Here is a 72089-nt window from a genome sequence, read left to right as displayed (position 1 = left end):
CTGCAACATTGGATGACAGCAGTGGGCATTACTGCTTACTGCAATTGTAAATCCCTTAGGATTTGCTATTGGACTTAATAAACTCTTCCTGGACAGATAGCAGAGAAACTGCAGGAGGTGAGACTAATGCCTTCCTGTTCTCTAGTTATTATTAAGGTATTGGGGCATTGAGCTTCCTGTGGGAAGCTATTTAATCCTCCGCCCAGAAAAATGGGTCAAAACAGCTAAGCAGCAAGGAAATCAATTTGAACACCAGAGGTGGACTGAATTGCATTTGTACCATATTCAGTGCCATATTTTGAAATCTGGCTGCCTCAAACACCTCCCCTTTGTCTGCAGTCAAAGAAATAAGCAGTCATATTGATCAAAGTTGGACAAAGGCATTTCTTTACCTGCAGCACTCTGTGATCTCAAAGTGATTGATAGTTCCAATTGGAATGGACACATAGTTAAATAAATCCATTAATTCACTGGGTCTACTCTAGGTGAAACTACCAGGAGACTGTGACAGCTAAAAGTATACCCTGCCTCTAAATTAGCTAGCATTTCTCAATATTCAATACTTCCAGTTTCACCATTCATATTCTGAAAGTAACATTTCCAATTTGGAATGCAGGGAAACTTGAATATTCAGCATGACTCTTCAAAAATATGTCAGTTCAGAATAGTCTGCTAATAGTTTTAGGCATCTTGAGTTTGGCAAGCCATGTGTTCTGTTATTTTATGAATTTTATCTATATATGCTTTATTTATCTAAAATATTTCTATAATGCTTGTCAAATGCAACATAGGTAGTGGCACTAAAGTATAATGATAAATCATACCCACAGCTTTTACATATACACACACACACACACACACACACATATACACACACACACATACATACACATACACATCTTAATTTTAAAAAAGGAACAGACATTGTGAGTTATGTAATATCAAGATTATATATATATATATATATTCCACAAGCCTAAAAGCTATTTTGACAAGGGAATTATATATTCCCTGCAACTGGCCCCAACCAACACTCACACTGCAACATTTAGACGTGGAGAAATTTCTAGTCTCCATAATCAGTCTTTTGTAAAGTATGACATAATAGTCCAAATAGGATGTAATCAAGGCACATGTTGCCATTGCCAGATCTGACGTCTTAAGGAATGAAAGCAACTGTTACACTAGATATAGCTGTGTAAAAGAAGTTCTGTCTGCCGCTGAATTTTGCATATCAAGACTCAGGATTGAGTCCAGGAGAACACATAAACTGCGAACCTGAGATTTCATGGGACGTATAAACCCATCCTAGTATCTTTTGTAATCAATACACCGAAATAGAATACATAATCATCAGATTAAGTTTCCTGAAACTAGTTTATTCAACTAGAGGATATCAAATTACGAAGATAAAGTTGGCATCTCTGAGGCCTCCTCAAAATTTTCAACATTTTGGATATTCCCTTTAAAGTTTGTGCTAAATCCTGAAGTGAATTATTCACCACACTAATACAGGTGTGCAAAGTAATAATAATATAATAATATCTTTATTCTTATATTCCACCCCATCTCCCCAAAGGGACTCGGGGTGGCTTACATGGGGACCAAGCCCAGTAATGCAACAATAAAATACAAGAACATAAGATACATTCAATTATAATGAATTAATACATAAAAACATATAAAATAATAAAAGCATAAACTCAACAACAACCGATAGCTAATAACCAATAGCCGGGTGCAACTGGTGTGTTCAAAAACTGGAGGCAAGGCAATAAATTATACATGAGCAATATATTGCAAGGTCACTAATAAGATGGGCCAGTAATAAAGTGGTGGCTGGGTATAGGTGGAGGTAAAAGGACTCTGTCAAATTGTGCTGAATTAGTCAAAAGCACCTTGAAATAATTAGGTTTTTAGATCTTGCCAAAAATGCCAAAAATCTGTTTTGTTTCAAAATACGGAATTTGTATGCCCCCATTTTGTAAGTGTTTCTGAACAATGATAAGGGATCCATTTTATTTCAAATTCAAAATTCAAAAAAAAATGTTATTATTTTGTTTTGTTATTCCGCACATTTGTGCCGATGGGAACACTTCCAGGGTTTGTTCCGCCATCATTTATTTGGAGATCAGGATGAAATTGCTACATTTGCAAAAAACATTGACAACTGTAAGTTCCTTATGTTTCAGATTGTTTTGCTTACCCATTAACTTTTGGAAATTTTAAAAAGATTTTACCAAGAACATTTTTTAAAAAACTATAAGAACTATCCCCTTGAATTTTTCTACAATAACACAACATAACCAGTGCATCATTCCTTCAAAGTTTCAGAAAGATTTGTGCATCCACTGATTTTAGGGGATTTTTTTTTCAATTTCAGCACCTTGGCTGAGTCTCTCTTTCTCAGCCTCAGAGGACTAAGTTAACACACTCCAAAACCTATGCTTTAGACCAAGCCACCAAAACCAGAAGGAAAAAACAACCTAAGCCTTGCTTTTTATAATTTCTCTAAAGGGGACTAACACATTTTCCTCTTAAAAAAAGAGGGAATAAAGAACTTTGTAAAATTATTAATTGAACCAAATATACTTTAATATGGCAAAGGAAAGGAACAGGTTGGTAGAATTATCAATGGACCCAAAAGTATTTTAATATGGCACTATGATTGCAAGTCTGGCAAGTGATGATTTTCCTTCCAGAAAAATAAAATAAATAAAGAACTTTGTAGAATTATTAATTACATTTTTAATTAAAGAAATCCAAAGGGAAAAATATCTAATCTGTTTCCAAATCAAAAATGAATCCTTAGCAACAAAAAACTCACACATGCAAAGAAAATGGCTGCTGGCTGCTGGCTGTCCGCTAGGCTAAAAGAAAATGATCCTAAAGGGATCCTAAGCTGTGACTGGCAGTGGCTGGCTCCTGGCTGGCTGCTAGGTTCAAAGCTGGCTGCAAAACCATTGGAGAATGGATGAAAGGAGCTCCTGATGGCTCGATTTCCCTCTCAGAATGGCAAGAGGTAGTATGGCTGCTGGCGATTTCAAGACAAAAGCTAGCATCTGGGGCTCTGCCTCCTCTCTTTCCCTCGCCCTTCTTCTGAAACTTTTGGAAATTGGTGTTTTGTTTCGTCCATATTTGGCAGGGGGTGGCTTCAGGCCCATAAGTAGTGTCTTCTGTACAAAATTCTGCTGAAATACTTACGACTTATGAATGTGCCTGAAATTTTGCACAGCTGTACTCACTAAACCTGAACCCAGAATACAATTTCAGTGTGTGGTCTAAAACTGTAAAGGTTTCCTAGTGCTATTAAGAGAACAGTCACATTTTTCCCTGTACAAAATTGTAAAGGTACCTAGTTCTTAAATAATTCTACACACAAGGTCCTCATACTGTATGCTGGAGGCCTATGTTTTAGCATGCCTAAGCATGGTGTTTATTTATTTATTATTTATTTATTTACAGTATTTATATTCCGCCCTTCTCACCCCGAAGGGGACTCAGGGCGGATCACATTATGCACATATAGGGCAAACATTCAATGCCCATAAACACATCGAACTGAGACAGAGACAGACAGACAGACAGACAGACACAGAGGCAATTTAACCTTCTCCTGAGGGGATGTTCGATTCTGGCCACAGGGGGGAGCAGTTACTTCATCATCCACTCTGACAGCACTTCCTCACTTCCTCATTCCAACGTTGTAAATTAGTTAAACTTGCCTCCCCACTTTTTTTATAAGTGGTACCTTATTTCCTACTTGATAGATGCAACTATCTTTCGGGTTGCTAGGTCAGCAACGAGCAGGGGCTATATTTTATTTTTAATTGACGGGTGCTCACCCCGCCACGGGTTGGCCTCAAACTCATGACCTCATGGTCAGAGTGATTTATTGCAGCAGCTGTTTACCAGCCTGCGCCACAGCCCGGCCCCAGTGACTCTGACTCTGAGCCAGTGACTCTGAGAGTTCTCAGTGCAATGCATGGTTATGGATTCTGTTTATACTTAATAATGGATTTCAGTGCTTGAAGAATGGGTTGAGGACAAGGAAGAAATATTATTTTATGTCCAGTTGAGGACACCATCTAGCAGCACTTCCAGTCACTTTTCCAAAAGATTTATTCAAGCTATCTCTGACAGTGCAGCGTTATTACCTAGAGATTCACAAAGTACAAAAACTGACAATGGTACCGTATATACCTGGGTATAAGCCGACCCAAATATAAGCCGAGGCACCTAATTTTACCACAAAAAACCTGGGAAAACCTGTTGACTCGAGTAAAAGCCGAGGGTGGGAAATGCAGTCACTACTGGTAAATTTCAAAAATAAGAATAGATAACAATAAAATGACATTATTATTTATTTTATTATTTATTTACAGCATTTATATTCCGCCCTTCTCACCTTGAAGGGGACTCAGGGCGGATTACATTGCACACATAAAGGCAAACATTCAATGCCATGACATAGAACAGAGACAGAGACAAGACGCAGGCACCGGGCTGGCCTTGAACTCATGACCTCTTGGTCAGAGTGATTTGTTGATTTGTTGCAGCTGGCTTGCTTTCCAGCCTGTGCCACAGCCCGGTCCTGAGGTATCAGTAGGTTAAATGTTTTTGAACATTTACATAAAACTGTAATTGAAGATGAGACTGTCCAACTCTGATTAAATCGTTATTTTAACCTTCAATGTAAATGTGATTATATATCCATCCAAAAGTAATAAATACACTAAAATAATAAATGTAATAATAATGAAAATAATAGAGAAAAATAATAAATGTAATAGTAACAATAATAGAGTAAAATAATAAATGTAATAATAATAATAATAATACATAAAGTCAAATAATAAATGTAATAACAACAATAGTAATAATAGAGGAAAAAATAATAAATTTCGTACATACTCGAGTATAAGCTGACCTGAATATAAGCCAACCAGGACCCTCACTCGAGTATAGCCCTCCTGGCTTCCGGTTGGCGTGAGCTGAGGCAGGCTGCATCGGCAGAGCGCTCCTGCTTTTAACTTTATTTACTTGTTTTCATTAGCCAAGTAGTTTATTGTCCCAGTCTTTTATCAGTCAGGGAATGTGTTTACGTTCCCCTCTGCTCACTTCTCACTGCCAGGAACTTGCAACTTTACAGCAAAAACAAGGCAAAGGACAACTGAAAACAAACTGAAGATCTTCCACTACAATGAACAACACCAGAGATTCCGTAGGGGAACAGTGACTGCCTTAGGAGGAACGAGGAAAGAACATGCTGTGGAGGAGTGTCAGGATTGTCTGATAAGTTGAACTTTTTTTTTCTTTTTTAGTATGGTTTACACAAGAAAGAATTATAAGGAGAAAGCCTTGCCTTTACACTCCCTTATAGTGGGAAAGAAACATAGACAATCTAAGATGACTCAATTCTTTCCCCTGGAAAAGACTCACCAGGGGCAGCTGGTAGATGATGAGGACGAGAATCCAGGGATCACGAGGGTGAGCAATGCTAGTATGCCTGCTGATGAACGGAAGGACTGGCCGATTAACACCAAAAGGCTATTACTGAATGAGAGTCATATAGTGGATTCTGGAAGCAGGAGAAGCCTGGCAGAGGAGTTGGCGCAAGCCGAGTGTGAATGTCCTGATGTAATGGTAAAACAACACTGGGGCTGGAACTCAACGCCAGAAAAGCCCCCAACCTCATTTTCAGAGAAGGGACTCTTTAATCCCTTCACACCCAAGAATTTCTTACAGCAATATCCCCATCTTGATTTACAACAAGGAGAAGAATTGAATGAGGGCTACTCACACCTGGAAGCCAAGCTTAATGCCTTTTCTAATGATTTGCTGGTAATTAAGAAGTATCTACAAGAAAGCACGGGGCTCCTGAGCACACTTGCAAAAATACTTAAAGCTGAGGTTTTGGAAAGCCGGTGCAACTGTGACTCTACTAAGGCAATGCTGGCTGTTACAACCAGGCAAGACACAGCTTCTCCCTGCCCTAAAGATAAAAGAACTAAACAGACAAAAGCAGATAAATCCAAACACCTCCAAGTCAACTGTAAGAGCCAGAAAAAAACCAAGAACATTAAAGGGAAGTGGAAACAAAAAACTATCTGCAAACAAACAGGACGTGCCAGGAATTGTAAACGTGGATTAAAGAAACTTTTTACATTAATCCCACCCTCAAGAACTTTGGTATCAAAAAAGAGGGGAAACAAAAACAAAGGTCTTTCAAAGCGGAGCCACGATACTACCAATGATGGCAAAGTGGTTAGAACCACAGTAGCCAATCAAGGCCCCCAAAATATTAATGTGGCAACACAAACCTTTTGGGAAACTCAGGTCACCAATATGACAAGAGAAAAGGATGATAGGAACTCAAAAAAAATAGAGCAAGCAGATGGATCTAAATCACCAATGGCAAACCACCAAGACCGTAGACAAAAGATTAATGACAGAGAACATTATAAAGATAATTGGAACCTGGTCCTCATCCCAAACAAGGTGGTGTTTATTAAAGTTCCTAATCCAGGAAAGCTCTCAAGTCTGGATGATCGTAAATCCCATGTGATAAGTCTCATGAATAAGGTTTTACCAGGAGGGTTGTATACCACTGATATTGACCAGATTGATTATTTGTATAATGATGCACTGTATGTTGATGCCATAGTCTCCTTTATTGACCTAAGTATAGCTAAGTTCATTATAAGAGCTAGAGACTTATTCGCAAAAAAAAGGCATCACGATAACAAGATTTTTCCAGAAGGTCCTCACTCAAGGAGCCCCAGATGGCACAAGAAAATTGGAGGAACAGCAACCAGTGGTCAAGGGGAGAAGTGGACAATTGATGAGCCCCCTTGAGGTCCAAGCTGCCGGGTCCACAATTGAGGGAAAATGTGCCCCCAGCCAGGGAAACCAGTTTTGCTTGGAGGAACAGTCACTGGTAGAGGCATATGCGAATTTGCCAAGAAAGGAGCAATGGGCTATCCTAGATAGATTACATGTGCTAGGTGATCACCTAGGGGAAATATACTCCGAAAGGTTATATTTAAACAAAGAAGGACATACTAGCCCAAGGGAATGGCAAAGAACAGTGCAGGATAGGACAGACTGGCGGGAGATGAGATTTTTGGACCCTGAGGAAAGAGCAGATACACCCATTAATCACTTCCCACTGACCCCAGAAGTGAAAGTTGTGAAACCCCAAATTATTAATCCATGTGTGGTTTATGACAATGACCTTACTATATGCCCTTGGGACGCTCCTATGGGTACTGAAATAGAGGATAAGGGGTCAATTGCCAAAAAAGCATGAAGGCCATATAGGAGGGCTGAAAAGGTAGGGCCGCACATGAGAATTTCACCAGTAAATAGAAATTGTGGTTTGAAACAGACCTCAATCACTCAATTCTTTCCACTTGCAGTGCCTGAAAATAAGGAGGATAAGGCAAAGGCTCCTGCAGAGGAAAACTATATTCATCCACTCAAAAATAGGGTTATCCAGATAGTTAGTTATCAGAGGACAGGAGAGTTATCAAATCTGACTAAGAGACAGCACAATAAACCAGTAGAACTTAGGCATGCTGAATCACACCCAATTGATTCTGGCCTGAACAACCATATAAAAACAAAAACAGCAAAGGAGCTAAAGATTCTGTCCTGGAATATATCTGGATGGGCCGGAAAACTAGTGGATAAAGAGTTTGTAGAGTATTTACAGGAGTTCTCTATTATAATGTTACAGGAAACTTGGGTACAAGAAACCTCAAATCTTAATTTTCAGGGTTTTAGAAGTTTTGCAGTGCCGGCTGCAAGGCGACATAAGTGGGGGCGCTGCTGTGGGGGCTTAGCAGTTTTTGTTTCAGTTGAGCTAGACGCTGAGTGTCAAATTGTGACTAATCAGTCTAACAACAATATTTTAGCTGTAGAGATAAACCTCAAGGATAACCAGGTTTTATTTTGTATTAATGTCTATGTGCCTCCAGTAAATTCAGCGTATTCTGCCAAAGAGGTGTGGCAGTTTTTAGATACAGCCTTGGGAGATAGGACCACTGGCTTGGAAAATACGAACATTGTTTTAGGAGGTGATTTTAATGCAAGGATGGGTAAATCCAACGAGGAACTAGCTCAGCATTTTGGGTTATATTTAGAGAACCAATTCTCACTTAATAGAAACTCAAGAGACGTGAAATTTAATAAGAATGGGCTGGAACTTTTCTTACTAGCCTATAAACATTTTTTATTAATCATGAATGGCAGCCATCTAGAGGAGTCATCCGGACTATACACTTATCACTCAGTAAGGGGGGGAAGTGTTCTAGATTATTTTATAATCTCACCAGGGTTGTTGCCAGCAGTCAAAACTTTTATAGTGGACATACGTCCAGAAAGTGACCATCACCCCATTAAACTAGTCATAAAAACAGACGTAGATCAGTACAGAGTGTCAAATAATTATCCGCTGGACCTGGTTTCCATGGGACCCAGACGACTCAAGTGGTCAGAGCCCTTGAGCAATAAGGTTATAGACCTACTTAATGGACCTGTTCTGGAAACTTGCAGAGATAAGATAGTCAAGTGTACGATTGACCCAATAGAGGGTTATCAGCAAATTATTACCACCCTTAAACCGTACCTGATTCACACAGAACCAACTAAAGTCAACAAGTCCAGTAAGGGAAGCTGGTTCGATGCAGAATGCAGGGGCCAAAAAAAGATCCTATCCCTGGCCATCAGAGCAGCCAACAAAAATGGGACTGATCAATTCTACAAAAGCCTGAGTGAAATCCGTTCACAATATAAAACCTTACTAAAAAGGAAGAAATTTGAATTCAACAGACAAAATTGGATAATGCTGGATCTGGCAGTTAGGCAAAAGGATGAGGTCAAATTCTGGAATATGGTGCATTCAGGGTTAAGACCCTTGCAACCTCATTTAGACTCTCAAATTGCAGCACCTACATGGGAAACATATTTTGGAGAAATATTCAGTGACCCAGAGACTGCCAAGGATGTGTCTAAACCTATTGACCCCCCTGATTGGCCACCAGTTTCTCCAGAGGAAATTGAAGGCCTACTACAAAAATTAAAAACAGGAAAAGCCCCAGGAGAGGACATGCTACCGCCCGAATTGTTTAGATGTAACATCACCTGGTGGGCTCCCATCCTGGCCAGACTGTTTACATATATCAACCAGACAGGAATCATCCCAAATGGGTGGAAAACTAGTATAATTGTCCCTCTATATAAAAAAGGCAATAAGACGGACCCACGCAATTATAGACCTATTAGCCTGCTGGATGTAGTGTCAAAAATCTATGGTAGGTTTCTGTTAAATAAATTACATAGCTGGGCAGAGGAGAATAATATTATTGCAGAAGAACAGGCCGGATTTCGGCAAGGCAGAAGCACAATAGACCAATGTTTTGTGCTTTCGCACCTAATCCAAAATAGTCTGAAGAAACCAAAAGGATGCCTATACACGGCATTTGTGGATTTTACCTCAGCTTTTGACTTAATTGACAGACAGCGTTTATGGGCAAAGTTGGCAAAGACTAATGTGGATAGACGACTGTTGTTATTATTGCATCAGCTATATTCGGGAACAGACCTAAGAGTGAGGTTAGGTCTGTCAGGCAAGCTATCGAGCAACATTGAAACAAAAAGAGGAGTTAGGCAAGGCTGTTTGCTAGCACCTTTTCTGTTTAATTTCTACATAAACAATCTAGTTGCCGAGTTGAGCTCCCCTGACCACTTCCCTCCATTAGGAGGTAGTAGGAAAATCCAAGTCTTGTTGTATGCGGATGACATGGTCCTCCTGTCAACTACGCAAATAGGTCTCAGGAGACTTTTGAGGTCACTAAGTAGAATCTGTGAACAAGAGAAGCTGATAATCAATCACTCTAAAACCAAAGTGATGGTATTTTCCAAAAGGAAGCAAATACATAAATGGAAATTGGATGGCCACTCAATAGAGCAGTGTTATAGCTTTAAATACCTGGGCATACACTTCTCATATAATGGGAACTGGAAGAGCCATATAGAGGCAGCCAAATTATCTGCCTGGAGGTCAGTGAAATCAATCCTAGCCTTTGGGAAAACAAAGGGAGGCTCCTTGGTATGTCCCACAGTAAAGATTTTTGCTGCTAAGGTTTTACCTCAACTGTTATACGGAGCAGAAATTTGGGGACAGGGTAATACAAAACAGGTTGAATGTATTCAGAATAAGTTTGCAAGAGCTCTTTTAGCCCTTCCCCCTGGGACTCCAGCCGCCTTGTTAAGGCTTGAATTGGATCTTCCCTCACTTAAGGCCAGAATGCATAAGCTTAACATCTCATACGGGAAGAGACTTCTGGGAATGGAGGACAAGAGTATAACAAAGCAATGCATGATGGAGCAGTATAAGCGAGGAGGGTGGGTTCAATACTGGCAAGCCTTGCTCCATCAGTATTTCGATGGGTCAACAACAACTCTAATGCATCTGGACAAGAAGGCGATCAGAGACAAAATCTTTGAGATGGATGCAGCTGACAATCTGCAGATTAGCAAACAGCAAGGCTTCTCTACCTGGTATCCCCAACTAAAGAGTGACCAATATTGTCAGCAATATCTTCAAGACCTAACGTCTGCAGTCCTGAGGAAAGCATTCACAGCTCTGCGCTTCCAAACAATGCCATCAAACTGGCTAGAGGGAAGATACAGAGGAATCCCCCATGTCCAACGACTTTGCATTTGTGGCACGGGGGAAAAAGAAGATCTAACACACTATCTGCTACATTGCCCCTTGTATAATGATCCTAGGAAAAATCTCCTGGGAACACTCTTGGAAGAAAGGGCAGCATGGCAACAATCTGCTGTGATCTGTGACTTGCTAGCAGATTATTCCAAAAATATAACACTAAAGATTGCCACATTTGCAATTGCAGCCCAAAAGATCAGAGCTAAAGTAGCAAAAGGACAGAAATGGAAATGGTGATGGTTTGGGATGATACAAATCAGACACTGTCATTGTTATGTTGCTGCTATCATAATTTTAAAGAGCTAGTTCTAAATTTTTCTAACAAGTTTTAATGTTTATATTGGAAAGTGCTTATAAAGGTTGTACATTACTGATGTCATGGCCTATGGCTAGTACAATAAACCATTCATTCATTCACTCGAGTATAAGCTGAGGGGGGCTTTTTTAGCACAAAAATGATTGAAAAACTCGGCTTATACTTGAGTATATATGGTACTTTACTTTTGGTGTCCCATAGCTGGTAGCTTCCTTCTCTCCTAGTTTGGCCAAAAAAGATGCAAGTACCAAGTCACCGCGTGAAAATGTACCAGCATACTTTCACAGAGAAATACATGACATTTTATACATTTTGAAAACTCTTTAGACTTCCCTCCCGTCTCCTTGGATGACTGAGAAACAAACTGGTGAGGATCCACACTGTGATTGACTAGGGGTTCTCTCTGTGTCACAGGTGAAAGGAGTGATTTCCTACAGCAGGAAGAAGTACAGCTGATCATTGGATGGTTTAAAGGTCTAGTCCATTGTAGAGACTGAAGAGAACAATGACATGGGTATGGAGATGATCCTTTGATTGACTTAAATGTCCAGTCCCAAAAAAGACAAAGGTGCAAGGCATGGAAGACAAAAGGTAATAATGCCAGATAGCCAGATGCTTGGTTGTCCTTTCAAAAGGCTAATTTATTCATCTTTGTTTAGCCTTGTCATCTGTGGGAGCCAAAAGCCTCTGGACATATCTGGTCAGTTAAACAGTGCAAAGCACAGCCCTACTGATAAAGGGATTCACTGTTTTTCACTCATACACAAAAAAGATTACATTCCAGATTGGGAGATCGCTGGAGGGATATTTCCTGATGGCTCAGCGATCTCTGTTCCCAGAGCTTCAGAGGGGGCTGGGCGAACAGATGCCTTTATAATACATTTTAGCTTTATACAATTTATACAACACACAATAAATACAATGCACAACAAAATATTATTTAGTACATTTATTTAAAAGTATAGATTACTATGTATACTCGAGTATAAGCCGACCTGAATATAAGCCGAGGCACCTAATTTTACCACAAAAAACTGGGATAACATTGACTTGAGTATAAGCTGAGGGTGGGAAATGCAGCAGCTATGGATAAATTTCAAAATAAAAATAGATACCAATAAAATTTCATTAATCGAGGCATCAGTAGGTTAAATGTTTTTGAATATTTACTGTATTTCAAAGAAAAACAATAAACTAGCTCTATAAGTGGAAAAGTAGGGGAAATAAAAACAATATGGTATCAACAATAACCTAATAATAATAATAATAATAATAATAATAATAATAATAATAATAATAATAAAACTTCATTTGGATCCCACCTTATCTCCCCATGGGGACTCAGGCCGGCTTCCAACATAGTAACAGGCAAACATTCAATGCTTATATAAACAATGCAGAGCTAGATATAGATTTATAATTATAGATACTAATTTCACATATGCATTTCCTCCAAAACGTTTGCAAATCCCCTCTGTGTGTGTGTGTGTGCATTTCCCCTGCAATATTTGCAAGCCATATATATATATATATATATATATATATATATATATATATATGTGTGTGTGTGTGTGTGTGTGTGTGTGTGTGTGTGTGTGTGTTCATTTCCCCCTGTAATATTTGCAGGCCCTATATATAGGTAGGTAAGAATAAATTCATATCTATCCAGACATCTCTCTTTATACAGATAATTATATCTATATAGGATTTGCAAAGACCTGCAAACATATGAGGGGGAAACTCATATATAAAATTAATGTATATAGATAGATACAAATATAAAGGTACATAGAGATTGCAAAAGCTTGCAAGGGGTTAATGCCTATATATCTGTAGCGTAATGCCTCATGGGCCTTGTAGTCCTGCTCCCAGTGCCACCGTGGCTGATGAAGATGAAAACATGGGGTTTTCGCCGGCTCAGCAAGAGTCGGAATTTTTCCAGATGCCTGATGTTGATGTTTTTGCCCAAGAACCCATCAAAACAGACCTTGAGCAGCTCTCACCCCCTTTTGCTAGGAGACAGTCCTATGCTGCGGGCAGGGGAGAGAAGGAGCAGGTTCGAAGGAGTTTGAGACTTGCAGCTAAACAAGACACTGATTAGCCATGTTCCCCTGGGAAAATCTAGGGAGTCTCACATCTGGAGAGAGCTGTGTTTCGTTTCCTGTTCTCTAGGGAAAGAGAACACTGGACACCTGCTTTGCAGGAAAACGAGACCCAGTTAAATGTGCCTGGCACGGTAGGTTCCGTGTCAACAGAGCAGCTTCAGGAGTGATTTCGTGTTTCCAGCCTAGTGTGGACTTCGCAAAGTCCGCAACTCCAGTTCCTTGCCTTGCCTTGTCTAGCCAAGTATTCAAGAAATATCTTGCCTTGTTTCCAGCCTTGGACCTTGCATCTAGTATCAAGCTTTGTTTCTACCTTTGCTGTGGACTTACTTTGAACCTTGGAAAGAATTTGGACGTTTCCCCACTCTATTGCTTGCAAATAGAGTGTGTTTCGGTTTGGATCTTCAACTTTGGACTCTAATATAAAATATTGGACAATATAATTTTGGACTATTTCTGACCTTTCCTGAAAGGTCTTTTATTGGACTATATTTCCTACTTGTTTTTATTATTCTTACATATTTCCTTAATAAAGATATTAGATAGTTATTGGCCTCTGTGTTCGGTTCTTAGTGCTCTGTTGCCCAGGGCGTGACATGTAGGAGAGTTTAACAAATATTTCAGGGGAAAATGCTTTCATAAGATTAATAAATATATATTTTTCTTCTTCCTGACTTGCAAGGGTGTCTTTGTCTTTTCAAAACATTCCCTTGATTAAGAGTGAGGGAAAAGAAAACACACTGATAAGGGAGAAGACAGAAATAGATAACATATTGCAAGCAACAGCCTGCAGGCTCCGTTGCCGGCCTTGACCTTGAGCTGATTATAAGCCGGGGGAGGCTTTTACAGCTCATAAAAAGGGCTGAAAAACTCAGCTTATACGGTAATATAATTTGGGGTACACTTGCTGCTAGGCCCTCCCGAGGCTTTCAATAACTTCAGAATATCAAAACTTTGATGAGGAGGGAAAAGATTTTAAAAATAAAAATAAAATCATGTAACTTGGCATGAAGTTTTTAAAGGTCCAAATTAATTTGGGAGAGGGGTGTGGTGGCTCGATAACACTAGGAAGTATTACTAAGCAATGCGAGATTTCCTTTCAGGTAAACATATTAAGAAAAAACTGGGCCACAAAATGATTAGAAAGCAAAAGGCAATCTTTGCAGTGGTCTGCCTATTCCAAACATGACAGGATGACAGGCCAGAAAGCTGTTCATCTTATTACCAGCAGAGCTGAAGGAAAAAAAATCAGTATTTCTTGAGTGCACAAAAATAGCTATGGTCCATGTGGGAGATGTATAACCTTGGCTTGAAAAAATAAGTACCTCTGAAATGGCTTCCTATTTGTAAGTTATGTTTCTTGTCACAATATCCATTATGTTTGTTTTTGCTTAATGAGGACTTATTAACTGACTCTTGAGACAGGAACTGAACAGTCTGGCTTGAGCAGTTTTCTTTTTAACTCCTATGACCCCCTCATGGCTCATACAGGATGTCTTAGAAACAACGACTCACAGAAACCAGGCTGCTTGTTTCAGTGCCATTATAGAAAACAGGCAGGCAAAGTGAAGCGTTGGGTTCAATTTAATGGCTTGGTTGCCTTTCAATGTTTGATTGATCATATGGAACTGACTTACAAATGGAAACAGAAGTGTCATTTCAGGAGACGGACAATATCCCCTCATCCCATTGTTTTAAATCTCAGTTCCTAAAAGTATTTCTACAGTAGAGTCTCGCTTATCCAACATAAATGGGCCGGCAGAACGTTGAATAGGCAAAAATGTTGGAAAATGAAAAGGGATTAAGGATAAGCCTATTAAACATCAAATTACGTCATGATTTTACAAATTAAGCACCAAAACATCATGTTTTACAACAAAGCAGTTCAATACATTGTAACGTCATGTAGTAATTACTGTATTTACAAATTTAGCACCAAAACATCGCAATGTATTGAAAACATTGACTGCTTAAAAATTGACTACAAATAAAGCTAGAATTGCATAAAATGAACTTACAGTAACAACATTGCCAGAAGTTAAATCCGTAAAAAGTTCAGTCCTTGCTGCCTAGAGAAACTGCTGTGGATTCGGGCAGGAGGCAGGCTGTGTTGGATAATACAGAATATTGGATAAGCGAAGGTTGGATAAGTGAGACTCTACTGTATTTCAGGAGAGACGGCTGAAATGCTGTAGTCTTTTCAAGTACACTAAGGCCAAAGCAAAATGCAGGATCCTCTTCTAATGAATCTGTTCTTCATTATGAATAACTTTTGCTCTCTTGCTCTGATGTTGTTTTGTCATATGTGCCCCAGTTATTACCTGTAATGTTGGGTGTATGGTTCAGCATACCAAAGACCAAACTATTCATGCAAAATTACATGCATGCTTGTAGGTAACAGTCTGGGTTTATTTTTAAAAAGAAAAATGTATGCTCTGAGTGCGGGATAATATTTAGCATTGTAGCAGATGAGCACTGAGAGTATCACACACACACACACACTTGAGATGCAATGGGATATCCCTTATCAGCAGCTGGCATTTCCATTTGGGGAACCGCTCCACCCTGGTTGATGCCTTGAGTAAAAAACATCTCAGGACACAAAACATTACTGCTTGTGAGACTTTGCAGAGTCAAATCAGAGGGAAGTAGGGAGGGGAATACTAGCCAGCCAGCACAAGATGTATCCTGATCTCTGACCTCAAAATAACATACCTGAAAGCAGCAGCAGGACTTATGAGAGGGTTGCAGCCCTTCTCAGTAATCCAGTTGCCAAGCTTTGGGGGCCATGCATTTGAGTGCCCAGGTTTCATGGTAGCAAAATTGATTATGTACACATCATGGTGTGCCCAGTTCAGATAACATTTCTGCTTCAAATACATTGCAGTGAAGCACTCAGTCTTCCCTGGTTGAGCTTCCCTGCTTATTAATCTACTTTACAGGATTGTTGTGAACATTATGAGATAACATATACTTGGAACACTTTAAAATGCCACATAACCACTGAGGCCTGAATACCGTTATAATCCCCAACTAGCAGAGACTCAGTGAACCACTGCAATGGGTATGACTTAGCAAACTGATATTTATTCAATGGGTCTGGTATGGGTAGCACTAACTATTGGATTTATCCATAGCAACGTAATGCTCATAAGATATCCCTTCTTTTCTTCTGATGCTTAAGTGACTGAATACAAAAGAGAATGTGGTACATTATTGTGTGTATGCCATTAAATGCAGAAACTGCAGCTCATATGGCCCTTTACTGAAATTACAAAAGAGTTAGCTCTATCCCAAGGACCTTGCAATCTAAATATGCTCTTACAATTGAAGTAATCACTTGAGCAAGCTCATTTTTCTCTAGGGGGAGATTTTAACTGAGACATAATTTAAATTAATGCCATTTTAAAAAATATGTATAGCCCAACTTGCCCCAATAGATCAAACATTTACAATATTTTCATGGACCATATGATAACACCAATGGCTTTGTCACATTGTTCAGCACAGTCTTCTTGCTGGCACTGCTGGTAGATACGCTGACACTGATGTTTAGGATCATGGCACCAGTTGGCAGCTAATGGAGTGATACTGAGCTAAATCCTACGGCAATGAAGTTTTAATGTGGGGGAATTAATGAACTTATCACCCAGAACTAATAACCTGTGCCATTGCTGATCTGCAATTAAGGAATATGATTCCCAAGATTTATAAGGAAACTAGTGAATTGACCATGTTTGCTAAAACGGCTAGTGCTGGAGCTTGGGGAAGTTTCTCTTTTTTCCCCAACAGCTCATGGAATCTCCAACTTTTCATCCTGGCTGGGGAATTTTGGGAGATGTTGTCCAAAAAGGTAAACTTTCTAATCTCTCAGTAGCGTAAGTGTCCTTACTGGGAGACTGGGTATTGTAAGCTAAATTTAGCTTCATCACAATAATAATGAAAGATGTTGTCACACACTTCTCCTAAGCTTCTTTTGTGTTAAACCTGTTGTGGCTGAGAAGAGATGTTAGGACAGTATGGATGAAATAATCAACTCCGTGAATTTCATCTAATTAAAATAAGGAGCCATGGTGGAGCAATGAGTTAAACTCCATTTCCAGCTGTACTGCTGACCTGAAGGTTGGGTTCTGGATTATCCAACACATTTTTGTAGTCAATTTTTTCAATACATTGTGATATTTTGGTGCTAAATTCGTAAATACAGTAATTACTAAATAGCATTACTGCATATTGAACTACTTTTTCTGTAAAATTTGTTGTATAACATGATGTTTTGGTGCTTAATTTGTAAAATCATAGCCTAATTTGATGTTTAATAGGCTTTTCCTTAATCCCTCCTTATTATTCAACATATTCGCTTATCCAACATTCTGCCGGCCCATTTATGTTGGATAAGTGAGACTCTACTGTATATGATTATTTCATCTTTTAGGAGTGGGATTGATTTTTCTTTTTTTTTATATATATATTTATTGAAGATTAGTTTAATACATCGAAAGAGTGAGAACATTTTTTGATATAGAAAGTGCAGAAATTAAGATTAGGATAGTAGAGAAGAAGATTAAAGACTGTTAATACAAAAAAAAAGAAAAGAAAAAAAACCCATCAAAAATACCCCCCCCTCCAAAAAAAATCAGCAATTTAAAAAAGTCCCAATTCAAGTTGTCGAATGCTTTTTCTGCATCGATTGCCAAGAAGGCCGCTTCCTTCTGATGGTTAGTTTCAAAATATTCAATTGCATTGATCACTGTTCTAATGTTATCTTTTAAGTTACGTTTAGGTAGGAATCCTGACTGTTCCTCCCCTATCCAATCGTTTAAAAAAAATTTCAATCTTGTAGCTAAAATATTGGTAAATATTTTATAATCTGTATTCAAGAGTGTAATTGGTCTATAATTACTAGGCTTGATCGATCCACGAAAAATTTGATTCTAAACTCGTTTCAAAACTAGAGGGGGGCAGCTTTTCGTTTCTAATGGTATTTCCAAATTTGGCCCCCAAAAAAATTCGAAATTAACGAAAATTCGTTATTTTCAAAATTAATTCGTTAATGGCGGACGCGCATGCGCAATTCCCAAAAACAGCACAGAGGGAGAGGACTTTACAGGACTCTCCCACCCTCATTTTTTGAGTGATCTTCTTCCAACTTGGTACAGTGGTAGAACACATTTAACACTGATAGCTCACCAAAATTTGGAACGTTTCCCTTATCCTCTGATTTTTGGCGAATTTTCATAGCTTTTATAATAAACCATTTTTTAATAATTGCAGAAATCTGTTCCTGGTTTGAAAGTCTTATTTCCTGTTAAATTGGGTTGTCTTTACTGTGAAAGTCATTGTTCTACTTCAGAAACTTTGTTTTTGTGGCTGAAACTTTGTTAAATTGGTGTGTGTGTGATATATACTGTGTATATATATATATAGTCCCTGCATAATGTGTGTGTGTGTGTGTGTGTGTGTGTGTGTGTGTATAGGTAAAGGTAAAGGTATCCCTTGACGTTAAGTTCAGTCATGTCTGACTCTGGGGGTTGGTGCTCATCTCCATTTCTAAGCCCAAGAGCCAGTGTTGTCCATAGACACCTCCAAGGTCATGTGGCCGGCATGACTACATGGAGTGCCATTACCTTCCCGCCACAGCGGTACCTATTGATCTACTCACATTGGCATGTTTTCAAGCTGCTAGGTTGGCAGAAGCTGGAGCTAACAGCGGGCACTCACTCTGCTCCCGGGATTTGAACCTGGGACCTTTCGGTCTGCAAGTTCAGCAGCTCAGTGCTTTAACACACTTCGCCATCGGGGCTCATGTATATATAATATATATACACATACACACAATGTGGAGAATATGTGGAAAGGTAGATAGATAAGTTGGGAGCCACAGCGAAGGCACCTTCCTGGGAGCAAGGTCTAATAATAATAATAATAATAATAATAATAATAATAATAATAATAATAATAATAATAATAATAACCCTTACAATATCCAAGATGGCTCACTGCTACAGAATCTTGGGAGGTTTAGTTTGATATGGTACCATTATTGGCAGAGAAAGCTAAGCTGTAGGAGTTGAAATCCAATCATTTATCCTCCCTATAGAATCAATTTTATATGCATTTTTAGCTACAGAAAAGCTAAAATCAGGACAGTAAAAGAACAACACCCAGAAAATGGGAATTCCAGACAGGAAACAATCAGGGCCAGCTAATACCTCCCAACAAAGGATTCCCCCAGGTAGGAAGCAGCCAGGCTTTGAAGCTGCAAGGCTATTCAATGCTAATCAAGGTGACCAATTGCAACATTCACACTTGCCTCCCACAGACAAGAGTTCTTTCTCCCACCCTGGACCTTCCACAGATATATAAACCCCACTTGCCTAGCTTCGCACAGACGTCAAAACCTCTGAGTATCAGGCCTGAGCTGAGGCGAGGCGGCGGCGGCCATTTTCCCCCTCCGTCTTCCTCCTCCTCCTCGGCCTCCTTCCCCCTCGCCCCCTCCCATTGGCTGAGCCCGTGACGCCCCTTTTGCTGAGGGGCAAAAGGAAAGGGCCTGAATGGTGGGAGTTTGGGTGATTTGCAAAAGCTTTTTTTTCCTAACGAAAAAAACGACGACATAACGAAAAACGGCCTCTCGCGATTCGAAACCGCGATATCCAGACGTGTGGACAACCAATGCCGTATATTGCTTCAAAACAAACGAAAATAATGAATTAATAACGGTTAACGGGGAAAACGAATTATTTGAGCAAGCCTAATAATTACGTATGTCTGTCTTTTCCATTTGGTCTTTGTGAATTACTATTAATTCTCCTGTTTTCCATGAATCCGGTACTGTTCCGTCCCCCAGGACGATGGTTTGCCTTACTTATTGGTCGTTTGTTTGTTTTCCCTCCTTTGCATTTTGTTTCGGCCTCTGGCTGCAAAAGCCCAGGAAAGGCGGCTTGAAGTCTGCAAGAGCTGGCTGCAGTTTTCTTTGCAATGATTGGTCAAAGAGTACAACATCTTAGGACCGCCCTTTTTACCAGGGTCTAGTCTCCATTTTAGAGTTTCATTCTGGCTATAGTCTTCCAACGTGCTGGAGCTGTGCAAGGCTAACTGGGACAAATCATCCTCAAAACCAGGCCAATCTAAGCCTATCCAAATTAGATAAGTATTGAATTATACTGATCTGGAATAGGAAATCTAGTTAGAGGAGCAGGGTTATTCCATCGCTTCTAGAACTAATCTTTGCTGTAAAGATAGGGAAGGAAAGAGTTTCTCCTTCTAATATAGACAGCGTGATTAGGGTATAGTGGTTTTATAATCACCTTTGCCTTCTGGAACCAGGGATAATTCTGCAACTCAAACCTATGGAAATTTGTTTCATTTTCTGCAACTTTAAGATCTGTGCCAGGTTTACAACCTTGTATGAATAAACATCCTTTTTTGAAGTTCTCCAGACTCAGTCGTTCAATATTTTAGGACAGCTTATAGGGATTTGCAGTTCGCCCGGATAAAGGACGGCACGTTTCAGCTTTATAGTTTTTTTTTATTGTCTGGCGGACGGCACAGTTTTGAGGACGATCAGCGGTTTTCCGCTTGAGCTAGCCTGCACGGCCATAGAGACTTTGATTTTGTTGCTCTGTTGCAGTGAAGCTTGCTGCCATTCCTTCAGCCTCTGCAGTATCCTGCTCTTCAGTTGCGGCTGTTTCTGCAATTGCACGGCTGTGCAAAACCCAGAAATCTACCCCGAGCTCCTTCGGTGGCAGGTATCGAGCCGCGGAGCTCCAGCAGCAGTCTTTGGGCTCACACAGAGGTGGTGAGTCCAGAAGCACCAGGCCGGGACCCAGATAAGCCTGGCAACTCCAAAAGAAAGTTCTGGCTGAGTCTTCACAGTGGCTAGGATCTCGGCCGGGACAGTCGCCCGGCGGTGGTGACCTGCCTCATGGTCCGGCGGTGGTGACCTGCCTCATCATCCTGCGGTGGTGACCTGCCTCATTGACCTGCGGCGGTGACCTGTCTCATCATCCTGCGGTGGTGACCTGCCTCATTGACCTGCGGTGGTGACCTGTCTCATCGTCCTGCGGTGGTGACCTCCCTTCACAGCGGGGAGGAGGCGTCTCTTCTCTCCTCCTTTCCAAAGCCAGCCTCGGTGCTCCTTCGGCGGCAGGCCTCGAGCCGCGGAGCACAAGGTGCTTGAAAATTTGGCGAAGTCGCCATTTTGGCAGTTTACGTCACTCGGGCAAGGGAGGTATCAAGTGGCAAGTTGCTGTCAGTTGGCATTTTGCAGCTTGCCTACCAAAGTTTGGCGCCAAAGGTCACAATCTTTGTAAAGTATAGTTACTTAGTGATATATATTGCTATGGTTAAGTGCTGTGAATTGTATTATATATTGAATTTGCTTTTATTGTAAATTTACTTGCAGGTATATTGCATTTGCCTTTGTTGTAAATTTACTTGCTATTAAGAATACATAATGTCTATGCAATTTCAAGATGATGCAGATGGTATACCTCCTTCTGAGGCTGAAAGTAGGAATGAAAGGCCCCAAAGGATAAAGCACCCTTCAGCCAAGATGCTAGCCCATCTAATAGATGAAAAGGAGCTCCTCCATGTGAGGTTAGGTTCGGCATGGGAGCGCATTGTAACATTAATGGGCAGAATAGAGAGCTTGGGTATTACAAGGGTGCCATCCATATTACAGACAGACCTTGAAGAGACCTTCGGTCTTTGGAGGGGTTTGGTGTCTAAGATAGTCCAGGTCCTCGAGCGCATTAACGCCAAGGATTCAGAGTTAGAAATAGTGAGTGTCTTAGCTGACACTAATGAGAAAGAAAATAAGGTGAGGGCAATTCTAGATGCCTTGGAATTTAGTTCTCCATCTGTTAATCTAAGGTCTGAGCCAAAAGGAAATCAGTCTTCCTTATGCAGCCATGAGACCAATCTTTTAAAATCACCTGCTGTGGCACTTAGTCTTAAGTCCAACCGCTCTAGCCAGGTATCTAAGCTAAGGGAGTGTGCATCATCTAAACATAGCCACTCTAGCAAGTCTTCTGCTGCTGGGAGTGCCATCTCTTCCCTAGCTGCCTTGCACATTAAGGAGGCTGCACGTCTAGAGCTAAAGAGCAAGGTAGCGGGGGCGGAGGCTGATGCTAAGGCAGCTGATCTCACCCTTCCCTTTAAAGAAGAAGAGCAACGACTGCAAATAGAACAGGCCCGTAGACAAAGCGAAATGCAAATAGAACAGGCCTGTAGACAAAGCGAAATGCAAATGGAACAGGCCCAAAGGCAAGGTGAAATAGAAATGCTTAGAATAAGGATGGATGCTACTGCCAAAAAGGTAAGGGCTGAGACTTTGGCCAAGGCCCTAATTGAGCCACTCACAGAAGAAAATGTAAGTCAGTTGCCGAAGCAGGACCCTTCTTCCAAGGTGCTTGTGCATCTTAATAGCTTAAACAGCCAGTTTTCGGATGAGGAACAGGAAGACTTCTCTCCTTACCCAGAGCAGGGCCCCAAAGTCACTTTTGAGTTTCCTGCAGAGCAGAGCGTCATAGCGGGGAGCTCACCCTTGCCCGAGCTACCTGTGCCTCCTGCTAAATCCCTAGGTCAGTCAATCAGGGCCTCAAGGCCAAGTGCTAGTTGGCCCTTACAGACAGCTGCACAGGGAGCCACCGATTCGTCAGTGGTCGATGTCATCCCTCCAAGAGGCCAAAGGTTGACGCAAGGTGCACGGTGGGAGTCCACTCCACAACAGCAAACTCCTCAATTGTTCCCTTCGACGCCAGAGTCCCAGCTTGTCTCCATCATCAGAAGCCCCAGAAGAGATCTTAAGGACAAGGGTGTCGAAAAGTTTTCGGACAAGCCTGAGGAATTTCTTCTCTGGAAGGCCACCTTCCAGAGAGCAATCAGAGACTTAAAGTTATTGCCTGAGGAAGAACTGACTCTTCTGGCTGCATGGTTGGGCCCAGCCTCATCCTCACAAGTTAAGAAGATCTACGCAGCCCACGTAGCCGATCCCGACAAAGCCCTGGAAAAGGCCTGGGCCAGGTTGCAGCAGAGGTATGGGGCCAGCACAGAGATTGAAGCATCTCTTATGGACAAGCTCCAAAGGTTCCCAGCTTTGAAACTCAAAGACTTCAAACTCTTGTGGGACCTCAGCGATCTCCTTACGGAATTAGAGTCGGCCAAGGAGAATCCAGAACTGCCCGGTTTGAAGTGCCTCGATCAGCACCTGTCCCAGAGGCAGATCTTGACCAAGCTGCCCTTCACTTTGCAAGAACGCTGGGGACAGGAGGTCTTCAACTACAAGGAGGCCCACTCCCAGGCATACCCTCCATTTTCTCATTTGGTCCAGTTCATCACCAGGGCGGCCAGAGAAAGGAATGATCCGCAGACGGGCCTCCCCACCTTATACCAAGGGACCCAGCCAGAGAAGACACCTAAAGTGGAGAAAAAACCATCCAGAGAGGCCAAAAGACCGGTTAGTGTTAAGGCTGTTGAAACTCAGCACAGGGCCAACGAATCCAAGTCAGAGGTGAAGGAGGTGCTCTGCCCCATTCACCAAAAGCCTCACAGTTTGGCCAACTGCCGGGAATTTGGCAAGAAGCCTTATAAAGAAAGACAACAGATTGTACAGAAGCTGGGCATATGTTTTAGGTGCTGTGGAGCAACTCCTCACTTTGCATCCAACTGCAAAGAGGACGTCAAATGCGCAAGGTGTAACAGCCTTAAGCATTGCACCGCGATGCACAACTCTGACGCTGTCTCCCGCGCCAAAGGGGACACGTCTTCCAAAGAAGGGTCATCTACTGAAGCCACCAACATGCAGACCGCGTCACGGATGCAGGAGGATGCTCCATCGGTCGCCTGTACTGAACTATGCTCTGACGTGCACCAGTTCAGAGTCTGCCATCCCATCTGCCTAGCAGATGTATATCCAGCCAGAAGACCTTGGCTTAAAAAGAGACTTTACGTGGCTTTGGATTCACAAAGCGACGCCTCCCTGGCGACTCCAGAGTTTTTCCAACTGTTTGACATAAAAACCCAGACGGTCGACTACACCATGTCCACCTGTGTAGGGAAGAAGAAGTTGCAGGGTCGCATAGCATCCGGCTTTGTTGTCTCCTCTTGTGACCAGAAGAGACTGTTCGAGTTACCAGACCTCATTGAGTGTTCCTCTATTCCCCGGAACAAAAGGCAGATTGTCACCAGAGAAGTCGTGGAAGCCCATCCTCACTTGCGAAAGCTGAAGAACGCCTTACCTGCTTTCCGTCCAGATGTGGACATTGCCCTTCTGCTTGGTGCGGACTGTCCGAACTTGTTCTATGTGAACGACCAAGTTAAGTGACCTCCAGGGGCGCCCATTGCTCAGCTGCTACCACTAGGCTGGACAGTTACAGGCCCAGTGTGCATAAATAGGATGCACCCTCCATCGTCGGTGGGCACTCGTCAAGCGCACGTGCTTCAAGGCAGTCGCCCCACACTAATGCATAGCTGTTTGAGTCATATCTCGGTCTATTGTCAGGGGATAACACCAGAGTATTCTTCCATCTTTGAAGTCTCCGAAAGGGATGAAACTACAGCGCTTTCCAAAGATGAACAGAGGTTTTTAGAGATCATGAACTCTCAAGTTTCCCGGAGTCCCGAGGGAAATTGGATAGCCCCTCTGCCTTTTAAAGCAGAAAAACCCACTTTGCCAAACAACAGGCATGTGGCAGAAAATAGACTCTGGTCACTGAAGAAGAAGATGCAGAAAGACCCCAAGGTAAAGGAGCAAATCGTTGGCTTTATGGAAGACATGTTCCAAAGTAACTACGCCGAGGTCTCTGATCAAAGTAAGGTAATGATAGAACCCACCACAGAACTTCACATCTTCTGTGACGCATCTGAGCGAGCTATAGCAGCTGTGGCATACATGCGACAAAAGGACAGAGATTTTTGTCACGCAGGATTCATCATGGCAAAGGCTAAAATAGCTCCTATGGGAACTTCAATACCCCGGCTGGAATTGTGTGCAGCAGTTCTTGCTGTCCAGCTCTGGCGCATCATCCAGCAAGAGATAGGAGACTTGTTTCAAGATGTCCATTTCCACACGGACAGTACAGTTGTGCTTGGTTACATCAACAACACAACCAAAAGATTCAAGGTGTATGTGGCTAATAGAATCAACAACATTCTATCCAGTTCTACGCCTAGCCAGTGGCACCACGTCGCCACCAGCAACAACCCAGCTGACATCGCTTCCAGAGGAGCTTCAACTCAACGAGTGTTAAGTTCAAGTTGGCTGACAGGCCCCAGATGCTTGACCGAAGTCAATTTTCCATCAGCCTTTTCTCCCACCGATAATACAGAATTGCCCGAGTCCGTTCCAGAGGTGAAAGTTTGCAAGATGACCACAGAAATCAAGATGGGCCAAAGATCTTGCCTGGAACCACACCGTTTTGAATGTTTTTCGGAGTGGCACAGTCTTCTTAGAGCAGTTGCTAGGCTTATACATCGTTTAGCTTGCAAAGATAGTGAGCCTTTACAGGTCCAGGATATGATAAAGGCTAAGAGCGTCATATTCAAGTCAGTACAGAGATCTGCTTTCAAGCAGGAAATAGCTAGGCTAGAGCAAGGGCTCAACATCCCTAATCAAAGTCTTCTAAATGAGTTAAACCCATTTCTAGACAAGGAGGGTATTTTGAGAGTTGGAGGAAGGTTAGCCAAAGCTAAACTCAAGGCGTGCATAAAAAACCCCATCATCATACCCCCTAATAGTCACACTGCATTGCTGCTCGTTCGGCATCACCATGAAAGGATCCATCATCAGGGTAGAACTCTAACTGAGGCAGCCCTTAGAAATGAAGGTCTGTGGGTAGTTAATGCCAAAAGGTTGGTCAACAGTTGTATTTTCAAATGTGTTAAATGCAGGCGCCTTAGGCGAAACTGTCAAAGTCAGTTGATGGCAGAACTACCTCAGGATAGGACTTTGACAGACCCACCCTTTTCCCATGTGGGAATCGATGTGTTTGGTCCTTGGGAAATTGTTACTAGGAAAACCAGGGGTGGTGTTCTAAATAACAAGAGGTGGGCAGTTTTGTTTACTTGTTTAGTAATACGAGCTGTCCATATAGAAGTCATAGAAGGGATGGACACTTCATCATTTTTAAACGCATTAAAAAGGTTCATAGCCCTCAGAGGGCCAATTAAGTCAATTCGGTCGGACTGTGGCACCAATTTTGTAGGTGCGACCAAAGAACTCAATTGTGTGTCTAGGTTTGGGAGAGACCCAAAGGTTCAGAACTTTACGAATACTGAACAAATTATGTGGACTTTCAATGTTCCTCACGCCTCCCACATGGGTGGTGTTTGGGAGAGGATGATTGGTATTAGTCGCAAAATCCTTAATGCCATGCTTTTGAGTCATAGGTCATTGACGCATGATGTTTTGGTGACACTTATGGCGGAAGTTACCGCAATTATCAACAACCGGCCGCTGGTTCCCCTTACCAGTGACCCTGAGAACTTACAACCACTGACTCCTGCACTTATTTTGACACAAAAGGTGCCAGGATGGAAGGACATCATGTTGCCAGTTCCGGACGGAACTCACCGTGCCCTGTGGAAACAGGTGCAGTCCTTGGCCAACCACTTTTGGAAAAGGTGGAAAGCTGAGTACTTAAGCCAGCTTCAAGCTAGAAGAATCTGGCAAAGCCCACAGGACAACATTGAGGTTAACAACGTTGTGTTGTTAAAGGACAAAGACTTGCCCCGCCATGCATGGCCCATGGGCATTGTATTAAAGACCTTTCCTTGCCCGGATGGTAAGGTCAGGAAAGTTCAATTAAAGACTTGCAACAGAGACAAAGTGTCCATTTTGGACAGACCAATTAGTGACCTCGTGTTGCTTATTGGAGATGTTTAAAGTTCTAGTGTTTGTATTGTCATATGTGCAAAGGTGTTTGTATGTTTTTGAGTGGTAAATTCCCACATCCTGGGAATTTAAGCGGGGAGTGTTCCGTCCCCCAGGACGATGGTTTGCCTTACTTATTGGTCGTTTGTTTGTTTTCCCTCCTTTGCATTTTGTTTCGGCCTCTGGCTGCAAAAGCCCAGGAAAGGTGGCTTGAAGTCTGCAAGAGCTGGCTGCAGTTTTCTTTGCAATGATTGGTCAAAGAGTACAACATCTTAGGACCGCCCTTTTTACCAGGGTCTAGTCTCCATTTTAGAGTTTCATTCTGGCTATAGTCTTCCAACGTGCTGGAGCTGTGCAAGGCTAACTGGGACAAATCATCCTCAAAACCAGGCCAATCTAAGCCTATCCAAATTAGATAAGTATTGAATTATACTGATCTGGAATAGGAAATCTAGTTAGAGGAGCAGGGTTATTCCATCGCTTCTAGAACTAATCTTTGCTGTAAAGATAGGGAAGGAAAGAGTTTCTCCTTCTAATATAGACAGCGTGATTAGGGTATAGTGGTTTTATAATCACCTTTGCCTTCTGGAACCAGGGATAATTCTGTACCTAAAACCTATAGAAATTTGTTTCATTTTCTGCAACTTTAAGATCTGTGCCAGGTTTACAACCTTGTATGAATAAACATCCTTTTTTGAAGTTCTCCAGACTCAGTCGTTCAATATTTTAGGACAGCTTATAGGGATTTGCAGTTTGCCCGGATAAAGGACGGCACGTTTCAGCTTTATAGTTTTTTTTTATTGTCTGGCGGACGGCACAGGTACTCCTTGATTTCTTAATATCCCATTCATAACGTTCTTGAGTAATGGAATAAATTCTTGCTTTAGAACCTTATAATACCCCGTTGTGTACCCATCCGGGCCCGGGGCTTTGTTGGGGTCCATGTTATTAATTGCCGCTATAATTTCCTCCTCTGTTATTTCTTTATTTAAATTTTCCCTCTGTAATTCTGAAATCTTAGGTAACTTGAATTTCCCTATATAATTAGCTATCTCCTCTTTTGAGATCGGGTCTTTTGTATAAAGTTTTTCAAAGTAACTTTTAAATTCGTCTAGGATCTCTTTATCCGTATTTAATACTCTGTCCCCTTTCATTAATCTTACTATTTTTTGTGATTGTTTCTTTTTGCGGACTTGCTTAGATAGCCATTTCCCCGGTTTATTCGCATTTTCGAAATGATTTTGTTTAATAAATTTTAATTGTTTTGCTTGTTCATCTAATTCCAAATGATATTTTTCCTGATTTAACTTTTTAAGTTCTTTGTCTAATTTTTTATCCTCCGGATTCTTCTTTAGATCGCGCTCTTTAGCAGCTATTCTCCTTTTAATATCCATTAGGTTTTTTTTCTTTGCCTTTGCCATTCTCGCATTGTTTTGAATCAAATGTCCTCTCATTACTGCCTTTGAGGCATCCCATACTGTGTTGATATTCATTCCCTCTGTGTTATTTATCTTTAGGTATTCCTTGAAAATTGTTTTGTATTTTTTTGCGTCCTCTTCTTTCTTTAGCAGGTTTTCATTTAATCTCCATTTAGGATGGTATGATTTATGATTCAGAATCATTTCCACCACACAGTGGTCCGAGTACTCTCTTGGTTGAATATAAGTTTCACTAATGTATGTAAGAAGATTATTTGTAACCCACACCATATCTATGCGCGACCATGACTGATGTCTGTCCGAGTAGAAGGTATAATCCTTTTTATTCGGATACCTCTCTCTCCATGCATCTATTAATTCAAATTCTTCCTTCAGATCTAAAAAGTTTTTTGGTAATGTAGAAATTTTACCTTTTGGTGCTCTTTTCCGATTTTTCGACAACACTAGAGCCTTCAGATATGCTGAACTATAACTCTCATTATTCACAGTCAGAATAGTCTGTGGGGAACATTGGAGTTGCAGTCTTAAGACATCTGGAGCGTGCTGTAATACTTGAGACTATTCAGTTATGCTTTTCTATCTCTTCTAACTTGTAGCTTTCCTGGCCCTTATAGTTTGTAGAATGAAGTTTGGGAAAAGTTTTTAAATGGCTGACTGAAAAAGTGTTAGTTGAAAAAAATAGTTCTGTATGATTCAAAAGCTTGCCATGCTGCAAATGGCATATACTTTGCAGATAACATAGAGATACTCTTATATATTTACATCGCCAAGGGGGTCTTCTTTCCCATCGCCGACTGCCACAGGCTCTTCGTTGCTTTTTGATTGTGGTTTGATGTACACTGCAGTAATCTGACTTCATAATTAGGAATTTCACAAACAATTCATCAAACAGTTTCCTTAGCACATGAATATAGGAATATTCTAAGAAAAATAGAATGTCAGCTTTCACAATAGATTTGCTAGTTCATATTGTAATATAGCTTCAACACAAACATATTCACTGATGTTTACTGTCAGGACAGACAATTATGGGGAGATAAGAGGGAATCAGCGAAGTGGCATTTCGCATCTAAGTGCACTAACATCAAGATGCATTTGATTTCCATATCAAATATTAAAATTCTAATTACTACAGGATAAAAGCGAAGCTTGTACTAGCCAAAAGAGTAATAATTGAGGTGACAGGGACGTTCTCATCAGTGACAAAAATGTTTCCATGTCCTCCAACATTTACAAATTAAAACTAGGACACATGTGACCAAGCGACATCATAGTGTGACCAAAATAACAAAAGTTATTGATGAGGAAAAACACACAAGCAAGAAGAGAGTGCCACAGTTTGGTTGTGTACTGTGAAAAGACTGCATGAACTGGGAAAGGCAATATTCCAAAGCCTCATCCATGCTGATTTAACGGAATGAAAACTATTTTTGCACTTTAAATTTGGTTTCCATGAACTGAAGGAAATTGAGGAGAATGGGGAAAAGCAGAAGGAGATGAGAGAAACTGGAACATTTTAAAAGCAGCTGGAAGTGGGATGATAGGAGACAGCTGGAGAACATTCTGGTAATTAATTGCTATGGGAAGATACTAAAAGATTAGCATGTTCACCTCCTCAGAGGAAGAACAATTAGCATTTCCTTCACTAACTGACATTGGGATATTGGGTGAGAGTCAGTGTGATATGGTGGTTTGGGTGTTAGACTAGGACTTTGGAGACTAGACCTCAAATCCCTGCTCAGTGGTAGAAACTTAATGAGTGACTTTGAAGAAATGATTATTTTTTTCACCATCAGAGAAAGGCAAAATCAAACCCTCTTCTGAATAAATCTTGACAAGAAAAGACTGTGATAGGTTTGCCTTAGGAGCACCATAAATCAGGAATGACTTGAATGATAATAATAATAATAATAATAATAATAATAATAATAATAATAATAATAATAATGTAGTGCTTATAGCCCACCTCCATCTCCCTGAAGGGACACCCTGCCCATCATGGCAACGTTTTGAGAAAGTGGAGTTAGGCTACACACGCAGATGCAAGGTCCTCTGGGTAATGTAGTTGTTTCAGTTCGGGGGGGGGGGGGGGGGGCTCTGCACATAAGTGGTAAGCAATTGTGGGTTGTTGAAGGTTTTGTTATTTGTCCTTGATTTTTCTAAGTGTATTCCATTGAAAGACATAGATTGGCTGACTATGTCTTTTGTGGCCAAATTTGGTGTGATTTGGTACAGTGGTTTTGTTGTTTACTCAATGGGGAAAATGCACATTACATTTTTATATATAGAAATAATAATAATAATAATAATAATAATAATAATAATAATAATAATAATTTATTTGTATTCTGCTCTATCTCCCTGAGGGGACTCAGGGCAGATTCCAGCAAATACAGACACAAAACAAACATTCAATGCCTAGAAACAACAAACACAGATAAAGGTAAAGGTGTCCCCTTCTAGCTTTGAGGAGTGGTGCTCATCTCCAGCTTTGGGGAGTGGTGCTCATCTCCATTTCTAAGCCAAAGAGCCTGCATCATCTGTAGACACCTCCTAGGTCATGTGGCCAGCATGACCGCATGGAGCGCTGTTTACCTTCCTGCTGAGGTGTTACCTATTGATCTACTCACATTTGCATGTTTTCGAACTGCTAGGTTGGTAGAAGTTGGGGCTAACAGTAGGAGTTCACCTCATCCCGTGGATTTGAACAGCCAACCTTCTGGTCAGAAAGTTCAGCATCTCAGCGGTTTAACCCATTATATATCATCTATATAATTAGGTAAGATGACAGAAGATAGCAATCCTAATTGTTGTTTTTCTTTCTTTGCAATGTCATTCAGCCAGTTGCCTATTAATCAGCAAACAACTACCTGAAATGTGAAGAACGCTGGTGCCCATGTGAGCAAATATAAATAAATTACCCACATCTTCCCAAAAAGCCAAATGGGCAAAAAGTGACATAAGAAGAAGCAGAAAACAGGGACTGCTTGTTAGTTGGGTAAATATGATACTTCATTGACAGGTGAAAATATGTCATATGATCAATTTTGTATTTTCTTTCTCTCTCCAAACCATCTGAAAAGAGTGTTGCCTTCTTGATTGCTCTGTTTTGTATACTAGAAAAATGATATTATTGCTCAGACTGGATACAGAACAAAGTTCGGGTAGCAAGCAATAAATAAATCAACAGGAATCTTACATACTTGGGCACAATTGTTCTTTATTACTGCAGCTACAGCTATGGCAAAACTCAGATCTCTACACTGGCCCAACCAAAACACACAGTCAAGGCGGATATGTGTACTACAGTGCTAAGGGACAACAAACAAAATAATTACCTAATAGAAGGCAAATGAAGTAGGACTTTGCTCCAACTGGTGTTGTGGAATGCTAACACCCAAGAAGGGCATTAAAATTTGTGCTGGTAAACAAAGATAAAATTAATTGTGTAGCTGGAGAGGGCTTCACAGCTGTCACTGTACTGTATAGAGTCTTTTTGGAGCATTTTGCGATGAAAGAAAAGAATTTAAATCTCTCTTATTCTAGGGGAAAAATGAAAATGAGACCATCAGAATCATAGCAGAGGATTCAAGATTCAAGGTGTGACATTAGTGTAACTAGGACGTATCTGATTGAAAAAAATATCTAGGCATGGGTATAGAGCAGGTATTATATTGTAAATCATTAGCACAATGTTTTCAAAATACTAGATCCAGAGGTGATGCCAACTTGGTTAGAAGACCTTGATTATGGAGCAATTTTACTGCAATGCTTCTTTGGTCTTGCACCCACAACCAAAGGCCCCTTCTACACTGATAAATAAAGTCCAGATTATCTACTTTGAACTGGATTATATGGCAATGTACTCTTCTTTGATGCTCTGGATTATATGGCAATGCAGAAGGGGCCAAAGACAGTAAAGCATATTCAGCCACTGACATCCTTTGATGGGGAGAGAAAAAAAGAATATAGACGTGAGATATTGGGTGGAAAAACTAGTAATCAGTAGGCTTGTTTGACAGAAGAGCACCTGTGTAATAGAGACATAGATGTTTAAAAGTACACACAGCTATTCTTAGCTTTGCTCCAGAAATGTCTTTGAATATTTGGAAATAGATGTAAATAGCTAGTTCGCTAAATTCTCCAACATAATTGTGTGCGGCTGCAGCTCCCTATAACCTGAAAGACTCAATCTTTCATGATAGCTTGAATTATTGAGTCTGATATTTTAGACCCAATTTTCAAACTACATTTAGCAGACTACAAAAATAAAGTCTGCTGAAATGGTAATAAATAAGACACATCTAAAGAATATCTGGGCTTGAAAGATGAACTCGGGACATTCCCTGCTCAGTAGTGATCGCTTCACATGCTATGAGTGGAGCAGATCTGAAATCTACCAGGTCTTAGCTCCATTTCAGATGGAATCCAGGGATCTGGTGGGATGGAACTGGAAAGAAATAAAAAAAGAAATTATATAGATAAAAACACAAAAATATTAAAAACTTGTAACAAACACATATGCAGAATTGACATATACTAGCAATAGAATGTAAATGAAAACTCATGATTAAAAGTTGACTGGATAGGCCTGCTAGAAGAGATGGGTCCAATTGCGTTTTAAATTCCAACAGCTCATTTAGCTGTCAGAGCTCTTCTGACAGGTCATTCCATGATCTTGGGGCAGCTGATGAAAAGGTCCTCTGGGTGACAGTTGCCAGTCGGGTTCAGGCTGGCTGGAATAAGCATCCTCCAGAGGACCTATTTGCAGGAGAAGACAATCCTTTAGGTAACCTAAACACAACCATCAACTTCATCACACATGGTCTTCTCTGCATCTTTTCCTCATTTTTCGACACTTCCAAAATGGAGACCCACAGTGTCCATCACATGACACAAGTCAACTTCTGGCAGGATTGTATGGCACTCCTTTTCAGCAGCATGGAGAAATGAAGCCCAGAGTACCTTTTGAGGAGTCAGGTATTGCCAAGTGCAAATGACACAAAGCAGGGGAAAGACGGACCTCTACAGTGAAAAGACGTGGGATCAGAGAAGATGGACCTCAATGGGAGGGAACAGAGTAAGGCAAACCCCTCCACTGTCCTACACTGTCCCTTGCTATCCAAAATTATCCCCTGTTTTCCTCTGCTTTTCCATCACTCATTTGATGAGGTCCCATGTAGGGCTTTAAAGGACAAAATCTACACTTTCTACTTTGCCTGGAAACTAATTGACAGCCAGTGGAGTGATTTTACTATGGGTATAATATGCTCACTCCTTAAACATTCCTGTAAGCAATCTGTCTGCTATTTTTTGAACTAATTGGGGTTTCTGAACTTGATACAGAGGTAAACCAACATACAGTACATTGCAGAAGTCTAACCTTGTGGTTACCATCTTTAAGTCTTCATATTCTAAGAAGGGACGCAGTGGCGTATAAGCTGAAGCTGGTAGCAAGCACTCCTGACCATCACATCTACCTGGGCTGATATTTAGAGAGATGAATCTCAGAATATTTCCAAGCTGTGAACACAGTCTTTCAGGGGAAGTGTAACCCCATCCAGAACTGACTGACACATTTCCATCCCTAGGTTGGGACTCTTGATGGCAAGAGTCTGGATTCAGTTTCAATTTGTTTTTCCTCATCCAGCCCTTTACCTCTTCCAGGCATTGACTGTATAACAACAACAATTCTTTATTGATTAGTCACTTTTGACCATATCAAGACATGTAAAACATACAATACATACACACTTACGCATACATACAATAAAACCATGTAAAGATACAAAACATCCCAACCTGCGGCCTAATAACTCGCTCCTAGATAAATGTACAAATACAAAGTAAAAAGGTTAAAATTAGTAATTTCCTAAGGTAAGGTTTGAACGAGGACAGGGGTAAGTAAAACAAGTGTCTTGTCCATAGTAAATTTTAAGTTTGGATTTTGTTAATGGCAATAATGTCTCAGCTCTCAGCTTCCATCTTCTCACGAATGGCAAGCGCTTTTTGCGTAAAAAAGGGCCAGTTTTAAAATAGAGTTTTTTATCTGAACCCTGTAGAAGGATAGGCAATTTCTCCTTATTCTCTGAGTAGGATTCTCCAGCAGAGGGTCTAAATAGAGAGATCGAATCCTGGTGTAGTAGGGGCATTTTAAGAAAAAATGTTCTGAATCCTCCACTTCTGCATCTACCTCACGACACCCACAGGTTCTCTTTGTATAGGGGATATTCTAATGTCTACTTAGCTTGGACTTAATGTCGAGCTGCTCGAATCTAGCCTGGGTAAAAGGTTTTCTAATATATAATGGAAGAGTCAAGAAGAGGTAGGTTTCCATGCCCACGTTACATTTAAATTTAGCCAGGTATGGAGTGGCTCTAGCTTGCGCTATGATCATAAGATCATTTTGTGCAGCAATGTCGAGGGCTCTTTGGTATACAGTTGAGCACACTTTAGCCCCAAAATTTATTAGCTTCTTCCAGGCATTCGTTCAGAGGAGACATGCTATCCTTAGCTGAGGTTGTTTTTGAAGGCATAGAGAAATATATTTGGGTGTCATCAACATACTGATAACACCTTGCCCCATGTTTCCAGATGATCTCTCCCAGTGATTTTATATAAAGGTTAAAAAATGCTGGGAGATTGATGGCCTCTTGTGGTATGCCATATAACAGCTCCTTTTTTTGAGGAGTAGGTATCCCCAAGAACCACCATCTGTAACCTGCCTGAGAGGAACCATTGCAACACAGTGCCTCTGATTCCCAGCCACTTTAGACCTTCTAGAATGATGCTATGGCTATATATGGACAGATTAACCTTTTTAATGTCTAAACAACAGGGAAAACCAAGAAAAGAAACAAATTGGCAACAAGTGGAGAACTACATAAATAAGAAGGAGAAAGGAAAAACGAATAAAAAAGAGGTCATACATTTAGATATACACACACACAAAAGGAAAAAGATTGGATGAAGAAGGAGAAAGAAGTATGAGCAGAAGACCAACCCCACCGGATGACCTGGAAGTCCTATTTTAATTTAAAAAAATTCTTTTTTTTAATCTTTCTTTTATTTTATTTTCTTCTTCTTTTTCTTTTCCTCCATCCCTGTCTTCCCTCTATCTGCCCCCTCACTTTAACCCCTATTTTTCTCTTTTTATTCTTTATTTTCCTCAATGCTATTTTATCATATATATGGAAGCTTCTAATAAAGATTTATATTTAGAATGATGCTATGGCTGATGTCATTGAAAGTCGCTGAGAGATCTAGAAGCACCAACAGGAGCACACTCCCACTGTTGGGTTGAGATGGAGATCATCCACAGAGGCAACCTAGCAGTCTCTCCCTATCCTGCTCTGAAGCTGGTCTGAAATGGGTCAAGGAAGTGTGTGTCATCCAAAACTGACAGGAGTTGGAATGCAACTGTCTTTTCAATTACTTTGCTCAAAAAAGGAAGATTAAAGACTGGTCTGTAGTTATTAAGACACTTAGACAAACCAATGACCTCTTTTGGTTCCAGTTCTATCTGAACTGGCACTTTGCAGCTCATCTCTGACAGACTCTGCCTTCCTCACCCATAAATGCCACCACTCCTAAAAATATCCTGGCAGTAGACAGAGTGCAGCGGCACCACAGATGGCTCAGAGTTCCACATGCAGCCAAGTGTGAGATTCAAGATAGGGGCTGTCAGTTCTTTGCTTAGAGCCACACATGAAACCACATTAAGAATGATGGTCTCTCTTGTGCCTTTCCTCCCCCCCTCTAGCCCTTCACCCTCATCCTCCATCCCTCCCTCCCTCCCTTTCTTCCTCCTTCCCTCCCTCCCTCTCTTTCTTTCCCTTCAGTCTGCCTGCACTCAAGAGCCCTTATTAAACATGCACTTCTACGTAAGGAGCAGTGAATTCCCCTTAATTGAGGCATAATAATTAGAGCATTAACACATTAGGAGGGTGAAACTGCATGTTTAGCTTTTGTGATTAATTATCTGAGCATTGTAATAAGTTGTAAAGACATTAATTACTCTGGCATGTTTATTGCTATAGACTGCAGAGCAGACACTCTGCAGCAGCATAGAGGAGAAAAAAATGGAAGCATGTATATAAAAGAGTAAAGAAGAATGAGAACCTGATGATGAAATGCTTTCACTTGAGATGCAACTCAGAAAAGCACATACTGACGTCATTGCCTCAAAACCTTTTAGCAGTATTATCTGAAGTATTCCTTCTGCCTGATTTTCATTAGTGGTGACAACTAGGCACTAACCTACAGTCAAACAATCATTGACCTCACCAATATCTGAAAGAGTCCATTACAGCTTGTGTGGTGGAGTCCAGAGGGTGTTATGCTAGTGTGAGAGTGGGGAATATTTTTCAGTTGGAGAGCAGAATTTCAGTTTGTCAAGGTTTTGGGACATCTCAGTTATGAGGACAAAGGGGTCAAAGTGAGACCAAAGCAAGGCAAACAAAACTACCAGCAATTCCTACCCATTTTGATATTTCCCTACCAAGTATGCAAAGCACAATTACACATGGCTATTCAGGGATAATAATAATAATAATAATAATAATAATAATAATAATAATAATAATAATTCTTATACCCCGCCCCATCTCCTCAAAGGGACTCGGGGCGGCTTACATGGGGCCAAGCCCAGACACAACAATATAAAAGCAAAACAATAAAACAAATCAATCAACAATAAAAACAGGTCATAAAAATCACATACAAAATAAAATGATAAAATAATGGCTTGGATTCAAAGGATCTGGGCCAAAAGTGCAAAATATGTCAATGTCATCAGGGAGGGGTGGTTACTCAAGCTATCATAGCCATTAAAGTGCCATTATAATACTGGGGAAGGCATACACTAGGGACTATTGCTGGATAGGCAACAGGTCAATCATACAGAGATCAGTCGCCAAAGCCCTAGTGTGCAAAATGCAGCTCAATTCAGTGTGCTAGCTTTCTTACCTACAAAGTTCCAACAACATTATTGCCTGCAAACCTCACTAGTTTTCAAGATGTTTAAAATGCAAGAAGTCCTTTTAATAAATGATTGGAAGTACCCAATAGGCAATCTTATTTTGGAAGTAAAAAGATTCAGCCATGGCTAGTACTGGGATAGGTCACTGGGCAACTTGAAGGTACAGTAAAGTCTCACTTATCCAACATAAATGGGCTGGCAGAATGTTGGATAAGCGAAAATGTTGCATAATAAGGAGGGACTCAGGAAAAGCCTATTAAATATCAAATTACATTATAATTTTACAAATTAAGCACCAAAACATGTTTTACAACAAATCGACAGAAAAAGCAATTCAATACATGGTAACGTTACGTAGTAATAACTGTATTTACGAATTTAACACCAAAACTTCACAATATATTGAGAAATTGACTACAAAAACACTGACTACTAAAAAGGCAAACTGCGTTGGATAATACTGAATGTTGGATAAGTGAAGGTTGGATAAGTGAGACTCTACTATACATGCATATATACAAGAGCAACAGTTGTTTCCTGGTTTGATGAGAAATTCCCATAAGCCACAACTTACCTAGGGCCTGAGTCTCGTTTTTGTTTTTGTTTTTTGCTAGTCAGCCTCCGTGGCAAAATGGCAGGAGTGTGGGGAGACTCTGTCCTCCCGCGCACCACTTCACTCATCACATGGGGGAAGCATTGCACGTCGCTGAAATGTGCTGGCCCCATTGGAGTCAGCAGAACATGGGAGACTTCCTGTGTTAGGAGGGAAGCGTCCTACAACACTTCCAGTTGGGGATGAGGCTTCAACAGGAAGTCCAGCGACATTATGTGATGGGCAGTATGCCTATCCATCACTACTGGCCCTTTAGCATATTAGAACACTAAAAAAAGATAAGTCTGATGAGGTCCTGTGACAGCTAAACTTCTACTAAGCTACCTTCTTCTTTTTGTTTGTATTCAGATTTGATCTAGACTTTAAAAATGTATAACTTGTGAGATAAAAAAACTTTTTTTGTCATCAGGTCTGGAAATTTGATCCAGCTGTCTTATAGAGTGAGAAGAGGTGTCACCTTTTTATCACACACATCTTGTGAAATGTGGTAAACCCATCTCTTCTGAGATGGGAGCATGCCTGCCAAGTGCCTCATTTTACCACACAAATCCTTTTAAAATGACTTTTGAGAATGTTGACCTTACCACACGTAGGTAAGATAAAGGTAAATGTTTTCCCCTGACATTAAGTTCAGTCATGTCCTACTCTGGGGGTTGGTGCTCATCTCCATTTCTAAGCTGAAGAGCCGGCATTGTCCGTAGACACCTCCAAGGTCATGTGGCTGGCATGACTGCATGGAGTGCCGTTACCTTCCCGCCGGAGTGGTACCTATTGATCTACTCACATTTGCATGCTTTCAAACTGCTAGGTTGGCAGAAGCTGGAGCTAACAGCAGGCGCTCACTCCACCTCCCAGGATTGAATCTGGGACCTTACGGTCTGCAAGTTCAGCAGCTCAGCGCTTTAACACACTGAGCCACCGGAGGCTCCTAGCCAGAATTCTAGTTCCAATTTGATTATATGGTAAGAGTTCCATATGATCCAAATATAAAGGCAAACAGACTTTTCTCCTACAAATTGATGGAAGGAATAATTTCTCATTATTTTTAAAAAATGAAATGAAGGATGCCATTATGCAACTTTGCTTCACCCCTCTGTCTGTTGGAATAAATTCCATAAGAGATCCCAGTGAGGACAATCTCACATTCAGGATAAATGTATCAGAATAAAGTACATGTTAAGGAACAAAAGGAACTTGCCCTAGACATAAATTTATTTGAATGCAAGTGGGTTTTTTTGCATTTGTTCCAAGATCTAGTGTTAAATGAAGCTGAGCAAAATTGTAACAAACTTCAAAATTAGATCCTTTCGTTTGGCTCCAAAAGAGATATACTATGGGAAAAAGGCAGTTTCTTTATGACTTATCTTTTTAATGTATACATTTTTATCTTCAACAGATTAATATAATGAATAATGTAAGAGCCACACAATCACAAAATGAAAGACCTATCAATTAAAAAATTAGAATATAAAATGACTATTCCAATGTTTTTGACTTGGAAGGGCATTCCAAAATCAAGGTGCTACCACCAAGAAAGACCTCTTTGTTGTTTGAACAGATGATGGAAATGCAGGCTGCAAAGTCACCCCAGTGTTTCCTCCACTACTAAAATGTAGCACCATGCACAGCGTGTGAGTCTTAATTAGCACTAACTGCAGGTGACTTTTTTCCTCCCCTCCTGCTTTCTTAATTTCTCTCTTTCCTTGAGGCACACATACTATCAAAAGATGGATTTCTGTGGGGTTCTCTTAAGGATCGTAAAGTATGTAGATGGTGCACAGATGTGGTTTCCAAAATGATTACCATTATTCTCTGGGGCAGGAGTGGGGGCTAGACGGGAGAAAATGAGTTGCAGTCAGGTTGGAGTGACCTCCACTTTTATGCTTTCCACCTCTTGTACTATGTGGAGCTCTCTTCAACCTGACTGCAACTCATTTTCTCCCGTCTAGCCCCCACTCCGGTCCCAGCTAATAATGATAATCACCTGTGCACCATCTACATACTTTAGAGTCCTTAGGCAGTTGTCTTCAAAAGAGGCCACTTTTACGCAATGATCCAGTCCATCCTCCAGAAAATAAAGCCCGACTGTTCACTGGAGGGAAGGATATTAGAGGCAAAGATGAAGTACTTTGGCCACATCATGAGAAGACAGGAAAGCTTGGAGAAGGTAATGATGCTGAGGAAAATGGAAGGAAAAGGGAAGAGGGGCCGACCAAGGGCAAGATGGATGGATGGTATCATTGAAGTGACTGGCTTGACCTTGAAGGAGCTGGGGGTGGTGACAGTCAACAGGGAGCTCTGGTGTATGTATGTGTGTGTGTGTGTGTGTGTGTATATGTATGTATGTATGTATGTATGTGTATATGTGTGTGTGTGTGTGTGTGTGTGTGTGTGTGTGTGTGTATATATATATATATATATATATATATATATATATATATGTTGTATATATAATGCCTCGTGGTCTGGTAATGGTTAATATAGTATCAATGCTTAGCAGGTTGATGATGGGTAGTAACTGCTGTGAAATGTTTGAAATGGGTTAATCTCCCTCCTCTTTCTAAAGGTCAGAGTGATCTGTAGGTAAGGATTCACAGACTGCAGTAGTGATTATTTAGGGAGGCCTGCTGAAATGGGATGCAGCTGTGATCATCTGCATAAAAAAAGCTTTGCAAGAGTCTGCTTTTTGGGGGGAAAGTATTAGTCATACTTGGCTGTGGTGGTAGTTTCCCCCCACCCGCCAGGTACTATGGATTGTGGTATCCTGATCTCTTGTGATAATCTTGTTGTGGACTCTGTTGTTCTTTTATTGGTGGAAATTGATGTACTTTGAATCCCTTGACTGACTTTTGACTTACGGATTTTGGGTTTCCCTTGAATTCTTGATTACTCTGGCTTGACTCCTAGAACTACGACTATGGTTTGTACTCTTGCACCTTGAAACATTACTCAGTGACCCCTCAATGTTTGACTCATGGACTGCAACCTTGGCTACTGTTTATACTAGATCCTCAACCAGCTTTGTAGTACTTCAGCATTAATCAGACTTTGCTTGTAACTTCACCTGTGTGCTATCTTTATGTTTGAACTAGGACCTTGAAATGCCGAAGTGTTTAACTTACTGCTTTAAATAAAACAGTTTTGACACAAGTTGGGCTTGTTTTGGTTAACCTCTGCCTGCATACAAGCAGAGCCCTGGTTCATGACACTTTTTTTTGTATCAGGAGTGGCTTGAGAAACTGCACGTCACTTCTGGTGTAAGAGAATTGGCTGTCTGCAAGGACGCTGTCCAGGGGGAGCCCGGATGTTTTGATGTTTTTATCATCTTTGTGGGAGGCTTTTCTCATAGAATCATAGAATAGTAGAGTTGGAAGAGACCTCATGGGCCATCCAGTCCAACCCCCTGCCAAGAAGCAGGAAATTGCATTCAAAGCACTCCCAACAGATGGCCATCCAGCCTCTGCTTAAAAGCCTCCAAAGAAGGAGCCTCCACCACACTCCGGGGCAGAGAGTTCCACTGCCGAACAGCTCTCACAGTGAGGAAGTTCTTCCTGATGTTCAGGTGGAATCTCCTTTCCTGTAGTTTGAAGCCATTGTTCCGTGTCCTAGTCTGCAGGGCAGCAGAAAACAAGCTTGCTCCCTCCTCCCTATGACTTCCCTTCATGTATCTGTACATGGCTATCATGTCTCCTCTCAGCCTTCTCTTCTGCAGGCTAAACATGCCCAATTCTTTAAGCCACTCCTCATAACCACATGGAGCTGGAGCTGATAGAGGGAGCTCATTTGAACCGCCAACCTTCAAGTCATCAGTCCTGTCGGTACAAGGGTTTCACCCACTGTGCCACCAGGGGCTCCATTCCCGACACTGAACCTAATTTTATATCTTACTCATGAGTAAACAGACACTACATTAGCACCCAATAATTTTTTACATAACCTCCAGTGGAGAGAAGGCAAATTTTAGAAGGGAACAAAACTGCAGCGACGGTGGGACCATAATGCTTCGTGTACTCCCGTAATACTGCAAATGCCACTGATCTGAACTAGTAAGGAAGAAACCAGAACTCTACTAGAAGTACATATTTAATGTAGCGTGTCATCATCCTTGATATATTGTAAACCTTGCATTTTAAACAAGCATGAATGAGGCATGCATAAAGATATGCACATCTCTGTGCCAGAACAACACAGCCTTTTCCTAGCACTTTTCAAATACACTCCTCCAGTCCCCATTCCCTGCCTACCCCAACTTTGCTTCTTTGTGATAATGAGCTGGAAAGCACCTGCGCTCCATCTTGACAGGGAGCCAGCCAGCTTTCATACGCCCAACAGCAGGAGGTTGGCTGCCACCTGGGCTCATTCAGAGCCATTTGTTCCCTCTAATTGGCTGTGGAAATGGAAAGCAGGATGTGGTGCCTTCGGCATCCGAAGCAGAGAAAGAAAGTAACACAGTGGCTACAGAAGGGAAGGAAGTGAATTGGAGGGAAAGAGCCTCCCAGTCTTGTCCTGTCTGCACACATAGCGGTGAAATGCATTTTCAGGACACTGGTGCTTGTGCGTCCACTGCAAAATGGGATATTTGCTCTAAATCAAGAAACATATGAAAGTTTCTTTTTAGAAACCCTAAACTGCCAAGCTCTGAGGAACACAACATCCCAATCTGGGAGCATTTTTTTAGCCCAGATTTTCAAACTCAGCCTTCAATCATAGGTAGACTGGGATTTAAAAGACCATTTGCTAGGCACGCTCTAGAGAAATATTTTCATTGAAGGATCTGATATCAGGTATGGCTCAGCCCCACATGCTTATGGGTTGCAAAGGCCTGGAACAGAGGAAAACAGAAGTGTGAAGCTGCTAACAAAGAAAACCATGTCAGTTGATGAAGCCCTTGATGTGGCCAGATGCAGGAAACAGCTGTGCAGCAAAGTGGCAGCACTTTACAGCCCAGTACAGCTGGTGAAAAAACAGAGTACACACCCCATAATTCATTCAATCCCCCTTTTTCTGCCTGCCTACCAATTAGAACACTTTAAAGCTGAGATCGGGGCTTCCAAGAGAAACAGAATGAATAGAACTCGTGTAAAATGATACTTTAATTAGAAATCATCAGATTGTTCAAACAATCTGTTAGGCTAACCCACAAATGAGGAGCCCCGGTGGCAAAATGCATTAAAGCGCTGAACTTTCAGACCAAAAGGTCCCAGGTTCAAACTCTGGGAGCGGCATGAGCAGCCGCTGTTAGCTCCAGCTCCTGCCAACCTAGCAGTTTGAAAACATGCCAATGTGAGTAGATCAATAGGTACCGCTCCAGCGGGAAGGTAACGGCGCTCCATGCAGTCATGCCGGCCACATGACCTTGGAGGTGTCTACGGACAACGCCGGCTCTTTGGCTTAGAAATGGAGATGAGCACCAACCCCCAGAGTCAGACATGACTGGACTTAGCGTCAGGGGAAACGTTTGCCTTTTTAACCCACAAATAATAAGCCCTGGTACTGTTCCATTATCTGGGTGGAGGCCAAAAAGGGGTGCTAGACAGACAAGGATAGTCCACTTTATAGGGGGAGGGAGGGGGTTTGAAGGGGTAAAACCATTCCTCCCTGTTTTCCTGATATTCCCCCCACCCATGTCACCATCATGGAAACAACCCTCATTTATGAAATGGGAAGTGGGGAGGGGGAATAACCAGTGAAAATGGAAGAAATTGTTTTATTTATTTATTTATTTATTTATTTCCAATATTTCTATCCCGCCCTTCTCACCCGAAGGGACTCAGGGCGGAGTACAATTGGCAACAATTCAATGTCGACACATCATTAAAACAAACAGCATATAAAATCTATTACAAATAGTTAAATACAGTATAAAATATAAAACATATGGTTAAAATCCATTCATCCAATATCCTCCTGCATTATCCATACATCAGTCTTCACACCCCCCCCCCCTCCAAAATGGACCATCCTTCTCTCTCTAGCAACCCCTTTTATTCTCCCCCCGGATGATGAAACAGTACCAAAGGCCTAAGATGAATGAGAATGCCACTTTTTTTTTTAGCATGGCAATTGTGGACAGTTGAGCCATCTGCATATCCATGGAACCTTCAATTTTCCCTTCAGCTGATATATCTCATGACTATGTACTCAAGTGTCAGGGTTTTCTCTGGCTCTTCATTGCTGCATCCCTTTGCAAAACTTTGACCACCCGTATATTTTTAGCTCCCTTCTTTCCCTGTAGGTCTTGCTCACATGTCAGCATATTTCAGCTTGCCATGAGGAGAGCTTTGAAGGGAAGCCAGAAGAAGAGAGCTCTGAAGGGGAGCTGAACTCTCACACCTTCCCTGCCACTGTGGACCTTTTCCCTGTTATTCCTTCCAGCTTCTTATTTCATTCATTGCTACTTTTATCTCCTTGATCACATTTCATGCATCCCTCCCCCCTTTTTGCTATGTACCATTCTTTTGACTTTCCATTTTAGTCTGAATTACCTGTCACTTAAGATGTAATAATTTATAGCACAGACATCCTTCACTCAGAAGGGTCAGGGTTCTTCTGATTCTATGCATATACTATGGAAATTTCTATAAGAGTCAGAATTTCAGGAATCTTTCTTACTTATATATAGATGTTTGAATGATTACTACCCAATTTCTCTCGTTTAACTACCCTCTTAAAAGAAAGGGGCAAAGGCTTACATTAAGGGGGGGACTAAAAGTGAAAGGAATTAACTGTTAGAAAACAAGATGTTTTTGGTTCTTCCAAAATCCTGCACCATTTCCCCTTAGGAAAAACTTGAGGTTTTACACATGCTGTAAAACCCGGAAGCAACCGGGTTAAAAGAGGGTGGCAGCTAAATGATGTTTAGCCAAAGGGCAGGCAGAATCGGGTTAGCAGCTGAAAAGCATGTGTAAAAAGGTGCTTTTAAAACCCGATTCCTCCTGAAAAATGTGCACTTTTGTATGACTACCGTGTTTCCCCGAAAATAAGACAGTGTGTTATATTAATTTTTGCTCCCAAATATGTGCTAGGTTTTATTTTCAGGGGATGTCTTATTTTTCCATGAAGAATTCACATTTATTGTTGAACAAAATATGGACATTTATTATATACTGTACAGTAGATATCATCACAAAGCATCATAACCAGAAAGCTCTGAATCCTATCAAGAATTTCTTGTTACTACCATTATTTCCATGTACAACAATCTATGGTACGTACATTTACCAATGCTGCATGCTCTGGTGTTCTGTTTGGTGGGCATAATTCCAAACAAAAACTTTGCTAGGTCTTACTTTCAGGGGAGGCCTTATATTTAGCAATTCAGCAAAATCTCTACTAGGCCTTATTTTCTGGGGATGTCTTATTTTTGGGGAAACAGGGTATGTACCTCTATAATTATGCAAACCATGTGCTTTCCTTCCCTCCTCCCTGTGTGGACTGCTCCAGTGTGCTTTTAAAAGCCCAAAACAGCTGATCAGCTGTCAAACGGACACACAGGTGGTTCAAGGGAAGCACAAATAGAGAGCAATTAGAACTCTCAAACACTTTATTTTATACTTTATCATCTTAAACAGAGGTTGAATTAAGAACTGGGGAAAATAGAGATCCAACTGAATTTAAAAAAAAACAAAAAAAACAAACGCTATTATGTGCTGGACCACATGTGTGCACACGCGAATCTTTGTTTATTTTAAGATATTTGCATTTGTGCATGTATGGTCCAGCACACAATGGAGGGATTTTAAAAAAAAACTTCTGCCCAATGTCCTCTGTCAACCTTCCATCTTGATTTGCTTCAAAAGAAGATGTGAGGACAGCAGGGCAACCTATCTATGGACAGAAAGATCTGAGTGTGGACCTGCTCTCAGGTCCCGAGATTTTTTGACTTATTTATAAAACACAGATTTTTGGGTTATCTGGAAGCACCCTTAGAGAAGAAGGGAGTTCTACTTCAGCCATTTGGTGGTTGTTGTTTTTTAAGTGTTCTTGATGAATACTCAAAAAATATCATGGTAGTTTTAATTATTCAACAGGAATTCTCCAAAATTCCAGTATGTGGTAAAGGACACTATCTCATCCCTAAAGTTGAATACTTAAATGCCCCTTATCTACAAATATAATTGGCAGTGACAGAGGAAAGAAAATCTTGTCACCTGTACAAACTGAGAGATGAGGTATCATGGGAAAAATATACATTCCAGGATCCGTGGTGCCTGAAATGCTACTATTTCACCACAGTAGACGGGAGTAGGGCATCTTGCTGAGAGGCATTTATGTCACTGCCATCCCCATGTGTGTCATGTGGGGAACAGGATCCATTTCAAAAGCTTTCACATTTCAGAATTAGTTCCAGAAGAATATACTGTTTTTTGATGTGTGTGTGTGCGTGCGTGCATGCTGGGGTGGGTAGGTGGTAACTTGTACTTTCTAATCAATTTGTGAACTGAAGTGAGTACAGTTTGCCCAGTGTGATTTTCCATCATCCATAAATTAAAAAGACACCATACATTATTCAGTACCGAGATTATTCTCTAAGAAAAAGTGGACTTGTGTATTCACAATGTATGAATGTTGAGCAGGTATATAAATATGGCTGGAACTACTTGTGTTCTTTTGTCTTAGGACCCAGTATTTCCCACTGAGTTATTCTCAGTCCAAATTCCAGCCCATTGTTTGCAAGAAAGGTGAGGAAATACAGGGTGCTCCCCTCTATACCCTGTTTCCCCTAAAATAAGACATCCCCAGAAAATAAGACCTAGTAGAGGTTTTGCTGAATTGCTAAATATAAGGCCTCCCCCGAAAGTAAGACCTAGCAAAGATTTTGTTTGGAAGCATGCCCGCCAAACAGAACACCAGAGCATGCAGGATCGGTAAATATACATACCATAAAGTGTTGTACATGGAAATATTGGTAGTAACAAGAAATTCTTGATAGGATTCACAGTTTGTCTGGTTATGTTGGTTTATGATGACAACTACTGTACAGTATATAATAAATGTTCATTTTTTTTGTTCAACAATAAATGTGAATTTTTCTTCATGGAATAATAAGACATCCCCTGAAAATAAGACCTAGAGCATCTTTGGGAGAAAAATTAATATAAGACACTGTCTTATTTTCGGGGAAACACGGTATTAGCATAAACACTCTAGAAGCAAAGAGTAGGAATAGGAAAGGGCTAAGAGCGTTCCTTCCATTTCTAAAGCTGATAATAATAATAATAATAATAATAATAATAATAACAACAACAACAACTTTATTTTTATACCCTGCCCCATCTCCCCGAAGGGACTCGGGACGGCTTACATGGGGCCTAGCCCGATAAAACAATCAAATATCAATGATAAAACAATAAAACAATTATACCAATAAAACCTCAATTATCAGTAAAACAATTGACAAAATCGACATGAAGCATACAATATTAAAACAGAAGACTAATTCATATAACATATAACTTTGCAAAGAAGAAAGTTCAGGTGGCAGGATTAATGTGATGAGCACAGCTTCTTATCCTCACCATTCAGGAACTTACCATATACAAACACTCTTTAATGCACACTCCCAGTATTTTTTCAGCATTTGGTGGTAGGTGCCACTTTCTGTTTTACATGCAGCAGTAATTGGTTGATTCTTAGGGAGGCATGAGTGCCTAGCCTTGTTTCTTGGGGTGGCAATGGGTTTTCTTCGATACCAGTGAATTCTGAGAAATATAATAAATCGTATATTGACAATCAAATGATCCCGCTTCCAGGAATCTGATGCCCAGCACATTGTGATGTTTGTCTTTTTTGCCCAGCCGAGCAGCCAACCAAGAGAAATCAACCATGAGCCAAGCAGTGCTGTATGGCCCAGACACCGTAGTTGACACTGTAGTAGCACCAACTGCTCTGATTTTTAATGTATCCGGTCATGGGTCATCTATTTTTAATATATCATGGTCACGGGTCAATTTGCCTCTATGAAATGTGGTCACGACTTGAAAAAGCTTAGGAAATACTCTGTTTAAGCAACACTCCAGTTTTCATTTCTTGTTCTAATTTCCTTTTTATCTAACTTATTGATGCAAAGTATAGTACTACTCTAATTATAAATTAAGTTTGGTTCTTGTCATTCTTGGTTTTTTCTCATTTCTGGATTTGTTTTTGCTGCTATAATAATAACAATAAAACAAAGTCCAAAATTGGTCACAAAACTTTAGTTAGTTACAGTAGTTTGCAAGTAACCACAAACCCAATTAATGAAATCATTGACTTTGCAACTAAAACAATTAAATTAATAAGATATTACCACGATGTTAAAATATTATAATATTAAGAACCTGCCAGAAAAATTAAACAATAAAAACAAAAATTAAAAATGGTAACATAGTAATAAAAAAAAGGGATGGATTCTGATGATATGACCAAGGAGGAATTTCTGGTTAAGAGCTCTGACCTTGAGAATAGCTTTCTTAATTGATGCCTCTTTCTGAATCTTAGACCATGATAATTTCAGGCTCTGTTCCCTCAAAAAGACTCACACAAAAGGGATGAAGGCTTTGAATTAATCCAGAATCAGTAGCTCGAGCAGCTATTTCAGTCAAAAAACCCGTATTCACCATACCAGACAGACATATTATCACTTCATAGAACCATAGTGTTGGAAGAGCCAATCCAGTCCAAGCCTCTGTCATTCAGGAACACAGAATTGGCTCCAGCTACAACCTGGTTGCAACTGCAACCCAAGAAAAACTCAATTGAAGTGAACAGAAGCTATGTAATTTTTTTTTTTGGCGGGGTGGGGGGGGGGTAAGGCGGGACGGTTTGTTCAGGAGATGTTCTCACTGGACTATATTTCTTCTCAATATGTAAGGCTCACTTGATATAACATGCCATACAGTTCAGAAACCAGAAGGAATACCCAAATATATTGATTTTATATGGTAAGGGAACAAATAAGCTATATATGGTAAGGGAAGGGATAAGCTATGGTAGGGAAAGAGATAAGTTTTTAAAATTGTTTTATTTGATATGTGAATTGGTTTTTTAATATTAGGATATTATGTTTTAACTGATTATGTATTGTAGTGGGATGTATTTGTGTGAATTTTATATGTTGTATACCACTTTGAATCCCACCCATGGGAGAAAACTGGGATGGAAATAATAATAATAATAATAATAATAATAATAATAATAATAATAATAACAATAACAACAACAACAACAACAATCTGAACTTCTAGGCAGATAGAACACAACACACCAGACATCACAGTTGTGGAAAAGAAAAAGGTTTGGATCATTGATGTTGCCATCCCAGGTGACAGTCACATTCACGAAAAACAACAGGAAAAACTCAGCCGCTATCAGGACCTCAAGATTGAACTTCAAAGACTCTGGCAGAAACCAGTGCAGGTGGTCCCAGTGGTGATGGGCACACTGGGTGCCGTGCCAAAAGATCTCAGCCGGCATTTGGAAACAATAGACATTGACAAAATTACGATCAGCCAACTGCAAAAGGCCACCCTGCTGGGATCTGCACGCATCATCCGAAAATACATCCTAGACACTTGGGAAGTGTTCGACGTGTGATTTTGTGATATGAAATCCAGCATATCTATCTTGTTTGCTGTGTCATACTAAAATAATAATAATAATAATAATCTGAACAATGAAATAAGCATAAGCTCTCTCTCTCTCTCTCTCTCTCTATCTCTCTATCTATCTATATATATATATATATATATATATATATATATATATATATATATATATAAGCTGTGCCCAGCCACGCGTTGCTGTGGCAAAGTGGTGGTGGTATTGGTTAAAAATTGTTGTGGAATTTTTATTTGATGTTATTTGTATTTTTAATTAATTTTATTGTAACTTATCTTTTTTTATTTATTATATTTTATTATTTTCTTGTATTATTGTTAGTTATTTTCTGTTATTATAGTATTTTATTGCATTAATTTTAGTGTTTTTTATTATTTTTATTGTATTATTTGTATGTATTATATTTTATTATTTGATTATATTATTTTTATTTATTTTTTAATTGTATTATTTTATTTTGTTTTTTATTTGTTTTTTTGTATTTATTTTATTATTTTTGTTTCTCTTTGTATTGAGTTGCTCTGAGTTCTGTGGTCTGCCTGGTCATGTTCCAAATGTATTCTCTCCTGATGTTTCGCCTGTATGTATGGCAGGCATCCTCAAAGGTTGTGAAATGTGTTGTAACAAAAGCAAGTGGGGTTGATATATCTGTGGAATGACCAGGGTGGAAGAAAGAACTGTTGTCTGCTTTAGGCAAGTGTGAATGTTGGAATTGGCACTAAATAGCCTTGTAGCTTCAAAACCTGGATGGTTCCTGCCTGCCTGGAATGAACAAAATGTGGCTCCCAGTATTAAAAAAATCTGTGAAATCAGGACAGTTAACTAAAGAACAGCACTGAGCAATCAGGGAATTCTAGACATGATGTACTGAGGGCCAGCTAACATCTCCTAAGAAAGGATTGCCCCTCCGAAGCAGGAAGCAGCCAGGCCTTGAAGGTGCAAGGGCATTCAATGGCAATCAAGGTGGAGAAGTGGAACATTCACAGTCGCCTGAGACAGATCAGAGTCGTCCCATCCTGGATATCATGGCTGAGATAGAAATAAACATCCCGCTTGTCTGTTTTCAAACAGATCTCATAGTCTCTGAGGATGCCTGGCATAGACATGGTTGGCCGTTTGGCAGCAGATAGGGTCGTGAGGGAATGGGAGGTTTAAGAGGCTTTTCCTGAATCCCTTCTTATTATCCAACATACTCACTTATCCAATGTTCTGCCAGGGTGTTTATGTTGGATAAGTGAGACTCTACTGTATATCTTATATTATCTGCTTAGAACTGGATTATATGAGGCTCCTTCTACAGAGCTGAATAAAATGCACACTGAAGTGGATTATATGGCAGTGTGGACTCAAGATAATCCAGTTCAAAGCAGATAATATAAGATTATAAATGGGTTCTATAGCTGTGTGGAAGGGGCTTGAGTCTACACTGCCATATAATCCAGTGCAAATTAGATAATCTGTATTTTATAGGCAGTGTGGAAGAGAGAGTGAGGCCTGAGTAGGTTGCTAGGCGACCAAGTGGGCGGGGCTTAGTCTTCTAACTGGCAGCAATTGGCTAAAGACAATTATTCCTCTCCCTCTAATTAGGACTTTATTTTTCTTTTCTTTTTGTTGTCGGAACGTAGGGGCAAGGATGGTGGATTGTGCTGCCAAATTTCTAGGTTCTGGGGCTTGTACTTTTGTTGTTTAGTGGCAGGGGAGGACACCATTTGTCTTTTATATATAGATATATAGATATATATAGGTTGCTTGCCCAGGATTCTTGCTTGAATTGTTTTTTTGCAGCCCAAGGGCTCCTCTGCCTGTGTGAGGGACAAAGTATCTAGTTTTATGCTTTTGTCTCAATCTAGAGTCAATGTCGAAGGAGCCTGTGGCAAGTAAAAACTTGCTGTGTGGAAACTTTTTACTGTTTCAAGATAAGCTACTCTTCTGTGTTGGTGCCTGACTGCTCGCACCCCAAAAGGTCAGGCTATATTTGTTTGATAAAGAGAAATATTAAGAACAATTCCATCCTCAGCCCTAAGATGCTGACCTGACAGTTGCTACCAATCAGAGGAGCATGAAATTGTGTTTTACCCAATATCTCAAAGAGAGAAAGGCAAAGGCTATTCTGGCTGTCTCCAGCTAATATTGATGCATTAAGAAGAACTCTCGTTGTTTTATATCACTGAGTGCTTTTATATTTTGCTACAACGAAAGGAGCAGGAAAGGTGGTCTGGGCCAGTGTGAAACCGCTTTTCATTGTTTTGTGGAATCCAAATCAGCCTAAAATATCAGCATCGGCAGTCTGTGTGCATCCTCTGATGCTTTATCTCCAACAGTTCCCCAGGCAGTTGTTCCTGCATGTGGAATCTATTAGCAGGCCCTCCGGCTTAATACTCTCTTTTGCTACACGGTCTTTGTAATTACATGTCTTCTTGGCCCACTTGCATCCCAGTAACCTTTTCAAGCCTGCACTTACTACTGCACTGAATAGTATGAATTACCTGATAATTTGGTACTTTTTCCCCAAATGACTCCGGGGGATATGTATGTGTGACAGGTAAAAGTTCAATTACTCATTATGAGTAAGATTTTTGTCCATGTCTAGATGATAGGATAGAGATAATGCTTATGAAGTTTGCAGATGATACAAAACTGGGATGGGTATCTGCTATCTGACATAATGGAAAACAGAAACTGAATGCAATAGGACCTTGAAGTGAGGAATGATGATTGCACTATATTGTCGCAGGCTTTCATGGTCAGAATCACTAGGTTGCTGTGAGTCTTTCGGGCTGTATGGTCATGTTTCAGAAGACTACACTCTTTAAATATCTAAACAACTGTCACAAAGATGTAGGTGCAGGTTTGTTCTCAGCTGCCTCCTTGTTTAGGGCCAGTTCTAATGGTTTACATCAGTGGTTCTCAACCTGTGGGTCCCCAAATGTTTTAACTTTCAACTCCCAGAAATCCTAACAGCTGGTAAACTGGCTGGGATTTCTGGGAGTAGTAGGTCAAAACACCTGGGGACCCACAGGTTGAGAACCATTGGTTTACATTATAGGAGAGTGAAATTAGATTCAATATTAGAAGGAACTTTTGAACAGCAAGATCTGTTTGGTAATGAAATCAATTACCTCTAGGACTATTCCACTGGTTGTGGAAACAGTGTCGACTTCTTCCGTGACAGCTTCAGAAAACTTGTCCACTATTGGCAGAAATGTATCCAAGTGTCTAGTGATTATGTGGAAAAGTGAATAGTGGTAGTTAAAGAGCACATTCTAAGGATTATTTCTGCATTTGATTTATTAAAATATTCCCATCCAAACCCAAGTAACGAAGGTGGAGGCATTACTTTTCATTAAACTCTCGGTATTTTGGGTTTTATGGCTGTGTGAAAGAGTGCTGTGTGGAAAGTCCCTACATCATCTACTGAAAAAATAAGTTTTTAAGGCCCTTCCACACGACCATATAACCCAGAATATCAAGGCAGATAATCCACAATATCTGCTTTGAACTGGATTATCTGAGTCCACACTGTCATATAATCCAGCTCAATGTGGATTTTACACAGCTGTGTGGAAGGGGCCTTTGGTTGGGATGAGATTGGGAATAAATTTGTTTCTACTAAATCAATAAGATTTAAGCAGCCTAGATATGTGCAATACTAAAGATTAATACATGATTATATTTTCCTTCTGACGTCCTCTGGTTGCCTTTATGGACATACTAAACATGTTTGTTCAGTGTTGCCTTCCATTTTCCAGATACTGAATGTCTCAGATGTATATTCCTCCGTTGTTTTTTTTAATAGATTGTTCAGACTTTGTTTAGCTTTATTTTCATTGACAAATTAGTCTAATTTAATGCCCATCACAGACTATTAGTTTTTTTCAGTGTGGGCGACTTCATGTTTTAGAGTTTAGTGCACAAACAGCCATCTTCTCTTACCTCGATTTTATTGTGCAGATATGATTCCTCACACTATTTTGCAATGATGCCAGACTTCCGAAAACAACAATTCCTCAACCCCCTAAAGATATTAAATAAGAATAAATTCAGCACCAGAAGACATGAAATGATGGTAAATAGATGAAGGCTACTCTATTACCCAGACTGACTTCCTATTAATTCACTTGATTAAAATGTGGTTTGGTTTGGATACAGCACGCTTGTGATAGCATTAGAAATTAGAGGCAATAACTTGAAGCTCAAGAATATTTAGGCTCTTTGAAGATGACACATTTTAATAAGGATAATTTGGGGTGACAGATGTATATATAGATCTTGATTTAAACAGAAAGCGAAGTGTTCTTTTTCCCCTTTCCTTTTTTCTTTTGGGGCAACAGATTAACAGGGCTACCTCTCTGTGTACAAACAGCTTTATTTTCCAAAGCAAGCAATTCCTATCATAGCCCCAAGCCCCATCTCCTCCCTCCTTTTCTGCCCTATTCAAGGAAATTTCAAGGAAGAGCAGAGTGGGAGGAGATCATTTTGATTTCAGGTAACTTGCTCATCTCCTTTGGCTAGCTCACATTCCTTTTCCTTTTTTTCTGGTGCTTCTGTAAAGCAGCCACCATTGCGAACCCTTACTTTTAGGCAACTGGTCCTTCCCACTGATCATATACCACATTCTCATGATTTTCATCAGTTTCCACCTAACCTGTTGTTATTATTCAAAAGCTATCACTATTATGCTTTCTTTAGCAATATTACACTAGTTAAACAATAAGATCTTTTTTAGTGCAGGATACAAGCAACCCAATGATCAATGGTTAGGAAATATTCTCCACTGATTACCATACACATTGGCATGTAATGGCCTTTAAATTAAAGCACATTGACAATTATCTTTCATAACAATTTTAGTTAATTCTATTAAAAGAAACTACTAAATGCAGTATTTTTCCAGGAAATGTCCTGATTCCTTAATCAATAATTTTATTTGCTCCCTCCCTCTGTATAGTTCAAACAGCATATTTTTGAAGATTGTCATTGAGTTACAAACTCCTAAACTGGCACTTTTACATGTTCCTTTAACTGAATTTTCTTCTCCAGACATTGGTAAGTGATAACTTATCCCTGCTTCATCTGAAAAGCTTCACCTTCTGATTCCTTCGCATATAATGTTAACTTTATTAAAGGGACAGGAGCCACTCAGGGCGAGTGGTTGTTTATCTTATGATGATGATAATTAATGCATAATAATACACAAGAAAGTTCTCAATTTTATATTAAGATTAGCTGTACCCGGCCACGTGTTGCTGTGGCCATGCTGGTTTAATGGTAATGACTGAAAGTAAGAGCTGGGTTCTGATAAATGTAATTTTGCTTCCTTCCTGCCCTCTGTCCTTCCCTCCTTCCTTCTTTCACTCTCCTTCTTTCACCCTCCTTCTCCCCTTCTTTCCTTCCCTCTTTCCCTCCTTCATTTCTTCCCTCTTCTCTTCCCTTCTTCCTTCTTTCCTTAGCATTAGCAGCAGCAGCAGCAGCAAAGGTTCCTCTTCATACAAACTTAAAACCCAGGAACATGAGGCATGTCTGTTTGTGATTGTCATAGAATTCTTTAAACTATTGCAGTGTTGTCATCCAATCCTCTATGATTGAAATGAAGAGGTAGCCCTTCCCATTTCTCCCATCTGCATTATTAGTATTATTATTCTTGTCCTATGGATCTGGCTTCAATGATGTAGAACTTGCCAAGGCTTTCTAAGTTCCCTGGCATTACGTTTGGGCCTCTTTTTTCTCTGACCTACCACACACTTCCCTCCCTCCTTCTCTGCATCTTTCCTTCCCCCTTCCCCTGCTTCATTTCTTCCATCTTCCCCTCCCTCCTTCTCTCCTTAGCATCAGCAGCAGCAGGAGCAACAGTTCCTCTTCACATGGAGGGAGGGAGGGAGGAAGGGGCAGTGGTGGAGGAAGGGCAGTGCTGCCTTGGAAATGGCGAAGGCTTCCCCTCCCTCACCTTCCAACTGGACTCAGCCATTCCACAGCCTCACACCCAGCAGTCCGGACAGCAATGGACTGCACCATCACAGGCACACGGGGGGGGGGGGGTGTTGGTTATAGTGTGTCCTCACCCACCTTGACACTTTCTAAAGGGAGGGGGAGTGGGATGAGGCAGCGTGAGGGAATAATGAACCTCCTTTCCCTCCCTCTCTCAGGCAGCACCTTTCTTGTCTGTTTCGTGGAGTTCTTCCCTCATGCAGGAGGAGGCGTGGACAGGGGAGTCTTTTTCACGCATGCGCAGTATTGTCTTTTAGCTTTTTTGGATTATTAAGTCCTTGTCGTTGTGATTTTTTCATTTTTTATGAGTGATGGTCACTTGCTGAATTGATAGGTATATTGTGTCCAGATTTCATGTCTATTTGTCCAGTGTTTTTTGAGTTATGTTTTGCCCACGAACAAACATTACATTTTATATATATATAGATTTTCCAGTACAGGCAGTCCCTGAGTTAGAAAATCTGACTTTCAAATGACTCATAGTGAAGAAAGGGGATGAGAACAACAGGAAGTAAGAGAAATTTATCCCTAGAAAGGGAAATTCACGCCTGAAAGAATTATCATGGGAAAAAGGTGTCTCAAATGAAGCTTTATCACGAATCCTTGTTTCCACAACAAGCCATATTTTTTAAAATCCAATTATCACAGGGGCAGAAAGTGAGGTAAAATATTCTGAACAGGGGCACAAACAGCACAACAAAAACCACAGGGGTGTTAATCCTTCCCTGTGCTATCCAAGGATAGATAGATGGATAGATAGATAGATAGATAGATAGATAGATAGATAGATAGATAGATAGATAGAGTTACACTTAAAAATGTACATGTTCTGACTTACAAACAAATTCAACTTAAGAACAACCCCACATAACCTATCTTGTTTGTAACTTGAGGATGCCTATATAACAAAAATATGATAATAAATATATAGGAAGGAAAAGACAGCTACATTAGTTAGATGCTAATGCTGAGGACAGGATGGTTGAATTACAATGGACCTGGGCTATTCGCAGGTGTGTATTCATAGGGACAAGACAAATAGTGGCATTGGAGTGAGGGGAGAGAGATTCTAACTAAGTGGAAGTGGGTGGATTTGGATGCTGGGGTAGGGATTCCTGAGTGGGGAGGAGGGCAGAGAAAGGCCATCCATGTTTAATGAAGAAAAATTGTTTGGTGCAATGATGATGAAGAAGGGAAGACATAATTACTTGGAAGATGAGAGTAACATTTCATCTATTTGGACTTTTAATTGTCTTATGTTTTAATCTATTACATTTATATCCTCGCTGTCCTCCACTGAACTCAGGACAGCATTAACCACCTGTTTCCAGTAAACTAAAGTTTTCTCCCATAAATTCAAATGGATGCATATTTTTTCATAACAGCTTTATTTCATGGCAATACTGTAAAATAAATTAGATTATGAGAAAATCTGAGTTTCATAACTTGATGAGGATTACACGTTCTCCCAGTCCTCAATCCAACACGCTCAACACTGAACCTGTTTTTGATGATAGTTTTTGTCTGATCTACCTGACTTCTCATTTTCAGTTGAATGATTTAAGGATGCTGCTAACACCATTCACAACTACCATATTGCTATTCCCAAAATATATTTCACAATCCAAGAGTTAATTCCCCCTTCTGTTTTCCTCCTACATCCTGCACATTCTTTGCACCACTGCTTGGAAGTACTGCTACTGCTAGTGTTTGATTATTTCTCTATCTGGTTCTACAGTCTCATGCCTACACACTTACTTTTCCCCTTTCTTACTCACCTTATGAAAAATGGGATTGCTCTCTGCAGCTGTCAAGAGTCTGCAGAGCTAGGAGTATGCCTCAGTGAATATACAAATGTGCTGTTGGATACAAGCCTCCCCCAACCCCAAACGGCTGGTGCAGAATACAAATCACCTGAGAAGAGCTCTCCCCCTAATTTTACTGTGCCAACTTCTTCTGATCTCCCATTGATCTAGAAGAGGCATTAAGAAAGAGCCGTTTGGGAAAATGTTCAGTTACCCTTGAAAAGCGATTTCAGCTAACCACGAAAAGTGGGTTCGAGCCCAGCGTGCTTTGCTAATGCCAATGAGCCAGATTCAATACATGAACTGGGTTTGAAGATAATGAACAAAAGTTTATTCAGTCTGGCCAGATAGGATGTCAATACAGAGTCTCCAGTCTGAAAGAACCGACATAAAATTTACAGAGAAATATAGAACATTTTATTCACTTTGTCAGCCGTTCAAAATACCTATGCCCTCCCCTGTTTGGCTGGTTTTGATCCAGGCTCCTGTTAGCTAAGAAACCCTCCTGACATCACCCGCTGAAGGAGGTTTTTTTGTGACAGAAAAAAAGGAACAGTTGTGGTTGGTGGATTTAAAATCCAAGTCTGTTCAGAGATCTGCCCCCATGAAGGGTGTGAATCCAGAAACTGAAACTGAATAGAAAATTTGCATTTTTTTGCTAAATTCTAATCAGATTGGTGAAGCCTCCAGTTCTCAGGGTCTCAGGTCTGAGGTCTCAGACAGTACTTTTCCTCTCTAAGTCTTCTGTGCAAATGCACACATTTCAGTATCTCTAAAGAAGAAGAAAAGTTTCATTTGTTCAAATATGAATATATATATATATATATATATATATATATATATATATATATATATATATATATATATATTTTCAAGTATAACTGAGGGAAAACAGAATCCTGCAGTAGGATTTTGGCTTCCCCTGAGATCTAGCAGTGCAGACACCAGCTGAGGATATCCTGACAGCCATCCCACATTTCTCAGGCTCAGGGTACATATCCCTTTTCTTCGTGTTGCTGCTATTTCCAACTGCAACAATATGTTGTAAATCCCAGACTCTAATGGGGATGGATAAAAAGGTCTGCATCCATTTATCTTGAATGCAATATTGGCTATGGCTAACTTCCCCAAACTTGTTTTTCCACCTCTATGACATCACAAGCATCTATTTCTACGCTATCAGAAAGGTAGATTGCACAGGATATAGTCATAGCTATTACATTAAAATCATTAGGGTAAAATTGTGTAGTGTGAAAGGTTTACATCTAGCTTCAGTATGGCTGTATTACCTAGGACATCATCCCATGAGGGAAGGATAGTGTCATATTACCATGGTGTTATGCCCTGTTGTATTAGAAAATAAGTCATATTGTGTCTCAGATATCCCATCACTCCTTGACCTTTCTTGTCTTTTTCCCCCCTGAAATCACCCATTTCCCAACTTATCACATAAGCTAATGCAGTTCCTGCCCACTTAATATTTTTTTTAAAAAAACACCTTTGGAAAAAACTTTGGGGATATAGAAATTCCCTTCCAATCCTGCTACTCCCAAGTGGATCGAAGGCAATATTCTTATAAGACACACACTACTTTGGGGATTTAGACTTTCCCTTCCAATCCAGCTGCTTCTGAGTAGGCCCAAGGCACTGTTTTTCGGGGATATAAGGCCCTTCTACACAGGCCCAAAACCTGTGATAGACAACGGACTTACCTGTGGTGGCTAAATAGTTTTCCCAGTTTACTTAATAAATTAATAAAACACTTCATCAGATTCATAATTTACTGAAAGGCCTGGATCTGTTGAAGTGCTGGGCCTGTGGGGATTGACTTCCGGAACTGTGTTCGGTAATCTCGGGGGTCAATTCCCACAGCCATCCCAGTTCTTCAGACTCCTGGAGCCCAGAAGAAAGGGAGGATGTTCACCCCCTCCCCCAGTCCCCATTCCTTCCTCCCAAACATACCAGAGGGGCTTGTTGGCAGCGCGTAGTCATCCTGATGCTTGAAAATGATGCGTCAGGAAGTGGGTGAGAGAGGAAGGATTTTTCTCCTCCCACCTTCTGACACATCATTTTGAAACATCAGGAGGATTTGGGTAATCTTTTTGGAGGGAATGGAGGGCTGAAGGGTGGCTGGATGCCATCCCAAGTCAGCCTTTGGTTGATCAGGAATAGGATCTAACCGCCACACCCCGAGCAAAAGCTCAGGGTTGTGGGAGCGGGTGGGGACTGAAACCCAGGAGGAAGCGGGTTATTTTAACCCTCTTCCTCCTGGGTTTTAGCTTAGTGCAGAAAAGCCCATAGGCTTTCCTTTCCAATCCTTCCAATTCCAAGTAGACCAGAGGCACTGTTCTAATAAGACGGACACCACTTTGGGGATATAGACTTTCCCTCCAATACTGCTACTCTTGAGTAGACTCGAGGCACTGTTCTAATCAGATAAACACCACTTTAGGGATTTAGACTTTCCCTTTCAATTCTGCTTCTCCTGAGGAGACAGGAGGCATTGATCTCCTTCTCTGGGCACCTCTCCTTCCTTCCAATTTTATTGCTCTTAATCACAGAAGTCCAAAACAAAAGTTAAAAAACCTCACTGTAGCACAATTTCAAAAGCCAAGATTACTATGAAGGATAAATGACAGGAAAAACAAAGTGAATTTTGAAATTTTGATATTTCTACTGATTAAATTAATTTTAAACAGTTACAATGCCAGGCTCATGAAATCTGGATTTGGGGAGATGTCAATGCTTGGTAGGAGACTGCCCTTAGGAATGTCCCTTACTCCATGTCACTGAAGCGATTCAACACAGGAAAATTTGACATATCCCATCCTGTGCCCCCATTTTCTCCAGTTTCATAGCGTTTCCTGGGCTCAGAAGATTATTTCTGCCCATTTTCTCTCCACCACCCCCATTTCCCAACACTTCTTTCTACAATTTTCTATTTCATTTTCATTTTCAGTTTTATAACATAAACGTAGGAGGGGAAGATTGGAGATAAAGAAAAGTATGATATATAGGCTGTGGAGTTTTATTTATTAGTAAATTTAATCTACAAAGGAGTTTATTATAATGCCAGGGATGTGGAAGGGGAGGATATTGTTATAGATATTCTCTAACATATAAAGAAATTCATCCTCAACAGGGGTCCCCAAACTAAGGCCCGTGGGCCGGATGCGGCCCTCTAAGGTCATTGACCTGGTCCCTGTCCTAAACTTTAGACTTAGGGTTGACCTAAGTCTACTTGGTCTTTGGAGGTCTCTTTGCTTACTTATGGTCTTATGAGATCATCTAGATGGTCTTTGAAGGTCTCTTTGCTTAGCTACGGCCTTATGAGACCATCTAGATGGCTTTTGGAGGTCACTTATCTATGGTCATATGAGACCATCTAGATGGCCTTTGAGGGTCCCTTTCCTTACCTATGCTTTTTTGAGATCCTCTTGATGGCCTTTGGAAACCCCCTTCCTTACCTATGGTCTTATGAAACCATCTAGATAGTCTTTGAGGTCTCTTTCCTTATCTATGGTCTTCTGATGGCCTTATGAGATCATCTAGATGGTCTTTAACGGTCTCTTTCCTTACCGATGGTCTTATGAGACCATCTAGATGGTCTTTGGAGGTCTCTTTGCTTAGCCATGGCTTTATGAGACTGTCTAGATGGCCTTTGAGGGACTCTTTCCTTACCGATGGTCTTATGAGACCATCTAGATGGTCTTTGGAGGTCTGTTTGCTTAGACTATGATCTTATGAGATCGTCTAGATCAGGGGTCCCCAAACTAAGGCCCTCATAGGTCATTGACCTGGCCTCTGTCCTAAACTTTAGACTTAGGGTTGACCTAAATCTGAAATGGCTTGAAGGCACACAACAACAACAATCCTAATTTTGGACTATTTCATAGTCCGGCCCCCCAAAGTCTGAGGGACTGTGAATCGGCCCTCCACTTAAAAGGTTTGAGGACCCCTGATCTACAGTATCTTCTATTCCAAGAGCGTTTTAAACCAGGAGTGTCCAACCTTTTTAAGCCAAGGGCCAGTTCATGGTCCCTCAGCCTGTTGGGGGGCCAGAGTATAGTTTTTTAAAAACTTGAACTCATTTCTATGCACATGCATATGTCTTATTTGTAGTGCAAAACAAATGAAAGAACAATACAATATATAAAATGAAGAAAAATTTTAACCAACGTAAATGTTGGTTTGAAGAACAATTGACTGAGTCCCTACCCTCACCCATATCCTAACTTCTGCATTTTATCACTAGCCCATGTTATTAGTACTCCTAATATATTGCACAACTATAATTTTATTCCTCTGCCCCAAGATTGAATCGCCATTGTGTCGCCCTTGGCTACTGTCTAGGCTTTTATTGTGTGGTGTTGTGATTTTATAGTTCTGATTTATTAATTTGTTGTAATTGGAATGTATTTTATGTTGATGTATTTTATTGTATACTAGCTGTGCCCAGCCACGCGTTGCTGTGGCTTAGTCTGGTGGTGTTGGTCAGTCTACATTAGGTTGTATTTATGCTGTGACCTCCACCTTTCTTTATACTCACATTAGTACAGTAGAGTCTCACTTATCCAAGCTAAACAGGCCAGCAGAAGGTTGGATAAGCGAATATCTTGGATAATAAGGAGGGATTAAGGAAAAGCCTATTAAACATCAAATTAGGTTATGGTTTTACAAATTAAGCACCAAAACATCATGTTAGACAACAAATTTGACAGAAAAAGTAGTTCAATATGCAGGAATGTTATGTTGTAATTACTGTATTTACAAATTTAGCATCAAAATATCATGATATATTGAAAACATTGACTACAAAAATGGCTTGGATAATGCAGAAGCTTGGATAAGCGAGTCTTGGATAAGTGAGACTCTACTGTAGTAGTATTTGAAGTCTGTTACCTTCTTCAGTTTTTGTGTTGATTGATAATTGCTTGAGATCCCTGTTGTCTTTGGTTTGTTGTTAATTGTAATGTCTGATTCTGCTGAGTGCGGTTTATATTTTTATTGTGGTACAATATTCTTTTTTTTTTTTTTGCCTGTGTAGGTGTTTATTATTGTTGTTGTTGTTGTGGTCATGAAGGTTGGATAAGTTAAATGCTACTGTATTGTTTTTTGGAGGCCCACTGTAGCACTGACTGGCTTCTCAGCCTCAGTGCCTGGCTGTTTCTTGCCTGTGATGGTGTTGATTCTTATTGTTGTTGTTGTTGTCATTGTTATTATTGTAATTGTTTTTTTGGAGGCCAAGTGTGAATGTAGGGATTGGGGAGGTGGAGGAGTTGTGTTGTCAAATTTTGTATTTGTTATAGTCACAATGCGTTGTTGTGAGTTTTGTGGGTCCGGATTGTGGTTTTGTGGTGTGGTTGTGTTGTTACAACTGAGAGGCAAGGCTTTTGTGTTGTGTTGCCAAATTTTGTATTTGTGGGGCGTTTAGTTGTGTGCCAGGTTTTGTATTTCTGAGGCGTTTAGTTGTGTTGTTATAGTCACGATGTATTGTTGTGAGTTTTGTGGGTCCGGATTGTGGTTTTGTGGTGTGGTTGTGTTGTTACAATCGGGAGGGAATGCTTTTGTGTTGTGTTGCCAAGTTTTGTATTTCTGGGGCATTTAGTTGTGTTGTTATAGTCATGATGTGTTGTTGTGAGTTTTGTGGGTCTGGATTGTGGTTTTGTGTTGTGGTTGTGTTCTTACAACTGGGAGGCAAGGCTTTTGCGTTTTGTGTTCAAATTTTGTATTTCTGGGGCGTTTAGTTGTGTTATAGTCACGATGCGTTGTTGTGAGTTTTGTGGGTCCGGATTGTAGTTTTGTGGTGTAGTTGTGTTGCTACAACCGGGAGAAAAGGCTTTTGTGTTGTGTTGTCAAGTTTTGTATTTCTGGGGCGTTTAGTTGTGTGCCAAGTTTCGTATTTCTGGGGCGTTTAGTTGTGTTGTTATAGTCACGATGCATTGTTGTGAGTTTTGTGGATCCGGATTGTGGTTTTGTGGTGTGGTTGTGTTGTTACAACCGGGAGGCAAGGTTTTTGCATTGTGTTGTCAAGTTTTATATTTCTGGGGCGTTTAGTTGTGTGCCAAGTTTCGTATTTCTAGGACGTTTAGTTGTGTTGTTATAGTCACGATGCATTGTTGTGAGTTTTGTGGGTCCGGATTGTGGTTTTGTGGTGTGGTTGTGTTGTTACAACCGGGAGGCAAGGCTTTTGCGTTGTGTTGTTAAGTTTTATATTTCTGGTGCGTTTAGTTGTGTGCCAAGTTTTGTATTTCTGGGGCGTTTAGTTGTGTTGTTATAGTCGTGATGAGTTGTTGTGAGTTTTATGGATCCGGATTGTGGTTTTGTGGTGTGGTTGTGTTGTTACAACCTGGAGGGAAGGCTTTTGCGTTGTGTTGCCAAGTTTCGTATTTCTGGGGCGTTTAGTTGTGTTGTTATAATCACAATGCGTTGTTGTGAGTTTTGTGGGTCCTGTGTGGTTTTGTGGTGTGGTTGTGTTGTTACAACTGGGAGGCAAGGCTTTTGCATTGTGTTGCCAAGTTTTGTATTTCTGGGGCGTTTAGTTGTGTTGTTATCGCATGATGCGTTGTTGTGAGTTTTGTGGGTCCGGATTGTGGTTTTGTGGTGTGGTTGTGTTGTTGTAACCTGGAGGCAAGCCTTTTGCATTGTGTTGCCAAATTTCGTATTTCTGGGATGTTTAGTTTTGTTGTTATAGTCACTGCGCAAACAACTTTATCATTTTATATATATAGATTGCTGGGCTTGGTTCCCATGTAAGCCACCCCAAGTCACCTCGGGGAGATGGGGCAGGTTACAAGAATAAAGAAGAAGAAGTTGTTGTTGTAGATGTTGTAGATGATGTTGTTGTTATTAAGTGTACCAGTCTTTCAATGGAAAGTGTGGGTCTGCTTTTGGCTGATGAGAGAGTCAAGTTAATTAGGATTGTTGTTGTGTGCCTTCAAGTCATTTCAGACAGTGGCATATGCTGTCGCAGAGTCTGGTGGAATCTCATAGAGGTTTTTCAGCAGAAGTGGCATGGCCATCTTTTGGGAGGGCAGCCAGGCAGTCATTCGGCCTCCAGAGACTGCTCCTCCTAGCAATGCAGCAGCAGCAGCGAGTGCCTGGGGCAAGCAGGGTAATTGGGGAGCTTTCCTTTGCAAAGAAATAAAGAAAAAGTTGGGGAAGAGCGAGAGAGAGGGGGGGGGGAGAGAGAGGGAGGGAGGGAGAAGCGGCCACTGGGACAGTATTTATTTATTTATTTATTTACAGTATTTATATTCCGCCCTTCTCACCCCGAAGGGGACTCAGGGTGGATTACAATGAACACATATATGGCAAACATTCAATGCCAACAGACAAACCACATACATTAGACAGACTCAGAGGCATTTTTAACATTTTTCCAGCTTCACGATTCCGGCCACAGGGGGAGCTGTTGCTTCACCATCCAGTAGTGGCTGTACTTCCTCATTCCTTTCCTCGTGTTTTGCTGGCAGTTTTATGGTGTTGTAAATTAGCCTCCCGCATAAAGCGTCCCTAAATTTCCCTAATTGACAGGTGCAACTGTCTTTCGGGGCTGCATAGGTCAACAGCAAGCCGGGGCTATTAATGGTCGGAGGCTTAACCCGACCCGGGCTTTGAACTCATGACCTCTCGGTCAGTAGTGTTTATAGCAGCTGGTTACTAGCCAGCTGCGCCACAGCCCCGGCCCTCAGTATGCCTGAGGCCAGTGTCACGCGAGAAGAAGGCAATGTTTAATCAGGGTGAAGGGACGCAAGAGGCCGTCATCTCTCTTTCTCTCCTTCCAAGGAGCCTGCCTTTTTTAGTGCCCTGATCCCCAAGAAGGAAGGAACAAAGAGAGACAGGAAGTCAAGAAAGGGAGGAAGGAAGGAGGTCAAGTAAGAGGGGGAGGCATGAAGGAAGAGATGGAGAAACAAGGGAGGGAGGCCTAGAGAGAGGGGGCTGGTGAAAATTTGAATAGGGGCCGCAATTGGTTCACAGGCTGGACTTTGGAAATGTCTTTCCTGAACACTTCACTAATGGCTGCAGTACTTGAGCCTCGAGAAAGGCGGGGTATAAATAAGGTAAATAAATAATAAATAAATTCTTCATCTTGTCTTTAGAGCAGTGGTTCTCAACTTGGGGTCCCCAGATGTTTTTGGCCTACAACTCCCAGAAATCCCAGCCAGTTTACCAGCTGTTAGGATTTCTGGGAATTGAAGGCTAAAAACATCTGGGGACCCCAGGTTGAGATGCATTGCTTTAGAGGCAGATGCAGAGGAAGGACACTTCTGAAGCCAATCCTTTGTCTTTCAAATCCAAACTACCAAATCCTAGAAAATGTAATTTTGGCAGACTACCATTTTTCCAACTCTTAGCCAGCATGGACAGTGGAGTAAATAACACAGGGATTCTGGGAGGTGTTGATTTTCTGAGCTTCAGTTGCAGTACAACTTTCCTCCCCATTCCTTCCTGTCCCCTCTGTTGAGATTCCACACCATCACTAGCCACAGCCAAAGGTTTGCCTTGTCCTCTTGACAAATGCCACTTGGCTCCTGGAGCTGAGGCACTCCTCTAGGGTTTGTTCTGAGGACCTAAGCATCGGCTAGGGAAGCATTTTTGCTGACGACTGTTGGATAATGATCCCTTGCTTCCCCTTGAGCAGTTGCACTGACACTAAAAGCAGCCATAACAAATGTTCCAGAAAGGGATATGTGTGTAATTGCAAGCTTTGTGCCATAGATTTCCATTTCATTTGATTGATTTCAACAGCCCCACATGCCATGCTGCCCTGTATATTCATTCATCTCCTTCTTTCTTCACTTTTTCATATACCAAGATACCTCTCAGCGGTTTTTCTTGTGGCCTAATGTGGTTTGTTTCTCTGGGTAAACCTATAGCAGTTTGGGGAGGGGGTGCATGGATATAACCAAGCCTCTAAACTTCAGGGCAGGGCACTGGGAAATTGCAAGAGTTTATCTAATCAAGTTTGTGGAACATTCCTAATTGACACAGCCCTTACCACATATAAGTATTATTTATTGACACATTTTGCCAGGAAAAGATGTTATTTACCTCTCCTCATGGCTTGAGGTGGGCTACAACATAGTAAAACATAGGGCCCCTTCTACACTGCCATATAATCCAGATTATCAAAGCAGATAATCCACATTATCTGCTTTGCACTGGATTATATGAGTCTACACTGCCTAGTAGTAGTAGTAGTAGTAGTAATACCTAATGGCTAAAGTGTCACCAGCCAGAGGCCTATAAATTTCTGGGCATATTACAGCTGGACAACATCAAGTATGAACATGTGAAAACTGTGGTCAGCAAGGAATACACACAAAGGGTCAGAAAAATTCTCAAAAGCAAGCTCAATGGAGGCAACACCATCAGGGCCATAAACATCTGGGCCATACCTGTCATAAGATATACTGCTGGCATCATAAACTGGACACAGATGGAACTGGACAATTTGGACAGAAAAACAAGAAAACTCATGACCATTCATCATTCCCTGCACCCTCTCAGTGATGTTGCTATATCTGCCTAGAAGATCAGGGGGCAGAGGACTCTTACAAGTAAAACAAGCAGTCAAAGAAGAAGAACATGCCCTGGCAGAATATGTAAAGCAAAGTGAAGAACCTGCTTTGATTGAAGTCAAAAATCAGAAACGCCTCAAAGCACAGCAGACAAAAAATCAATACAAGAAAACCACACTACAAACCAGGGCTGACAGCTAGCACAACAAAAAATTGCATGGAAAGTTCCTTGACAATATTGAAGGAAAAGCTGACAAGGAGAAGACCTGGCTCTGGCTCACGAATGGGACACTAAAGAAGAAGACAGAAGGCCTGATCCTTGCAGCCCAGGAGCAAGCCATCAGAACAAATGCAATTAAGGCCAAGATCGAAAAATCAGCTGATGACCAAAAATGCAGACAGTGCAAGGAAGCTGACGAAACCATTGATCATATCCTCAGCTGCTGTAAGAAGATTGCACAGACAGACTACAAACAGAGGCACAACTATGTGGCCCAAGTGATTCATTGGAACTTATGCCTCAAGTACCACCTCCCAGCAGGAAAGAACTGGTGGGATCACAAACCTGCAAAGGTAATGGAAAATGAGCATGCAAAGATGACAGTCGAATTGAAGAAAAACAACAGGAAAAACTCAGCTGCTATCAGGACCTCAAGATCAAACTTCAAAGACTCTGGCAGAAACCAGTACAGGTGGCCCCGGTGGTGATCGGCACACTGGGTCCTGTGCCAAAAGATCTCAGCCGGCATTTGGAAACAATAGACATTGAAAAAATTATGATCTGTCAATTGCAAAAGGCCACCCCACTGGGATCTGAATGCATCATCCAAAAATACATCACACAGTCCTAAACGCTTGGGAAGTGTTCGACTTGTGATTTTGTGATATGAAATCCAGCATATCTATCTTGTTTGCTGTGTCAGACTATGTTGTTGTGTCAATAATAATAATAATAATAATAATAATAATAATTATTATTATTATTATTATTATTATTTTATGTCTTACCCAGCTCTCCATGCGAGACTTTCTAGACAAACTACAGACATTTTGATGGGGAAAATGTTATTAATCAAGCAGAAGAAATTTTACTTATTATCTTCACACTCCTAGATTACTCTTAAAATCAGTTGATGTCGTTTGGAAGTAGCAAAATTTACATTGGAGGTGAACACCTCTAGGAAGGGCGGTTCGCTAAAAAACAACAACCCCAAGCCCCTCAAAAATCATGTATAGCCCCTGAGAAGTAGCAATCAGAAGTCATGTGTGCCTGCAGTTTCTGACTGAGCCCTACTGCAAGTGGGTGGGGATGAAAATTGTTTGCCAGTATAATTGCCCTCCCCAGTTCTTTGCCTTTAATTGCTACATGATGAGCAGAAAATCATGAGGGTATGGTTTTAGCTATCTTGAGGGTACAATTATGGGGAGGCCTTCTTGGTTTCTTGAAAGCACAGACTCTCTTTCCATAAAACATGTTTTTCCTGCAATTGAATGTGAGTACAAACCAGTGCAAAAATGTGGAAGAGGCTCGGGATGTAGATTGTCAAATCTATTTGTTTATGATGCCACAAAGATTGAAGACAAATTTTGTGGGTGGGTGGACGGGTGGAGATAAATCCCTCCTTCCTCAATTAATCATCAACCAGATCCCCTTCTGGTCCTCAATATGTTTTCTGCATTAGCTTAAACATCAGTCACAGTAGCATCAAAAAAGAATAGTCCAGTTAATCCTCTTGATGTTAAGCCGCACCACACTGTAACTCCTGGTAATTTAACATGATGCTCCACCATAACATGCGGGTTATCAAGTCCCCAGTAGGTGCAATTGTGGTGGTTAATTGAACCATTTAGTTTGAATGTTGCCTCATCATTCCACACAGTCTTTGTTGGAAAGTGCGCCATTCTGGACAGTTCCATTGGATTCAAACCTATCTCTAATTCAACTGATGGTAAGTCGTGTTGGTGGATCTCTTTGCAACTCCTTCCTGAACTGTCTTTGCCCTTCAACTATGTTTTCACACTTCCAGTAGCATTTTAAAATGAATTTCCTTTGTTCAAAGCTTAGTCTCACTTCTATTTTTCATTCTAATGGGTTTATTATCTTGGGGAAAAACACATTAACTGAGCTATCAGCTTTTAAAGTGTGTATAAATTTTTGGGGACATCTTGTGTGTACGTGTGTGTGTATGTGTATGTATATATCTATATATATAAAAGAGTGATGGCATCAGGGCAGCGGACAAAACAACAAAACTACAGGCCCCCCAACCTCGAAATTTGACAACACAACCCATCATTCACGGCTCTAGGTTGATACAACAAAAAGAAAAGAAAAATAAAGTCCTAATTACAGGAAGAGCAATAATTGTTTTTATCCAATTGCTGCCAGTTAGAAAGCTAAGCTCCGCCCACTTGGTCTCCTAGCAACCTACTCAGCCCAGGGGACAGGCACAGTTAGGCCTCACTTAGGCCTCTTCCACCGATTATCAGATTTGAACTGGATTATATGGCAGTGTAGACTTAAGGCCCTTCCACACAGCTATATAACCCATTTAGAATCTTATATTATCTGCTTTGAACTGGATTATCTTGACTCCACACTGCCATATAATCCACTTCAGTGTGCATACTAAACATAAAGACTACCATACAACAGACATTCAATACCGCCACTACCTCAACAATTTCTCACCAACACCACCAGAAAATGCCACAGCAACGCGTGGCTGGGCACAGCTAGTGTGTGTGTGTATATATATATATATATGTGTGTGTGTGTGTGTGTGTGTGTGTGTATAGAGAGAGAGAAAGCTACATTTAAAAAATGTACTAGTTCTGATTTATAAACAAATTCAACTTAAGAGCAAACTTACAGAACCTACCTGGGATTGCCTGTAGTGAATAATGAGTTGATGGACTGGTGAAAGAGTTCCTGGCGGGCATTTATAGATATCTCATAGAGCCTGGATGGGTCCATATCAGGAATGATTTTTCTCTAATATTCCACCTCAGTGACAATCCAGCAGAGTGCCATCAATAACACTGGAAAATGAGTATTTTGTTTCCTTTACATTGTTTTGTGTACCAAATAGATTTTTTTGATGCTGATCACATAAATAACTTCAAAATTGTCACATAAGGTTTTTGAGAAACTGCCAATTACAATTATTGCAAAATATTGGGGGGGGGGGGGGGAATCTTGTTTGACTGTAACTTGCATGATTTTTTTAGATGCCGATCAGATGCAGATGGAAGCTGATGTTGATCCTGACTTTCTGCCATCAACATCCAGTGATTCTTATTTAATATCTCAGGCAGAGATGAACGGTCTGGTCAGAGATTTGGATTTACCTGTCGGACATGCTGTTCATATGAAATAGTCTTATAAGAATATGTTACTTCTGCTGAACTGTCTTCAATACTCAAAGCATAACTGGAATTTGTGTGATGATCTTAAGGTAGTTGCAATTCTATTGGGTCTTCAGCCTGGTTACACAAATATTGCTGTTTCTTTTGTGAGTTGAGCAAGAGATTTGCATTATATCATAAAAGACTGGCCTCCCCACAATAAATTGTTTCCATGCCAGTAGAATGTTGCATATGACTCATTGGCTGATCCAAAGAAGATATTTCTTCCACCTTTATATATCCGATTCGGGCTAATGAAAAACTTCATTAAGGTAATGAACAAGCAAAGTGAAGCCTTAATTTTTTTGCGGCAGATGTTTCCACACATAAGTGATGCGAAGGTAAAAGAAGATGTTTTCATTGGCCCACAAATCTGAGATGTGATGAAGGAGTCATTTTGATGGTATTTTACAGGGTGCAGAACATGCTGCGTGGACAGCCTTCTAGAATGTTGTTTGAAACTTTCTAGGCAATTATAAAGTACCAGATTATGTCCAACAAGTTGAAAGTCTGATTCAGGCACACAAATCAATGAAGTGCAACCTGTCACTGAAGGTACATGTTCTTCATTCCCACTTGAGGTTCTTTCCAGACAACCTGGGTTCTGTGAGTGATGAACATGGTGACAGGTTTCATCAGGACATTGCCAAGATAGTGAAATGGTATCAGGGCAAGTAGAATTTGCCTATGTTGGGTGACTATTGTTGGACTCTCATCCACAAAGTGTCAGATAGTGATTATAAATAAAAATTTGTGGCAAGACATTTTTAATTTTGCTTCCTGATGACACCATTACTGTCACAGTGGATGCAGCTACAGACATAGCAATGCTTAGGACATATCGCCTTTTCTTGGGAAACTGTACATTCTGCAAACATAATAAATACATACAGCAGAGTCTCACTTATCCAACATTCGCTTATCCAATGTTCTGGATTATCCAACGAATTTTTGTAGTCAATGTTTTCAATACATCGTGATATTGTAGTTGTATTTAGTGTGTTATAATCTGCTTGGTTCACCCAAAATTGTGGAGGAAACAAAACATTCCCAAAAATTTGTTGACCAGTGCAATCAATTAGAAAACCATCTCTTTGCCCTCCCCAGGTCTACTGTGGGCTTTGGAAAATCAGTACCTTGTATATGGCCAGAGTTTATGCTTGCGTTACATAAGACATATTGAATACTAGTCAAGCAACCCCTGTTCTTCTCCACTTCCATTTTCTCTCTCATCTGTGTGTGATAACATAAAACTGATGGATGAAATAGCTCTGATTCTGGATCTAATTGCCATCTAATACTTCAAGGACTGCTGGGAGATTGCAGCTCCACCAAGCAACCTTGATTGTTACACAGAAGGAAGTCATTTAAAATTTCCAGCAACAATTATTTCAGTATCATGTTTAGAAATTTTAAAGAATTGTTTAAAACTCTTGCAGGAAGTATCAGTAAGATCCCATTCCAGGAAAAAGGTGGGGCATATATTAAACCAATCACTCATCAAGTAAATGGGTTTTACTGTCGAGAGTGCATTTTAACTTTCACATCCCACTAGTCCTAAGCCCTGACTTCTAAACAGAGTAATAGATTTCTAAAGTTAAGTCCTGCACTAAATCATGGACAATGTGACCATATTTTAATTCCTTCTTTTCATTTCATTTGCATTTTTGGAGGGGCAGAATTATTATTTGTGGGGTGATTTCTCAATTTC

General features: G+C 40.6%; 1 long non-coding RNA gene across 1 annotated transcript; it reads right to left on the bottom strand.

Annotated features, from left to right (window-relative positions):
* Nucleotides 1-31665: 31665 nt before the first annotated feature.
* Nucleotides 31666-54392, bottom strand: LOC134298252 (uncharacterized). The gene is made up of 3 exons (XR_010005223.1): nt 53590-54392; nt 47592-47759; nt 31666-32915 (listed from the first exon to the last, which is right to left on the bottom strand). It is a non-coding gene; the product is annotated as an uncharacterized LOC134298252 (long non-coding RNA).
* Between the last annotated feature and the right edge of the window lie 17697 nt (nt 54393-72089).

Source organism: Anolis carolinensis, chromosome 4, assembly GCF_035594765.1.
Source record: "Anolis carolinensis isolate JA03-04 chromosome 4, rAnoCar3.1.pri, whole genome shotgun sequence".
NCBI lineage: Eukaryota > Metazoa > Chordata > Lepidosauria > Squamata > Dactyloidae > Anolis > Anolis carolinensis.
The sequence above is the reverse complement of the archived record's forward strand: the minus strand, read 5'-3'. Positions and strand labels throughout refer to the sequence as shown.